Below are 72,089 nucleotides of genomic sequence, written 5' to 3' on the forward strand. Positions count from 1 at the left end.
TCTTTCGAAGGAAAGAGTATTACATGTGTTTAAAAAGAAGCCCGTTCAAGAGGTCTCCTACGAAAAGGATTTTGAATTTAGAGGTTTGATAAATGCATTGCTTTACAGGCAGTCTCAATCCCTTAGGGAGCCAGAATCTCGTTTGCACGTCCCTGTCGCCTGCAGGTTATCCCTGAGGGCAGCGATCTCGTGCTATAATTTTTGTATGATTTTCACTGCCAATTACAGGGAAGTACAGGGAGAAACGGGCTCTCGGGTAAGACCTAAGGGACATGCAGAACGCCAGCAGAAGAGCCGGCGGGCCTCCCGGGGCACCCACAGTCGATGGAAATGCTCTTTCGAGCGCCTCTCCGGGAAATTGCTTGGGTACCGTCCAGTGGTCATGACGTGAATGATTTAAAGTTGTTACCTCGGGAAAGAAATAGGGGAAAGAAGGATCGGCTTTCAGCGGTGGGCTGGGAACTACAAAACCGAGCTTCTTGGGAATTGCCTTTCAGTCTAACAGGAAGTGAAGCGTCATCGAGAAGGAGGGGCAGCCACTCCGGGACTGTCTCCCGCTTCAGGCGCTCACTTTGCGGGAGGCGCTTTTTCCAGGTTATCAATCCAGCGAGTGAAACAAGGTTCAGGCACGCTGCTTGGCTTGGAAAAAGAAAAAGAAAATGAGCAAGCGAGACCCTCCTTCCGTCTTCTGATTACCAAGCTGCAAGCAAATATATCGGTTGACCCCACTGCAATCTTCTGCACTTGAGGTAAGGAGACAGCAAAATGCTCTCGTGTTAAAATATTTTGCAGTGAGGATATATGCATGTTTGGCTCTCGTTTTTGGAACTTTCAGGGGGCAGGCGGGGGTAAGAGGTTAATGATTCGGTGGTTTTATTTTTGAAAAATATAATTTACTCATTCTATAGTCTTGTTTTTAAATGTTCATGCTAATTAAGACTGCCCTGAAGAGAGACAGGTAGGTTCCAGAAATTAAGTTCTGGAAGGAATATTTTGCCTCTGCCTTTATTGATGTAAAATTTCATTATTTTAATTTGAGCATAAACATAGTTTCAGTACGTAGCATTTACTTATATTTTGTAGGAAGCTTTTAAAATACCAATAGTCTTCTGCACTGCTGGGGAAACATTAACTGGGTACAGACAAGGTAGTTTAACGATAAATATATCCATGGCAATTGAGTTTTTCTCTAAAACTGCTTTATTTCTTTATGATGTAACTAATTGGGGGAGGGAGAGTTTATGGAAATATTCTATTTCAGCAACTGATTTCCAGCATTCTCTTAACTCAAGGTCAGCTGCAATTTGAGCCTATATACTTGTATTCTCCCTTTGAAAATAAATTCTGCATTTTGTTCTGTATTGCTAGAAGTCAGAAATTGCTCAGTTGGTTTTTGGAAAAAGTTGTATTACTGCCTTTCAGTCGTTATGAAATAAGTTGGAGAAACTGAAATTTAATTTTTGTTTTGTTGGTTTTCTGGGACCCCAAATACCCCCAAGATTTAAGCTAGACACTCCCTTTCAAAAAGTGGCAATGCCACTTTACACCTTTCACCTTTTGTTGGTATAAGGACCAACTTTAATACTAAATGTGTTAGATAACGTATGTGAACCATCCAGGATAATTTCTGGCCCAAAGTAGGACAATAAATGCAATAAGAAGGGTAGGTGGGCAATATTTAAATCAGGAAAAGTTCTATGAGTAGAAAAATTTTGGAGGTTCCTCACTTGTCATCTTGAAATAATATTTATCCCATATATGTTAACTCATATATAGTTATATCAAAGTTAGTTTCTTTCATTCATTCAACAGTCTTTTAATGAGTATAACCTATATACCAGGCTCTGTGCTAGGCACTGGGAGGTAGAAATCAGATAAGTCAAAGTTATTTCCCTGGAGGAATTTTATAGAAAGAATATGATTTTAGGAGAGGCAAATAGCGACAGGGAAGTTAATTCAGGATTTTAGAACTGTGTGATATTAAAAATGTAGACAGACAGAAATGCCTTAGACATCTATCCCTCAATGAATCTTTCTATATGTACTAAAACATTCTTTTTTGCACCTTCAATAACACGAACAAACATGATGTTGTACAATGATAAATGGTTCTTCAGCATATTTAGATATCATTACAGATGCAGAATATAAAAGCCTCCAATCATAAATTTTCATTCCTTCATATATTATAAGATTAAATATATTTATAATACTATAAAATAGATATAGTCCTGAAAAAAATTTAAACTAATAAATGGATGTCTACCCTGAACTTTTTAATATTTATTTATATTATCTCCTACTTAAGTGCATTAGGCTAACTATGCAGACTAAATGGAAAAAAACCCAGTTGCCCAGATCTGTGTTCAGGACTGTGAGAAATGAAAGCAGGAAGAATTAAGGGGCCGAAGCTCATCTCCAGCCATGGTTCCAGCTCCTTCCGGTCAATAGTCAGTAAGGATAGGAAAGATGCCATCTGTCGTTCCTCAGTAAGCAGTCCTGGCATTTATCTGAAACCCTATTTTAGAACCTGTGAACCTTTAGTGAAAAAAAGAAATTTTAAGAGTGGCTAGAACTACAGATACATGTAAATCTAGAAATTGAATACAAATGCGAGTTGCTAGTGCTGTCAGAGATTTTTCTCCCTGGCATATATGCTGTGGTTTCACATTTACAAACATATCGGATAGTTGAGATGATGTGAGTTTATTCTGCTTCTGAATCCTCAAAAAAAAGATGGAATAAAAAAACGTAGCAGTGTTTTAACTCCAACCCCACAGGAAAACAGAATCTGCCTCATTGCTTAAATGTAATTCCTAGAACACAGACTAGCAAATTCTAATTTTTAAAAATAATTCTAAGCCTATGGATAATGGCATTAAAAGTGTTCTTGATGTTGGGGGATTACCTGCTGATTGACAAAAACATTACAGAAAATTCTTTGATTTCCCTTAATAGTGCCAAGAGAAGCTGTTCCTATCAATCAATGAAGCTATAAGGAAAATTTTTTAAAACTTAAACTTTACCACTATGAGGTAAGTGCCAGTATTTTTATCTGAGAAAAATTATTCACTGTAGAGGTATTTCTGTTTCCTTGGAAATAAAAGTTTTATTTGAGTCAGGGTCCCTTTGAAAATACTGGTAAGGCCTCTTTTAGATCTGATCCATTGAAATCGCAGTACACATCACAGAATGAAGTCAATACTTAAAAAGTTGCAGTATTGTTGAAGGCTAGAACAAAGCTGAAAATGGTGGAAACTGCAGAAGACATTGAAAATACAAAGTAATCCAAACATGCAAGTTGGGGTCTTGTTTCTGACCTGCCACTCTTCATGGCTCAGGAAAAATAATTTTATATTCCCCATCCCAGTAGGACCATCTACACAAAGGGGTGGATATATATTAATGCCCTGTTTTCTAACGATTCAAAAAATTGCAGATTTGAAATATTGCAGAGCATGATAGGGGAGAGTCTCTGACCACTTTGATTACTATTGCTAAGCTATTGAAGGCAGAGATTGCTCCTCTCACCTGGCAGTGTGCATGGAGCACATGGTAAGCCCCTTTAAATATTTGCTGACTGCTGGACTACCATGGATACTTTGCCCTTCCCCTAAGAAAGCTGGAAAGCCCATGTGAATTGGGATTTCTACCACTTTAAACTTGTTAAGATGCATCCATCTTAGGTACATTGTCTTAAAATAGTTAGAAGTTCTAGTTCATATGCACAAAACCAATTTCTCTTAGAGAAATGGTTTTGGAATGTGAGTTTATTGCTGAAAATGAATATTGGGTAAAAGGGAGAGGGTTCCACAGGCTATTCCGGGATCTGTTACTTTAACAACCTTGCCTCCCCTCCATTTTCCTGTGATTAAAATAGATAGGAAAGCTCCGGTATCCTGGAAGGGTACAAGTAATATATTCACAGATGTACTTGCTTTCTTTTTGACCCATTTCTGGAACTAATTTTGCATGGCACTGTACTGAGCTAAAAATGCTTTTCTGTATCTGGGCTTTCTTCTTAGGATGCATTGACTTCTTGAATCCTTACCAGTCATGAATGTGTGCCTCTGAGCAATCAGGCCGTTCTTACTCCTGCCCTAATATAGATCCATTGGATTGGTCATCTCCAACATTATCATAATGATAAAAACTACAATTAATTGAGAATTCCAGGAGACAGATGCAAGGCCAGAAAGAACCTTTCTCAGGCATAATTCAGACATGTGCACTTTGAGGGTTGAAGGTAGCAGACTGCTTTGAAAAGATTTTATATGTGATATCTCTATATATTTCCCCTTAAATCAGTGACAGTGAAACAAGCTTTAATAGTTGGTAATAGCTGCTGAAGGACCATTGAGAACGAATCTCAATGCTGAGGAGTTAAAAAATATATATCTATATCTATATATATATATATATATATATTTGTCTGATTTCTATATTATATATATAAAATACATATATTTGCTTGATTTCTATATTATGTATATAAAATCAAACAGGTAAGCAAACAAGGACTGATGAGCAGTATTTGCAATAAATAAGGAAATGAATTTGGGGAGGAAAATGGAGACATAGGTAGTTAGTGCCAGATATATCCATTTTCAATACTGCCCTTGTTGTTCATTCTAAACTAATTTGCCTGTGAGAAATTGATTCACTTGCAACCTGGCTCCCAACAGACAGATCTGATCTTTTCGTTAACTAGCATAGTAATTCTCTTTCTGTAAAGCTCTAGGAAAAAATGTTCTGTTGTTGCAAGATCTATATTTTCAAATGTAATATTAGAGCAAATGTAGCTATTTTCTCAATACATTTTAGCAATTTGTTTTCAGAACTGTGGTTTCAAAATGCAATAAGAGCAGTAAACGACAGGATTTAAACTGTCTATCAAATCATGTATAAGTAGTCAGTTATACTTCCAATGGAAATGATGTATCACTTTAAGCATAGTAACCAGTCCGTAACATAGTTGATCTAGTTGAGAACCAATTCATATCACTGTACAATTGGCATAAACACTGCAAGACCACCAGATGAAATAGTGATACTGCATAGACCTGTTTATTATTATTATTAGTAGTAGTAGTAGTAGTAATAGTATAAATCTATTCCTATTCCTGCCTTCCCTACTGTATTTACTGCTAGCACAAATAATTTAAATTATTTTGCTGTATTCAGATTTATGAAAAGAGTAATAGGTGTTAATGAGTCTAGTAAGAGTAAATTCTTTAAGAGGAAAAAGGAGGGAAAATCATTTAAGATGGAGAGGATAAAGTTGGTAGAAAGTGAGAAGAGTTATATGACACATCTAAAAAAATAAAAGATAGAGTATAAAGAACAAATTTCCTAAATATGGGTATTTCAGTTTGCTAAAGCTGTATACCAGTATACCAGAAATAGACTGCCTTTAACAATGGGGATTTATTAGCTTCCAAGTTACAATTCTAAGGCCATGAAAATGCCCAAATTAAGGCATCAACAGGAGCATACCTTCTCTGAAGAAAGGCTGCTGGCTTCTTGGACACCTCTGTCACATAGGAAGGCACATGACCAATGTCTGCTGATCCTTCTCTCCCTGATTTTATTGCCTTCAGCTTTTCTGGTTTTAGTGGCTCACACAACTTCTGTGAGTGTCCTTGTCTCTCAGCTTCTCTCTCTCTAAGCTCTCTCAGCTTTTTCTATCTTTTATCCTCTTATAAAGGGCTCCAGTAAAAGGATTAATACCCACCTTGAATGGAGTGGGTCACATCTCAACTGAAATAACCTAACCAAAAGATCTCACCTACAATAGGCCTACACCCACAGGTATGGATTAAAAGCAAATGGCCTTTTCTGAAGTACGTAACAGCTTCAAACCAGCTCAATGGGTAAAATTCTAAAAGCAAAAACTACAGAATACTATGTAGCAACTGGAAAATAGAAAGTGAACTTTTATGTACTATTTCTGGCATTTTGTGTTTTTCAGTGAAATAAACTCTAGTTTATCCTGAATAAAATTTTAATGGAAGAGGCTTACTGTGGGTAGTAGTGAACTGATTGAGCAGCATTCTCATGTAGTTTTCCTTTTCTGTCAGTCATCCTGAAGCCTATGATTTGTTTTTGTTCCTTTCTGAGCTCAAACTAAATTTTCATTCTTCAACTAGGTAAGACTTTTTATTTTTTTTAATAGTTTCATTAAAATCATGTATGCTGCCTGCCAGATTAAGGTAAATAGCTTCCAATTATGTTACCTCCTAAAAGTCTTGGAGAAACTCACAAGAATGACAATAACAAACAAAGGATGATTTTCCCTCAAGATAAATCAGCTCATTCTCTAAGAGCTTCCATGAAACAGAGATGTGCAAAAGTATTTTTTTCATACAGTAAATCTTTGAAAAGATGTGAAAAAAAGAATCAGGGCTTTAGCCCTCTTAGATGTATTAAGTAGCTTGGCCACAGAACTGAAGGTAGAAAAATGTTCTGTACTTAAGGCCACATTTCATAACTTCCTCTCCTTGTCAGCAGATGGATGACGGCACAGGTGTTTTCTTGAGGGAAAGGTGACTCAGGTACTGTCTAGTCTTCACTTGACCTAAACTTGCATTCAATTTATGTTTCTTCTGTTAGAGTTTCAGTCATTTTGTATCCATTGTTAAGTTTGCAATTTAAACATAGATTCCCTCACTCCATTGAAGTACAAAGTGTTGTGAGCCCTTAATCAAGAAATAGGCCCAGATACCTTTCTGGATTACAAATACTGGTAGAAACTCAAGATACATTCAGACTAAAAAAGGAGGCACAGTCAATCACTGTTATACCTGGACACAGAGTCTAGCAGCACCGTGTTTAGAATCTACAGGAGCACTGAGGGAAGGGAAACATTCACAGGGAACATGATTGTTGAGAGACTCGGACAGCAAGATAGGACTTCATCACATGGAGAGACAGAAAGGCTTTTTAGGTAGAGAAAATAACACATACCAGTCCCGGCAGTCATGGATCAGCATGCTGTATGTAGGTACCATTAAGAGTTAAGTCCCTTGAAATTTGATACCACATGCCTCTTTGACTCAGTTGTACTGGTTTCTGTCATCGGCTTGTCATAAACCTCACCAAAAATTGTCCTTCAGTTGTACTAGCTATTGCATCTAGTTCTCTTCTGACATGTTCATAAAAGGAAAGGCCAGGTTCTGAATAGCCTTCTGGATTCCAAGTTGGAATGGTTTTATCTTTGGACTTCGGAGCACCCTTTCCTGAGCATCCATATTCTATAATCATCAGCTTTTAAACAAGTGCATTTATTAGAGGATGAGCCAGAAGAGAAAACAGTCTTACAACTGTGACACAAATCTTATAATAAAATGGCAAAATAGTTATTGTTCTTCCACCATCTGTAGTATTTAGTATCAAAATAAAAATGCCAACGTCTCATTATACTGCATCAAGCTCTCATTGCTTGTCTACCTTATGAGTCAGAGAACAAAACTAATCTTTGGTTAATCATATTGTGCTCTGACATATTTATTTTCAACTTCTCCTTGGGTCATTATTGTTTTTCTCTTCTGAATAGAAATAGCCCTGAGAAACGAATTCTGTATTCTGCAGTGTTCCTTGTAGGGGATTTTGTTAGATGATGTAGTAGATAATTGAATAGCAGATCTTTGAAGATTTAAATTGCCTACTCCACTTAAAGACATGTATGAACAAATTTCTAATTGTTGCTTCATAGAATAGATACTGTTTACTTTCATATTCTATCTTATGTCCACATTTAAGAAAATTTCCTAAAATTTCAGATGGCCTAGAAGATTGTGGGATGATGGTGAAATAGGAAGTTCCAGAATTGGTCCCTCCAACAGAACAGCAATTAAATAGGCAAAACCTATCTAAATCAACTATTTTAGAACACAGGAGTCCAGGAGAACATTGTACAGCATCCAGGAAAGATCAGGAGAAAGAGTCTGGTTAATTACAGAAAATACTCATAAATTATACTCTCTTCACAGTGGCCACTGTGGCTGACATGCAGCAGTGGGATCCAGCCTCTGGCGTAGCTTGCTGGCACCAGAAAGGGACATGAAAATCCATTTCCTCAAGGTCCAGGGTGGTTATGGGCTGATTGCTGATCTTGGTTTTTGATTAGCCATTTCGGATCACTGGGGGCTTGGCTCTGAGGACAGCCATTGTTCCAACCCACATCAGTCTTTCCAACTGGGAAAGACTGACTTAGGAAGCTCCTCTCTAGCATGCTCCCATCCCAGAATCTGCCATCCAGGCAAAAGCAGGTTGAGACAATGAAAACAGTGTAAAAAACAATTGAGGTGGGTAGTGTGGTCTGGGTCCTGTTGGGAAACACCTGTAGAGGAAGAGGCTCTGTCCCTTGGGAAGTAGAGAGAACATTCAAACTCTTGTAAACAGTGGAACGCTTAAGGCCTCTACCAAGCACAAGCTCAGGACAAGCAGAAAAGGCAGGGAGGACCCTGTACTATGCATTTACCTTGAATGGCCCTTCTTGGTAGGAGGCTGATCCTCAAGAAAATCTCTGTCATAGCACCAGCTGGTTACAAACTCAAGAAACAAATATCTCAGGGAATAAATCCCAGAGTTAACATTTTAAAACATTAAAATGCACAATGTGCAATGAAAGATAAAGACAGAGAAACAAAAAAGATGGCCCATTCAAAGAAAGAGAAAAAAAATCCAGAGAATATCAATGAACACTGGACAAAGACTTTTTAAAAATGATCTTCAGGGTGCTCAAGATGAAAGAAAAAACAGAGAAAGAACTAAAGGACATCAGGAAAATAGTGAGTGAACAATATGAGAATCTCAATAGAGAATAGAAATTTTAAAAAGAAACCAAACAGAGATACTGGAATTAAATACCATAATAATTGAAATGAAAAATTCTGTGGAGGGTTTCAACAGTAGATTGGAGCTGACAGAAGAAAGAATCAGCAAAGTAGAAGAGACAAAAAAAAATTAAAATAAGTCAGGCTGATGAGCAAAAGGAAAAAGGGGTTATAAAAAGCAAAAATAGCCTAGGATACCTCTGGGATCCCATCAGGTGTCCCAATAAATGCATTGTGGGAGTCTGAGAAGGAGAAGAAAGAGAGAAACGGACAGGAGGAATATTGACAGAAATAATGACAGAGAACTTCCCAAACTCAGCAAAAGATGTGGCTATGCACACCCAAAGAGCCCAGAAAGCACAAAACCGAATAAACTTGAAGAAAAATATGTCCTGTGTTTTGATTTGCTAAAGCTGACTAAATGCAGTATACCAGAATTGTAATGGCTTTTAAAAGGAAATTTATTAGCTGACAAGTTTTATAGTTCTAAGTCTGTGTCAGTGTCCAAATTAAGGCACAACAAGAGGTTACCTTCACTCAAGGAAGGCATCCAGAACACCTCTGTCATCTGGGAACGTGTGCTAGCTTTCTCTCCCTGCTTCTTCCAAAGGCTTCCCCGGGGGTGTTTTCTTTCTGCATCAACAGAGGTCTCTGACTCTGTCAGCTATGAAGTTTTTTCCAAAGTGTTTCCCTCTTAAAGGACTCCAGTAAATGACCCCCTGAATGGGTGGAGATGCATCTCCATGGAAGCCACCTAATCAAAAGGGCCCACCTAAAGTTAGGTGTGTCACATCTCCATAGAAACAACTTAATCAATCCACCCAGCAATACTGCATCAGAATTAAAGAACGTGACTTTCCTGGGGTACACAACAATTTCACAACAGCACACCCTTCATATACTTGTCAAACTGCCTATGCAAAAGACCAGGAGAGAGTTCTGAAAGCTGCAAGAGAAAAGCAACAAGTCATGTACAAGGGAGTCTTGATTAGATACATGCTGATATCTATTCAGAAATTATGGAGGTAAGAGAATAATGGGTTGGAATGCTTAAAGTGCTGAAAGAAAACAGTCACCAACCAAGAACTTTATATCCAGCAACACTATCTTTCAAAAATGAGGAAGAGTTGAAGAGATTGTCTGATAAACAAAAGCTGAGAGACCTGTCCTATAAGCAGTGGTATAGGGAATCTTCAAACCAAAAGGAAAGGACTCTAGACAGTGGTTGTTCAAGTTTGCTAGCTGCCAGAATGCAATATACCAGAAACAGAATGGTTTTTAAAAAGGGGAATTTAATCAGATGTTAGTTTACAGTTTCAAGGCCGAGAAAATGTCCCAATTAGAACAAGTCTATAGAAATGTCCAATCTAAGGCATCCAGGGAAAGATACTTTGGTTCAAGAAGGACAATGAAGTTCAGGGTTTCTCTCTCAAGTGAGAAGGCACATGGTGAACACAGAGTTTCTCTATTATCTGGAAAGGCACATGGTTAACACTGTCAGGGTTCCTCGCTCAAGTGAGAAGGCACATGGTGAACACAGGCAGAGTTTCTCTCTCATCTGGAAAGGCACATGGTTAACACTGTCAGGGTTCCTCGCTCATCTGGAAGGGCACATGGTGAACGCAGCATCATCTGCTAGCTTCTTCTCCTGGTTTCCTGTTGCATGAAGCTCCCCGGGAGACATTTTCCTTCTTTATCTCCAAAGGTCACTGGCTGGTGGACTCTGCTTCTCATGGCTATGTCGTTCTGCTCTGCTCTCTGAATCTCTTTCATTCTCCAAAATGTTTCCTCTTTTATAGGACTTCACAAACTTATCAAGATCTGCCCAAGTGGGTGGAGACATGTCATCACCTAATCCAGTTTAACAACCACTCTTGATTAAATCACATCTCCAGGGAGAGGATCTGATTACAGTTTCAAACATACAGTATTGAGTAGGGATTATTCTGCCTTTATGAAATGGGATTTAGATTAAAACATGGCTGTTCTAGCAGACATACATCCTTTCAAACCAGCACAGTGGTTCACAGTGGTGTAAATAAATGAAAACCTCTGGCAAAGGTAACCATTTGGGTATTTATAAATGCCATTAGTGTTGTATTGTTTTGTCTTCTATTTTTTGGTATGTAACTCCATTTTTTACTTACTCCAGGTGGTAAAATGCAAGTGCAGAAAAAGTAGTGGTTAATCTGTGGTTTGAGACATATAATGTCAAAGATATAAATGGTAATAAGTACAAAAAACAGTGAGGAGATGGAAGAGTATAGAGCAGTGTATGTGTAAACTATTGAAGTCAAATTAGTATTAAGTAAAAAATGATTGTTATATATTTGGGATCTTAAATTATACCCCTCTGGTAACAACAAGAAAAACATATGAAAAATATATCAACCAGTAGAGATGAGAAGGCACTCAATATGGTACATTGAGTGTACTCCCCCAAATCAAATAAATATGAGAGTAGGCACTAATGCAAGAATTGATACACAAAAAAGTTATAAGATTTACAAAGACTAGCAAAATGGCAAAAGAAAGTCCTGAATTATTGATAGTGACTTTAAACATAAATGGATTAAACACTCCACTCAAAAGACAGAGATTGACAGAATGAATAAGAAAGCATGACCCAAGTATATGCTGTTTACAAGAAACTCACCTTAAATTCAAAGAACACAAGTAAGAAGGATGAAATACAATATACCATATAAGTAGTAAACAGAAGAGAGCTGGAATAGCTCTACTAATATCAGATAAAATAGACTTTAGTTAAAAGCTGTTATGAGAGACAAAAATGGTCATTACATGTTGATACATGGATTGATTCACCAAGAAGAGATCATTATAAGTATATATGCACCTAATAGCAGAGCCCCAAAATATATAAAGCAAATACTAACAGATTTGAAGGGAGATATTGTTCTACATTAATATTTAAGAGATTTTAATACACCCCCCCTTTAGGTAATGGATGGAGCATCTCGATAGAAGATCAAAAAGGAAATGAAATATAGGACTGGGACAGTATACTAAACCAACTAGACCTAATAGATACATATAAACATTTCTCCCAACAACATAATACAAGTTCTTCTCAAAGGTACACGGATCATTCGCCAGGATAGACCATATGTTAAGTCACAATAAAAGTCTCAATAAAAAAAAAATTGAAATTATACAATGCATCTTCTTCAACCACAATGGAATGAAGTTAGAAATCAATAGGGGAGAACTGGAAAATTCACAAATTTTTCAAAATTAGGAAATATCTTGAATAACAATGAAAACACAACATAGCAAAATGAATGGGATAAGGCCAAGGCAGTCCTTAGAGGGAAATCTATAGCTCTAAATGATTGTATTAAAAAAGAAGAAAGATTTCAAATCAGAGACCTAATCTCAAAGCTGGAAGAACTAGAAAAAGAATAGCAAACTAAATCCAAAGCAAGCAGGCAGAAAGAAATAGCAAAGATTACTGCAGGGATAAATGAAATAGAAAATTTAAAAAGAGAAAAACAAAACCAAAAGTTGTTCTTCAAAAGATCAATAGAATTGACAACCATTAGTTAGGCTAACAAAGAAAAAAGAGTGAAGATACAAATTACTTATTTCAGTAGTGAAAAGGTGGGTTAGCATGACTACTGACATCACCAAAATAAAAAGGACTATAAGAGGAAACTATGAACAACTATACATCAACGAATTAGATAACCAAGGTGGAATGGTCAAATTCCTACCTGCACTGACTTAAGAAGAAATAGAAGATCTCAACAGAACAATAGCGAGTAAAGAAATGGAATCAGTAATCGAAACTTCCCAACAAAGAAAAACCCAGGACTGCGTGGCTTCGCAAGGGAATTTAGCAGTCATTCCAAGAATTACCACCAGTGCTGCTCAGACTCTTCCCAAATATTGAATAGGAGGAAAGAGACCCTGATTCGTTCTGAGGCCAACATCACCTCATACCAAAGCCAGGTAGAGATACACAGGAAAAGAAAATTACTGACCAATATCTCTTACGAATATAAATGCAAAATTCTCAACAAAATGCTAGCAAAATGAATCCATCTGCACATGAAAAGAATTATACAACATGACCAAGTGGGATTTATCCCAAGTATGTAAGGGAGATTCAACATAAGAATGAATGTAATACATGATGTTAACAGAACGAAGGAATAAAAAACACACATCTCAATTGACAGAGAAAAGGCATTTGACAAAATCCAGCACCCTTTCTTGATAAAAACACTTAGACGTTGGGATTATAAGAAAATTTCCTCCACGTGATAAAGAGCACATATGAAAAACCCACAGTTAGCTTTCATCATACTTAATGGTGAAAGACAGAGATGCCCCCTGTCACCACTGTTATTCAGCATTGTACCAGAAATTCTAGTCAGAGCTGTTAGGCAAGAAAAGGAAATAAAAGGCATCCAAATTGGAAAGAGAGAAGTAAAGATTTCCCTAATTGCAGATAACACTGAATCCTGACAAAGAAGCAAACAACCCAGTTAAAATATGGGCAAAGATTTGAATAGAGTTTTATCCAAAGAAGCTATACAAATTTATTTAGCTGAAAAAAATACATGAAGAAATCCTCAAAATCATTAGCCGTTAGGGAAATACAAACCAAAACCACAATGAGATACCGTTTCACACCCATTAGCATGGCTAGTATTAAAAACATGGAAAATTACAGGAGTTGGAGAGGATATGGAGAAATAGGAACACACATTCATTGCTGGTGGGAAGTGAAATAGTACAGCTGCTGTGGTAGACAGTTTGGCAGTTCCTCAGGAAGTTAAGTATAGAATTACCATATGACCAAGCAATCCTAGCTCCAGGTATATACCCCCCAAAATTGAAAGCTGAGACTCAAACAGATATTTTCACAGTGTTGTTCATAGTGGCATTATTCACAGTTACCAAAAGATGGAAGCAACCAAGTGTCCACCAAATGATGAATGGATAAACAAAATGTGGTATATACCTGCAATGGAATATTATTCAGCCATGAAAAGGAATGAAGTTCTGATACATGTGACTACATGGATAAACCATGAGGTTGTAATACTGAGTGAAATGAAAGTCACAAAAGGACAAATATTTTATGATCTCACTGATATGAAATATTTAGAATAAGTAGGATAGGCAAACTCCTAAGAGTCAAAAACTAGAATATAGGTTACCAGGGGATGGAGTGGGAATAGAAATAGGGAGTTGAGTTTTTCAGTTTACAGAATTTCTATTTGGGGTGATGGAAAGGGATGGTAAATAATAATAACAACATTGTGAACATAATTAACAGCACTGAATTTAAATTTGAATGTGGCTAAAAGAGGAAACTTTAGGTTGTTGTATATATGTTATTAAAATAAAAATTAAAACAAAAAAACCCATGGTACTGCACAATACAGTGAACCCTGTTAACCATGGATTTTAGTTAATAATAAAAATACAAATGTACTTTCATCAGTTATAACAAATGTACCATATCAATGCAAGGTGTTAATAATAAGGTGGTTGGGGTGCACAGGTAGTTCAGTGGTTAAAATGCCTGCCTTTCATGCGGGAGACCCAGGTTCGATTCCCGGACCATGCACTGCCCCCCCCCCCAAAAAAAAAAGAATAATAATAATAATAAGGTGGTATATGGGAATCCTGTGTTTTATGCATGATTGTTCTATAAACCCACAACTTCTCTAATTAAAAAAAAAAAAAGCTAACAAACATTCAAATAGTGTTCTTCCAAAATTGAGTCTCAGATATTAAAGTATTCCTGACTTAATTCAGGGCAATTCTCCTGGTTATATGCTCAAGAGAAGTGAAAAATATGCCCACATAAAAACCTGTATACAGATGATTACAGCAGCCTCATTCATTATAGCCAAACTGTGGAAACAACCCACATATATAGCAACAGATAAATGAATAAACAAAATGTGACATATCCCTGTAACAGAATGTTATTCAGCAATATAAAAGAATGAAGTACTGATACATACTACAACATGGATGAACCTTGAAAACATTGTGTTTAAGCCACTCTCAGAAGACCACATAATTTATTTCTATGAAATATCCAGAATAAGCAAATCCTGAGGCAGAAAGTAAATTAGTGGTTGCCTAGAGCTGGTGTAGGAATTGGACATTAGAAATAAAATGAGGACTGAGTACTAATGGGTGCAGGGCTTCTTTTTAGGTGTTGAAAAAAAATTTTTTTTTTTGGTATGCAGGGTCACATTTCATTATTTTTCCATGCGAGTATCTGTTATTGCAGCACCATTTGTTTAGTTTTTGTTTGTTTGTTTGTTTTTCTTATTTGTTTGTTTTTGGGGAAGTGCATGGACCAGGACTCGAACCTAGGTCTCTACTACATGGCAGGCAAGAATTCTACCACTGAACTACCCTTGCACCCCCTGAAAATGTTTTGAATTTAGATTGTGGTGATGACTGCACAACTCTAAATACACAAAAATCCACTGAATTGTACACTTTAGAAGGGTGCATTTTGTGGTATGAAATATATCTCAACAAATTATAAAAATATCCCCGACATATCAGATATGAACTCTTACGTTATTTTCCAGGTACCCTGGGGACAGTCTCACGTACCGATTCTTGACACGTCCTTGCAGAATTTACCGTAACCCCATGGAAAGAATCATGGACTGTACCATCAGGAGATCTAGGTTCCTTCCTGTCTCTGCTGCTGGTTAGCTGTACGCAGCTGCTTGGGCTTAGCAAGTCCCTTACCGCTGGACCTTGGGTTCTTCACCTGTGAAATGAGGAGGTTGATTTAGAAGGGCTCTGATTCCCCTTTGAGCTCTCTGGGTTTATGTCTTTGTTCAATGAGGCATATAAATATTAGGACAGTTTTAGAGACATGGCTCTGTCCCTTACGGTTTGAGTGTAACAAATAGTCATGGAGTTTTCAGAGGTCACCTGACTAGCAGTCCTTCCCATCATGTTCAAGTGTAGCCTCTTAAGTGACCTATATAAAGAGTAGGGTTTCTCAGCCTCAGCATTATTGACATTTTAGGCTGCATAATCCTTTGCTGTCAGGAGCTATCCTGTGCATTACGGGATGTTAGCAGCATTCCTGACCACTTCCCTCTAGACAGCAATAGCACCCCCATCCCCACCCCCAATTTGTGACGATCAAAAATGTCTCCAGACGATGCCAAATATCCCCTGGAGGGCAGAATTACCCCCAGTTGAAAACTCCTGATGTAGAAGACCCTGAAGTAACACTCTTTCAAAATACTCAAAGGCTGTGCTTTTCCACCTATGTAGAGCTAACAAGTTATCCTAGGTGCAAGAAAAAAAAAATCACCAGCAGGATCTTTAATTCTTCAGATGATAGGAGAAGAGAAAGGATTTTTGTTTAGCTTTGCTGACATTTGCTGTGTTAATCAAAGTTAAATTTAATCTATGGTAGTCTTGGTGATGGGAGGACAGGAAAGGGAACAGACTAAGAGCCGTCAGCCACTTTCTGGAATCAGGCAGGATGTCAGTTAGTATATACAGATATAATTTTAAACAATTTTTGAAAACCTAAGAGAAAGGCTTAGGAATTGAGGTCAGAGAATTGGCAGACATCTATTTATTTCTTGCTTCTTTACAAGTAAGAGATAAATGATCAAGATCTATTCTTTCTCATATCTCCAGTTCAAAGCTGAAAGCTGTGAATTAGGGGATAGAATTTTTTCTCTAGAAAAAGAACAGAAGGCAGCTATAAAAGGTAAAATCCAAATAGCTGTGAAGTCGTCATTGCGGGCGCTATTAGCTCTCCAAGATGAACTAAACCTGTTTCTAACAGGCCTACAATAGAGTTCTAGACTTCAGCTATTCTCCGAGCCCAGATGTGCTCCTTGCACTCAGTCTATAACACCTTAGCTCTCATTGCTTTTCCATTTAGACTAAGAAATTTACATAATTCTATAGGGCTGCACTATTTTATAAATACCACATGAAATATTTATGCAGTATTCCTGAAGATATAAATTATTCATAACTCCTGAAACCTTTTTGATACAGGTAAAATAGGGGATTAGAAGCTGGCCGAAAGAAGACATTTCTATGATTGGGTAAAGCAGATAAACTCCTATGTAAAAGTGTCATTAGTATCATTGACAGTACATGTTTATAGTAGGCTATAGTAATTAATTTTCATTGAAAATAAAAAAATAAAGCTGACAGCAAGTTATCAGTCTCTACTTTAGAGTTTGTACATTTTATGTACTTTCATGTATGTTTTATGATGTGCCATTTCTACTTAACTGCTGAAAATGAACATAAAGATCTTATGTAGCGTATGCTTTCATACAATTGTCAAAATAATTCTTTACTCTGAGAGCTCTTAAAGGGGCATTTTTACACAGAATTGAAAATATGGTTTTCTGAACCTGCTTTTGATTCAGTATTAAAAGGACTTTCAAGGCCTTTGAACTAAGATTATTAATTCATAATGGTTTGTCTTTGCTTGACTACATTAACAGTATATGTCATTTTAGAGGACACATAAATGAAAACTTTGTAGTCTAAAGCCTTAAATTACTGTCCTTGAAAAACAATCATGGTAAAGCTAAGGTTATTTCAAAAGTAATTCATTTTATTCATGTCTTAAGAGTGAGGCCATGATGGAAGGGGAAATACAAAATTGCTTTTCTTAACAAAATAAGCTTCAGAGAAAGTCCAGGAGAGAATATCCTTGAAAGCAGTCCAGAAAGGTAACTGCAAACTTAACACTGCTTTTCAAATCTGGACTGTTGTAAAGTGAGAGCTGCTAAATGACAACGACCATTTCCTTGTGCTTGTGAATAAGTGCTCTCTTTGTTTGCAGAGGCCTCAGCACATTGCACATCATGGAGTGAGTTTTGTACACCTTTGCCCTCCTCAGAATTCTCCATTCTTATAAATTTCAAAGGAAGATGTTAAAGGTTTACATGGTCTATGTTCTTGCTGAAACTATAGAGAACCTAACAGAGAAAACCGTTACTTCGATTTTAAAACATACCTGAAAACATGAAACAAGGTCATGGAAACGTGATTGTAACTAACTCAACCACTTCCGAGTCTCCTCAATGAAAAACAAAAGGTTGATTGGCCATCATTTGGAAAGTCGAATGAGATTTAGTTCAGAATCTAATATTCTATTACATAGGAAAATTTAGACTACAATCTTACGATTGCCTATGGAATGATGGCCTGGTTGCATATGCTGAGATCCAATCACAGATGTGAAATGGAGACCGTAAGTATCTGTGAATGCATGCATAATGCATACTTTTCCAAGAAAGCGGGAAGAAAACAAATATAAAATGTACAGAGGCAGTGTATACAAAGAGAAGCAGTAACAGTGGCCCTGTACAGTTGGCATACTCTAGCTGTACTACTCTAAGCCTAGTGAATGAGAATTAATCAAGATAATGTACCTTTTGCAGTAACTTAAACAAAGGGACATTTAACTCTGGAAATTTATGCTAAATGGCAACTTAAAGCAATACGTTTTTTAATATTTTTTATTGGCAAAACAACATACAAACACAAACGTTCTTAACATACAAACATTCCATACATGGTGTACAATCAGTGGCTCACAATATCATCACATAATAGTATGTTCATCACCATAATCATTTTTTAGAACATTTGCATCACTCCAGAAAAAGAAAGAAATAGAAAGAAAAAACTCATGCATGCCATACCCCTTATTCCTTCCTGTCCTTGACCACTAGTATTTCCATCTACCCAATATATATATTTTTTGGTTGTTACAGCTTTTTTTTTTTCAACTTTTTTTATTGTATGGTATAACATATCTACAATGCAAAGAAATAAAAAAGCAAGTTTTCAAAGCACTCTTCAAAAAGTGGTTACAGATAGATCCCAGAGTTTGTCATGGGCTACCATACGATCCTTTCATATTTTCCCTTCTAGCTGCTCCAGAATATAGGAGGCTAGAGGGCTTAAATACTTTTTCATGGTCATAATTGACTTTTTTCCTTCTTTTTTTGTGAATAATAACATATATACAAAAAAGCTATATATTTCCAAGCACAGCACCACAATTAGTTGTAGAACATATTTCAGACGTTGATATGGGTTACAATTTCACAATTTTAAGATTTTACTTCTAGCTCTTCTAAAATACTGGAGGCTAAAAGAGGTATCAATGTAATGATTCAGCATTCATATTCATTTGTTAAGACCTATATTCTATGTATAATTCCACCATCATCTTTGATCTTTCCATACCTCTCACTGGGATTCTTTGGGCTATGGCAATTCTAAACTTTTGCTATTGGAAGGGTCTGTCACTAATATGGGGTAGGGAGATGGAGCTATCTAATGTTCTAGAGAGGCTGGGCAAGGTTTCAGGATTTATCTAGACCCGGAACCCATCTGGAGTTTGTAGGTTTCCGGCAAGTTACTCTAGTACCTGGAATCCTTGTGGAATCTTATAAATTGCCCTAGGTGTTCTTTAGGATTGGCTGGAATGGTCCTGGTTGGGGGTTGGCATGTTATGATAGGTAGCAAGGTCTACCTGAAGCTTGTATAAGAGCAACCTCCAGTGTAGCCTCTCGACTTTATTTGAACTCTGCCACTGATGCTGTATTACAATTCTTTTCCCCCATTTGGTCAAGATGCAATTGTTGATCCCATGGTGCCAGGTCTGGATTCATCCCTGAGAGTCCTCTCCCATGTTGCCAGGATGACTTTTACCCCTGCATGTCATGTCCCATGTAGGGGAGAGGGCAATGATTTCACTTGCAGAGTTGGGCTTACAGAGACTGAGGTCACATCTGACAGCAAAAGAGGTCCTCCAGAAGTAACTCTTAGGCATGCCTATAGGAAGTCTAAGCTTCTCTGCTACCTACATAAGCTTCACAAGAGTAAGCCTCCTGATCGAGGGCATGGCCTATTGATTTGGGTGTCCCTAAAGTTTGACATAGTATCGGGATTCCCTGATGATAAGGTTTTAATAGTTCCATAGTCTTTCTCTCCTCCCCCAGGGGACTTTGCCAATACTTTTTGGTTATCTGGTTAATATACTCTAGGATATTTCCAGGCATTACAATAATCTATACAGGATTAAAGGACCTCTTTCTCATTCTATGCTCTCTGTGTTTCAGTTGTTCAAATGGGCTTTACAGATAGGTTGAATTAGATTATATAATACAGAAAATTTCAGTTCCAAATCAAATAAACTTTTCTTCCATTGGTCTCAAAGAGTATATGTGGTTCTAAAATATAGATGCTGTCTTCCTTACCCCTATGTTCTGAATTACTTTAACCCCAACCTGTTTGGCCTCATTCTTATCTCTAAATATCAGGTTAGATACATAAAACAGCCTTTCAAAATCCAGAAATAATCACCACTCTAGACTTAATGTGTCTTGCTCTAAAAGCTTACAACTTAGGCCCCTGTTTTCTTATAAGCATTTTCTAAAGTTGACCATACCATTGTTGCTTTTTTGTTTCTGGCTTATTTTGTCTCACCAAATGTCCCACATGTTCATTCACATCGTTGCATGCCTCACGACATTGTTCTTTTGTAGCAGCACAGCTTTCATTCATAAGTATACACCATCATTTACCAATCTACTTCTCCATCAGTGCATCCTTCAGCCACCTGCATTCATCGGGCATCAGGTAGAGGACCCAAAGTCCGCAGTCCATCAACATTCTCAATTTTAGATAATTTCATTGTTCCCAAGAGACAGAAAACCAGTAAACACACCGTCACCAAATAGAAGATCTAAACCTCCTCTTAACTCTTGTCCCTCACCTCATTATTTACCTCTGCTGTTGCTGTGGTAGTGCTGATGGTTTCCTTTTAAACATAACTCATAGCATGCAATAGCAGTTTCCCTCTGCATCCTGGAATTAAACACTCTTTATGCAAGAATCATATCTTTGAAGTAATTCTTACAAGAACTCATTCATATTTCTAGTGTGAGTCAGTGGGACACGTAGGCCTGTACAACCCCTTTCAATCTTGTTCATCTTCAGTATGGTAATATTACTTTTAGACCCACTAGAGAATCACCTTTGCTCCTATCTATTCCCTTACATTGGAGTTGAACCTCATTAGCTATTGGTTCATCTATCTCTAGCTTCTATGTATCTGTATTATAAGTCTCTGATTATACCTTTATGCTGGTCATAAAAGTGGAATCATACAGTATCTGTCCTTTTGTGTCTGGTTAATTTCACTCAGCATTATGTCCTCAAGGCTCATCCATCTTGTCATGTGCTTCAGGATGTCATTTTGTCTTAATGCTGCATGATATTCCGTCGTATGTATATACCACATTTTGTTGAACCACTTGTCTGTTGATGGCCATTTGGTTTGTTTCCATCTTTTGGCGATTGTCAATAATGTTGGTGTGAACTTCGGTGTGCAAATGTCTGTTTGTGTTGTTGTTTTCAACTTTCTGGGTATATACCAAGTACTGCTATTGCTGGGTCATAGGGCAGCTTGATATTTAGTTTCCTAAGGAACCACCAAACAGTCTTCCATAGTGGCTGCACCACTGTACATTCACACCAGTAGTGCGTAAGTGTCCCAGTTTCTCTACATCCTCTCCATTTATAGTTTCCTGATTGTTTAATAGCAGCCATTCTTATAGGTGTGAGGAGGTATCTCATTGTAGTCTTGACCTGTATTTCCCTTATAGCCAGCGAAAATGAGCATCATGTCATGTGCTTTTGAGCCATCTGTATTTGCTCTTCAGAAAAATTCCTATTCATATCTGTTCTACTTTGCTAGCTGTCAGAATGCAATATACCAGAAACGGAATGGTTTTTAAAAAGGGAAATTTAATGAGTTGCTAGTTTACAGTTCTAAGGGTGAGAAAATGTCCCAATTAAGCAAATCTATAGAAATGTCCAATCACAGGCATCCAGGGAAAGATACCTTAATTCAAGAAGGCTGATGAAGTTCAGGATTTCTCTCTCAAGTGGAAGAGCACATAGCAAACACAGTCAGAGTTTCTCTCTTATCTGGAAAAGCAAATGGTGATCATGGTCAGGGTTTCTCTCTCATCTGGAAGGGTACATGGTGAACACAGTCAGAGTTTCTCTCTCATCTGGAAAGGCACATAATGAATACGGTCAGGGTTCCTTTCTCATATGGAAGGGCACATGGCGAACACAGCATCATCTGCTAGCTTCTTCTCCTGGCTTCCTGTTTCATGAAGCTCCATTGGGAGGCATTTTCCTTTTTCATCTCCAAAGGTCACTGGCTGGTAAATTCTGCTTCTAGTGGCTATGCTATTCTTTGCTCTCTCAGAAATTTCTCTCATTCTCCAAAATGTTTCCTATTTTATAGGACTTCAGAAACTAATCAGGATACACCCAAATGGGTGGAGACCTGTCGTCACCTAATCCAATTTAACAAGCACTCTTGATTAAATCACATCTCCAGGGAGATTATCTAATTACAGTTTCAAACATACAGTATTGAATAGGGATTAGAAGAAACACAAAGTGGGATCTTTACAAAGTGGGATTAGGATTAAAACATGGCTTTTCTAGGGTACATACATCATTTCAAACCAGTACAATATCTTTATCCCATTTTATAATTGGACTGTTTGTTCTTTTGTTGTTGAGTTGTACGATTTTTTTTGTATATACAGGAAATCAAACCTTTGTCTGATATGTGATTTCTAAATATTTTCTCCCATTGAATTGGGTGCCTCGTCACCTTTCTGACAAATTCTAGTGAGGTGCAGAAGCATTTGATTTTGAGGAGTTATTTTGCTGTTTGTGCTTTGGGTGTAAAGTTTACGAAGTTACCTCCTATTACTAGGTCTTGAAGATGTTTCCCTACATTTTCTTCTAGGAGCTTTATGGTACTAGTTCTTATATTTAGGTGTTTGATCCACTTTGAGTTAATTTTTGTGTAGGGTGTAAAATAGGGGTCCTCTTTCATTCTCTTGGCTATTGATATCCTGTTCTTCCATACCCAATTATTGAAAAGACTATTTTGTCCCAGTTCAGAAGATTTGGGGCCCTTGTCAAAAATCAGTTAACAATAGATTTAGTGGTCTATTTCTGCACTCTCAATTTGATCCATTGGTCAATGCTTCTGTCTTTGTGCTAGTACATGCTATTTTGACCACTGTGGCTTTATAATAGGTTTTAAAGTCAGGGAGTGTTAATCTTCCCACTTCATTCTTCTTTTTTAGGATGCTTTTAGCTATTCGGGGTCTCTTTCCTCCCAGATGAATTTGGTAGTTACTTTTCCAAATCTTCAAAGTAGGTTGTTTGAATTTTGGTTGATACTATGTTGAGTCTGTAGATTAATTTGGGGAGAATAGATATCTTAATTATATTTAGTCTTCCTATCCATGAGCAGGGAATGTCTTTCTACCTAATTAGATCTCCTATGATTTCTTTTAGCAATGTTATGTAGTTTTCTATGTACAAGTCCTGTACATCCCTGGTTAAGTTATTCCTAAGTATTTGATTCTTTTAGCTGCTATTTTGAGTGGAATTTTTTCCTTTACTGACTCTTCAGCTATACACAATTGCTTGTGTATAGAAATGTTACTGATTTTTGCATATTAATTTTATTCCCGCCACCTTGCTAAATCTGTTTATTAGCTCAAGTAACTTTGCTGTAGATTTCTCAGGATCTTCCAAGTATAGTATCATATCACCTGCAAATGTAATGAGAGTTTTACTTCTTGCTTTTCATTTTGAATGTCTTTTATTTCTTTGTCCTACCTGATTCCTCTAGCTTGAACTTCTAGCACGATGTTGAATAATAGTGGTGACAGTGGGCATCCTTGTCTTATACCTGATCTTAGGGGGAAGGCTTTCAGTCTCTCTCCATTGAGTATGATGTTGGCTATTGCTTTTTCATATATTCCCTTTATCATATTGAGGTAGTTACCTTTGATTCCTATCTTTTGGAGTGTTTTTATCAGGAAAGGATGCTGAATTTTGTAGAATGCTTTTTCAGCACCCATCGAGATGATTATGTGATTTTTCCCTTCAGATTTGTTAATGTGCTGTATTACATTAATGATTTTTTTGTGTTTTGAACCATCCTTGCATTCCTGGTATAAACCCCACTTGGTAATGTGCTGTTGGATTTGATTTGCCAATATTTTATTGGGAATTTCTGCATCTATGTTCATTAGGGAAATTGACCTCTAGTTTTCCTTTCTTGTAACAGCTTTACCTGGTTCTGGTATTAAAATGATATCCGGATTTATGGAGGATTCCGGGCCAAGATGGCAGCTTAGTAATGCGCATGTTTTAGTTCATCCTCCAGAACAACTACTAAACAACCAGAAACAGTACAGAACAGCTCCTGGGGCCAGGTCAGTGATCAGACACACAGGGTATACAGTCTGGACCAACTGGACTGGCTGCGAGCCTCCCCAGAACCATGAGTTCCCCAAGCCACGGTGGCTGGTGCCCCTCCCCCATAGGCTGCTTCCCAGAGGGAAAGGAAAGAGACTTCAACAGCAGCAGGGCCTGAGCCCAACCAAACACCAGTTGTGGCACTAATTAACAAATTCTGACTACTAAAAATAGGCCCCCAGCTCAGGTGAACCTGGTCAAAGCTGAGGTTGCTCATTTTTGCCCCAATGCCAAGGGGGCTGGGCTGACTGAAAAAGAAAAAAAAAAAAGGAAACAGAGGTTTTTGTGACTTTGTTTCTACAAAGCCTTGACTGCCTTTGGATTCAGTGGCAGGACTTCTCAGGCTGCAACTGCCCCAGACATAGGAAACAAGCTCCTTTCAGGCAGGGCTTGTCTGGAGACTGTGTCTTCCCCAGGGGAGGGGTGAAGCCCAACTCAGATGGAATCCCTCCCTTAAGGAACTCAGACACCAGGGCTTGGTAATTTGAAGCCATTAAAACCAGCCTACAACCTCTCCTCTGTCTCCACCATGCCCCCAGCACGGAGAGTCTGCCAAAGTTAAAGGTACTGCATCATCTTATGCTGGTGGGACCTGCAGGCAGACGAGTGCCACATACTGGTCAGGATAAGAAAAACAGATCCCAGAGACTTCACAGGAAAGTCTTTCAACTTGCTGGGTCTCGCCTTCAGGGAAAACTGATGTAGGTGACTCTTTCCTCCTGATAAGAGGACAATTTGGCCTGGGAAAATCTGGCTGCGGTCTATAATACCTAAGCAGACCCTCCTAAGGGTGGGGAGAAAATGGCACCATACAAGCAGGGCAAGAAACAAGAAAACAAGAACTGAAAAATTCTCCTCTGTTAAACAAAACCTAAGCTAGAGGTCCAGAATAAGCTGAACTGAATGTCAAGGAACAGACAGACAACAAATACATCCAGCAAGAAAACCCTAGGTAAAGGAAGTGAAAGCAATCTCCAGAATAAACTAATTAAGGTAATTAAATGTCTAGATGCCAGCCAAAAATAACAAATCACACCAGGAAAATTGAGGGTATGGCCCAATCAAAGGAACAAACCAACAATTCAAATGAGATACAGGAGCTGAAACAATTAATTCAGAATATACGAACAGACATGGAGAACCTCATCAAAAACCAAATCAATGAATTGACGGAGGATATAAATAAGGCAAGGAGTGAAAAAAAGAAGAAATGGAAAGTCTGAAAAAAACAAATCACAGAACTTACGGGCATGAAAATCACAGTAGAAGAGATGAAAAAAAACAATGAAAACCTACAATGGTAGATTTCGAGAGGCAGAAGATAGGATTAGTGAACTAGAGGATGGAACATCTGAAATCCAACAAGAAACAGAAACCATAGGGAAAAAAATGGAAAAATATGAGCAGGGACTCAGGGAATTGAATGACAATATGAAGCATACAAATATAGGTGTTGTGGGTATCCCAGAAGGAGAAGAGAAGGGAAAAGGAGGAGAAAAAACTATTGGGGGAAATTATCACTGAAAATTTCCCAACTCTTATGAAAGGCTTAAAATTACAGATCCAAAAAGTGCAGTGTACCCCAAAGAGAATAGATCCAAATAGACGTACTACAAGACACTAATCAGAATGTCAGAGGTCAAAGAGAAAGAGAGAATCTTGAAAGCAGCAAGAGAAAAACAATCCATCACATACAAGGGAAACCCAATAAGACTACGCATTGATTTCTCAGCAGAAACCATGGTGCAAGAAGACAGTTGGATGATATATTTAAATTACTAAAAGGGAAAAACTGTCAACCAAGAATTCTGTATCCAGAAAATTGTCCTTCAAAAATGAGGATGAAATTAAAACATTCTCAGACAAAAAAATCACTGAGATAATTTGTGACCAAGAGACCAGCTCTGCAAGAAATATTAAAGGGAGCACTAGAGACAGATATGAAAAGACAGAAGAGAGGTGTGGAGAAAAGTGTAGAAAGGAAGACTATGAGTAAAGGTAAAAAGAGGGAAAATTAGGTATGACATATAAAATCCAAAAAGCAAGCTGGTAGAAGAAAGTACTACCATACAGTAATAACACTAAATGTTAATGGATTAAACTCCCCAATCAAAAGACATAGACTGGCAGAATGGATTAAAAACAGGACCCATCTATATTCTGTCTACAGGGAACACGTCTTAGACTCAAGGATAAACATAGGTTGAAAGTGAAAGGTTGGGAAAAGATATTTCATGCAAATAACAATCAGAAAAGAGCAGGAGTAGCTATACTAATAGCCACCAAATTAGACTTCAAATATAAAACCGTTAAAAGAGACAAAAAGAACACATAAATTAATAAAAGGCACAATTCAGCACTAAGACATAACAACCATAAATATTTATGCACCAAACCAGAATGCTCCAAAATACATGTGGCAAACACTGAAAAGAGAAATAGACACATCTACCTTAATAGTCACATCGATGGACAGAACATCTAGACAGAGGATCAATAAAGAAACAGAGAATTTGAATAATACAATAAATGAGCTAGATTTAACATACATTTGTAGAACATTACACCCCACAACAGCAAGATACACATTTCTTCTCAAGTGCTCATGGATCATTCTCAAGGATAGACCATATGCTGGGTCACAAAGTGAGTCTCAATAAATTTAAAAAGATTGAAATCATACAAAACAGTTTCTCAGATCATAAAAGAATGATGTTGGAAATCAATAATAGGCAGAGTGCCAGAAAATTCACAAATAGGTGGAGGCTCAACAACACACTCTTAAACAACCAGTGGGTCAAGGAAGAAATTACAAGAGAAATCAGTAAATATCTCGAGGCAAATGAAAATGAAAACACAACATATCAAAACTTATGGGACCCAGCCAAGGAAGTGCTAGGAGTGAAATTTATTGTCTTAAATGCCTATATCAAAAAAAGAAGAAAGGGCAAAAATTGAGGAATTAACTGTCCACTTGGAAGAACTAGAGAAAGAACAGAAAAAACTAACCCAAAAGCAAGCAAAAGGAAAGAAATAACAAAGATTAGAGCAGAAATAAATGAAATTGAGAACATGAAAACAATTGAGAACATCAGTTAAACCAGAAGCTGGTTCTGTGAGAAAATCAATAAGATTGATGGACCCTTAGCAAGACTGACAAAAAGGAGAAGAGAGAGGATGCAAGTAAATAAGATCAGAAATGGAAGAGAAGACATAACCACTGACCCCACAGAAATAAAGGAATTAATGACAGGATACTATGAACAACTTTATGCTAATAAATGCAACAATGTAGATGAAATGGACAACTTTCTAGAAGGGAACTTCCTTAAAATGATAAAGGGAATATATGAAAAACCCACAGCTAATATCATCCTCAATGGGGAAAAACTGAAAACTTTCCCCCTAAGATCAGGAACAAGACAAGGATGCCCACTATCACCACTGTTATTCAACATTGTGTTCGAAGTTCTAGCCAGAGCAATTAGACAAGAAAAAGAAATACAAGTCATCAAAATTGGAAAGGAAGAAGTAAAACTCTCACGTTTACAGATAATATGATACTATATGTCAAAAACCCCGAAAAATCCACAGCAAAACTACTAGAACTAATAAACGAGAACAGCAAAGTGGCAGGGTACAAGATCAACATTCAAAAATCTGTAGTGTTTCTATACACTAGTAATGAACAATCTGAGGGGGAAATCAAGAAACGAATTCCATTTACAATTGCAACCAAAAGAATAAAATATTTAGGAATAAATTTAACTAAAGAGACAAAAGATCTATACAAAGAAAACTACAAGAAACTGTTAAAAGAAATCAAAGACCTAAATAGATGGAAGGGCATACCTAGTTCATGGATTGGAAGACTAAATAAAGTTAAGATGTCAATTCTACCTAAATTGATTTACAGATTCAATGCAATACCAATCAAAATCCCAACAACTTACTTTTCAGAAATAGAAAAACCAATAAGCAAATTTATCTGGAAGGGCAGGGTGCCCCAAACAGCTAAAAGTAATCTGAATTAAAAAAATAAAGTTGGAGGTCTCATGCTGCCTAACTTTAAGGCATATTATGAAGCTACAGTGGTCATAACAGCATGGTTCTGGCATAAAGATAGATATATTGACCAATGGAATCGAATAGAATGTTCAGATATAGACCCTCTCATCTATGGACAGTTGATCTTTGATAAGGCAGTCAGGCCAACTCACCTGGGACAGAACAGTCTCTTCAATAAATGGTGCCTAGAGAACTGGATATCCATATGCAAAAGAATGAAAGAGGACCCATATCTCACACCCTATACAAAAGTTAACTCAAAATGGATCAAAGACCTAAACAGTAGGTCTAAGACCATAAAACAGTTAGAAGAAAATGTAGGGAAATATCTTATAAATCTTATACTTGGAGGTGGTTTTATAGACCTTACACCCAAAGCAAGAGCACTGAAGAAATAAATAAATAAATGGGAACTCTTCAAAATTAAACACTTTTGCACATCAAAGAACTTCATCAAGAAAGTAAAAAGACAGCCTACACAATGGGAGACAATATTTGGAAATGACATATCAGATAAAGGTCTAGTATCCAGAATTTATAGATTGTTCAACTCAACAACAAAAAGACAGCCAATCCAATTACAAAATGGGACAAAGATTTGAACAGACATTTCTCAGAAGAGGAAATACAAATAGCCAAAAGGCACATGAAGAGATGCTCAACTTCCCTGGCCATTAGAGAAATGCAAATCAAAACCACAATGAGATATCATCTCACACCCACCAGAATGGCCATTATCAACAAAACAGAAAATGACAAGTGCTGGAGAGGATGTGGAGAAAGAGGCACACTTGTTCACTGTTGGTGGGAATGTCAAATGGTACAACCGCTGTGAAAGGCAGTTTGGCGGTTCCTCAAAAAGCTGAATATAGAATTGCCATATGACCTGGCAATGCCATTGCTAGGTATATACCCAAAGGACCTAAGGGCAAAGATACAGACAGATATTTTCACAGCAATGTTTATAGCAGCATTATTTACAATTGCAAAGAGATGGAAACAGCCAAAATGTCCATCAACAGATAAGTGGCTAAACAAACTGTGGTATATACGTACGATGGAATATTATGCAGCTTTAAGACAAAATAAAGTTATGAAGTATGTAACAACATGGATGGACCTTGAGGATATTATGCTGAGTGAGATTAGCCAAAAACAAAAGGACAAATACTGTATGGTCTCACTGATATGAACTGACATTAGTGAATAAACTTGGAATATTTCGTTGGTAACAGAGACCACCAGAAGGTAGAAATAGGGTAAGAAATTGGGTAATTGGAGCTGAAGGGATACAGATTGTGCAACAGGACTGAATATAAAAACTCAGAAATGGACAGCACAATACTACCTAACTATAATACAATTATGTTAAAACACTGAATGGAGCTGCATGTGAGAATGATAGAGGGAGGTGGGCTGGGGGCATAAATGAAATCAGAAAGAAAGATAGACATTAAAGATTGAGATGGTATAATCTAGGAATGCCTAGAGTATGTAATAATAGTGACTGAATGTACAAATTTTAAAAATGTTTTTGCATGAGGAAGAACAAAGGAATGTCATTACTGCAGGGTACTGAAAATAGACGGTAATTAATATTTTAAAATCTCACCTTATGTGTGAGACTAAAGCAAAAAATGTTTATTTGATACAAAATTTATATTTTGACTAGTGCATTTCCTAATATAACTTATGTAGATAGTTTGCTTGAACACCATAAGTTCTTGGAATCTCAGGTAGGACATGAGATTTTGTTGGTTTGTCCAGAGTGATGCCCCGATAAATCCCAGAGTGATTCGATCAGTGAGTGGAAAAGTATCTGCAAAGCCCCCTTCGGGGAATGGTGAGAACAGGGAGAAATTCGACTTCCCCAAGTTGAATTCTTGATATTGTCACAAGCAGTGTGGACAACCAAAGCTATAGGCTGCGCCCCCAGTCTTGGGGTCGTTCATATGAAACTTAACCCCACAAAGGATAGGTCAAGTCTACTTAAAATTTAGGCCTAAGAGTCACCCCCAAGAGAGCCTCTTTTGTTGCTCAGATGTGGCCTCTCTCTCCAGTCAACACAACAAGCAGTCTCACCACCCTCCCCCTGTCTATTTGGGACATGACTCCCAGGTATGTGGACCTTCCTGGCAACGTGGGACAGAAATCCTAGAATGGGCTGAGACTCAGCATCAAGGGATTGAGAAAATCTTCTCGACCAAAAGGGGAAAGAGTGAAATGAGACAAATTGGCAATGGCTGAGAGATTCCAAACAGAGTCGAGAGGTTATTCTGGAGGTTATTCTTATGCATTAAGTAAATATCACCTTGTTATTCAAGATGTAATGGAGAGGCTGGAGGGAACTGTCTGAAAATGTAGAGCTGTGTTACAGTAGCCATGTTTCTTGAGGATGATTGAATAATAATATAGCTTTCACAATGTGACTGTGTGATTGTGAAAACCTTGTGTCTGATGCTCCTTTTATCTACCTTGTCAAAGACGAGTAGAACATGTGGAATAAAAATAAATAATAGGGGGAACAAATGTTAAAATAAATTTAGTTTGAAATGCTAATGAAAGTGGGGGGTAAGGGGTATGGTATGTATAATCTTTTTTTTCTGTTTTCATTTTATTTCTTTTTCTGTTGTCTTTTTATTTCTTTTTCTGAATTGATGCAAATGTTCTAAGAAATGATGAATATGCAACTAAGTGATGATATTGTGAATTACTGATTATATATGTTAATGTTCTAGTTCGTTTGTTAAATTTTTTAATTAATAAATAAGTTTCAAAAAAATGATATCTGCTTCATAAAATGAGTTAGGTAGAGTTCCTTTTCCTTTAATTTTTTGGAAAAGTTTAAGCAGGGTTGGTGTTAGTTCTTTTTGGAATGTTTGATAAAATTCCCCTGTGAAGCCATCTGGCCCTGGGCTTTTCTTTGTAGGAAGATTTTTGATGACTGACTTAATCTCATTACTTGTGATTGGTTTATTGAGATCTTCTATTTCTTCCTGAGTCAGTGTAGCTTGTTTGTAAGTCTCTGGGAATTTATCCATTTCATCCAAGTTGTCTAGTTTGTTGGTGTTTAGTTGTTCATAGTATTCTCTTATGATTTCTTTTATTTTTCAGGGTCTGTGGTAATGCACCTCTTCTCATTTCTGATTTTGTTTATATGCATCCTCTCTTTTTCTCTTGGTCATTCTTGCTAGTGGCCCATCAATTTTATTGATTTTCTCAAAGAGCCAACTTTTGGTTGTATTGATTCTATTGTTCTTTTTTTCTCCCATTCTTTTATCTCTGCTTTAATCTTTGTTATTTCTCTTCTCCCATTTGCTTTGCGGTTAGTTTCCTGTTCTTTCTCAAGTTCCTCCAGGCTTGTTGTTAAGTCCTTGATTTTTGCTCTTTCTTGTTTTTTATATAAGCGTTTAAGGCAATAAATTTCCCTCTCAGCACAGCCTTTGCCGCATCCCATAAGTTCTGATAAATTGTATTCTTATTTTCATTCATCTCCAGATAGCTTTTGATTTCTCTAGCAATTTCTTCTTTGACCCACTGGTTGTTTAAGAGTATGTTATTTAATCTACATATATTTGTGAATATTCTCACTCTTTGGTGGTTATTGAGATCCAGCTTCATCCCATTGTGATCAGAGAAAGTGCTTTGAATAATTTCAATATTTTTTAATTTATAAAGACCTGTTTTGTGCCCTAGCATGTGATCTATCCTAGAGAATGTTCCATGAGCATTAGAGAAGAATGTATAACCTTGTGCTTTGGGGTGCAATGATCTATATATGCCTGTTGATTCATTTATCAAGTTATTTAACTTCTCTGTTTCCTTGTTAGTCTTCTGTCTGGTTTTTCCATCTATAGAGTAGAGTGGTGTATTGAAATCTCCTACAATTATTGTTGAAGCATCTATTGCTTCCTTCAGTTTTGCCAATGTCTATCTCATGTACTTGGAGCTCCTTGATTGGGAGCATAATCATTTATGATTGTTTTATCTTCTTGGTGATTAGACCCTTTAATTAGTATATAGTGTCCTTCTTTGTCTCTTATGATATCTTTACATTTAAAGTCTATTTTGTCTGATGTCAGTATAGCTACTCCTGCTTTCTTTTGGTTACAACTTGTGTGGAAGATCTTCTTCCATCCTTTCACTTTCAATCTATCTGTCTCCTTGTGTCTAAGATGAGTCTGTTATAAGCAGCATATACTCAATTATGTTTCTTAATCCATTCTGCCAGTCTGTATCTTTTAATTGGTATATTTAAACTTATTACTGAAAGGTGTTTCTTGATTCCACCACCTTATATATATTTTTTATTTGTCAGATCTGTATATTCTTTTCCCTCTTTCTCTTTGTATTCTTTAAATTACCCTTAGTGGTACTCTTCAATTCTGTTCCCTCCTCCAGACCTCCCTCTCCTGGCTTTTTTTTTTTTTTTTTTTTTTTTTTTTTCAGCTGGCAGAACTCCTTTTAGTATTTCTTGTAGGATCTCTTATTGACAAATTCTTTCAGGACTTCTTTACTGTGAAAGCTTTAATCTCTCCCTCAATTTTAAAGGGTGGTTTGTCTGGGCATAGAATTCTTGGCTGGAAGTTTTTCTCTTTCTGTATCTTGAATACATCATACCACTGCTTTCTCACCTCCACGGTGCTGGTTGAGTAGTCTTAACTCAGTATTATTTGGTTTCCCTTGTGTGTAGTAGATTGTTTTTCTCTTGCTGCTTTCAGGATTTTCTGCTTCTCTTCAACATTTGACAGACTGATTAGTATGTGCCTTGGGGAAGGCCTATTTGGATTTATTCTGTTTGGAATTCTTTGGGTTTCTCTGACTTGTATATTTATGTCCTTTATGAGGGTTGGGAGGTTTTCCCCCATTTTATCTTCAACTACTCTGCCTAGCCCTTTACTCCTCTCTTCTCCTTCTAGGACACCAATGATCCTTATATTTGTGTGCTTTGTTTTGTCTATCATTTCCCTGAGTTCCCATTCAGTTCTTTCTATCTTTTTTGTCATTTGCTATTTTGAGTCTTCGAAGTTAATTATTCTGTCCTCCATATCACTTATTCTTTCTTCTGCCTCTTCAAATCTGGTGTTGTGTGCCTCTAGTATGTTTTTTATTTGGTCAACAGAGTCTTTATTCTCTGTAATTTCTGCTATTTTTCTATTGATTCTTTCAAATTCCCCTTTATGCTCTTCTACTGTCTTCTTGATCTCCTTTATGTCATTTTCTATCCTGCTTATTTTATTAAGAGTTGTATGAACATCTTTGATTAGTTATTCCAATGTCCGTGTCTCCTCAGATGTTTTACTTTGATCACTAGGCAGAGCTATATCTGTCGGCATTGTGATATGCTTAGTGATCTTCTGCTGTCTTCATCACATGTAGATATCTTAATTGATTTACATTGGGAGTTTAATTTCTTTCAGTAGTCTAAGGACTTGTGTTTGCGGGATGGTTGTACAGCAGGGAGCAGGGCACAGGGTGGAGCACTTAGTACGGTGGTTTGTTTCAGGGCAGGTTTGGGTATAGGTTGGGAATGTTATGCTGGTGCTTGTGAACATGGGTGCCCAGCAGCCAGGGATGATGTAGTTTTGCAGGTGCACTGGTCTGGGGACGTAACCCTGGTGTGCACTGGTCTAAGGCACAGGGCCCTTTGTGTGCATGCCCATAGCTGTGGCAGCAGATCGGCATTATGCCTTCATGAATTGGGGGCATATGTGACCCAGCTGTACAGGTTGGCACTTTCTCAGAGCTGGGAAGTGAGGCTGAAGGTTGTGCACATGCACAGTTCTAGGACTGCTGTAATGTGCAGTTCCCAGAGCTAAATGACATGATTGGGTGCCCGTGTGCATGCGTGGGCTGGGAGTGCCTTAAAGGGATACGCTGAGCTCAGGGAGGGTGGGGTGAGGCAGTGCGACACTATTGGGGGGGGGCAGGAGTAGCCTAGGTATGGAGGTTAGTACCCGCAACCTTTATGCACTGGTAACAGCCTACAGGGAACAGGGAGGGGGAGGTAGTGCTTGAGAGGGGTGCGAGAGAGGTGGGTTTGGCTGTACTTGGGGTGGGGACATGGGGCAGCTACGTGCACTGGGGGCTGGTGGGGTGGGGGCACCTGGAGCTTGGAGAATGGGAGCAGTTTGAGGGGATTCAGGTGCATGGAGTGTGGAGTGAGTCGCCGGTCACAGGGCTGCACTGGTGAGGGTAGTGTGCCCAAAGAACGTGGCCTGGCTTACTTCCTAGTCCTGTGTTCCCGTCTGTGTACTCCCACGGGCTCTGCTACTCTGTACCTCCATGCCAGGCTCCACTCTTCTCCCTCTCAGTTCCTTGGCCTCTGCATCCACAGCTGCCACACGTGGTGCAGAAGGTTCTCCCAGGTCAGCTGTACTCCCAAACTGCTGCCTCAGTCACCCTTCTGTCCCTTTTCTAACTTTTCCATGGAGCAGGGCAAATCTCAAGCTGTTCTGGTTGGCCATCTTTCCAGAAGCCCCCACCCATACATTTTAACCTTTGTTCCCCCTATTATTTGTTTATTTATTTTATTCATATTTTTTACTTATCTGTCCATACCCTAGATAAAGGGAACATCAGACACAGGTTTCCACAATCACATAGTCACCTTGTAAACGTTATCTCTTTATACAATCATCTTCAAGAAACAAGGCTACTGGAGAACAGCTCTACAGTTTCAGGTATTTCCTTTTAGCTATTCAAATACACCATAAACTGAAAAGGGATATCTATATAATGCATAAGAATAACCTCCAGGATAAGCCCTCAACTCTGTTTGAAATCTCTCAGCCCCTGACACTTTTTTTTGTCTCATTTCTCTCTTCCGCCTTTCAGTTGAGAAGGTTTTCTCAATCCCTTGATGCTGAGTCGCAGCTTATTTGAGGATTTCTGTCCCACGTTGCCACGGAGGTAACACCCCTGGGAATCATGCCCTACGTAGAGAGGGGGAGGGCAGTGAGTTCGTTTGCCATGTTGGCTGAGAGAAAAGAGGCCACGTCTGAGCAACAAAAAAGGTTCTCTGGGGTTGAGTCTTAGGCCTAATTAAAAGCAATTTTTAAAGGTAGAGAAAACATTTTAAGTGTTTCTTGAATATGGTTCTATTTTCAAATGAATTCTATATTTATTTTTGAGCACTTGGCTATAGGAAATATCAGGATGATTAAAATAGTGTTATTCCCCTTAAGGAATTCACCATCTACCATTTTGTATTATGCAGTTTGACAAATGATATACTTAATACATAATGTATATTAAAAGAAACAATCCTTTAGGTTACTAGAAGCAGCCTTGTAGGTGGAAGGGACCCATGTTTGAATTATAGTTCAACAAATAGCTGGTCAGGATCTCCTAGACAAGTTACTTAACCTTTGAGCCTCACTTTAATAATCTTTAATATTATTAAACAAAGATTAAATCTTTGTTGCTGCTGTGATGTGTATGTAAAGGACCTAGAACAATTCCTGACACAGGCACAGGGTAGATAATAAATGGTCTTCTCTCTCTCTCATACACCCACATGTACTTATATCTATATGTATATCATTGTACTAAAAATATTTGAATTTTCTTATTAAAGAACAATAGTAATGACAAGCATTTGAAAACAAGGAAGAGTACTGTGAGCAAGATGGAGAAAATGACGGGAAAAGCAAGAAATAAGCATGTCTAGGTTGGAGGTCTGTTAGTTGCGAAGCTGAGATAGGCCGAGGACATGGACATCATCCAGTCATGTCCACTTGGTGATGTGCATCCCTGGTGAGCTTCTTTACAAATGCCTGCCCTTGTAGACAAGGAAAACCTGGAGAGTGTGAGTGGTTCCTTTGCTGGAAAAACACTGAAAATATACATCCAGCTAATGTGGGCTAGCAGTGAGAAGTCTTTTCCAGCTTTATCATATTTGTCTGTGTTGAACAATGGATGAGAGTTGTCTGTTTACCATACAACCTAAAGAGAAAGTTTAGCAATAGTGTGAATACATAGGCTATAGATCAATTAAAGCTGTCATGACTAATAACATTTAATTCTTTCTGATTCTTAGAGATCTTTGTTTCTTAAAGGTGTTTTTTAAATGTTGTTGATAAGTTCCTAATTGATTTTTTTAATAAATGTTATTTTTAGAGCAGTTTTAGATTTACAGAAAGATTGCACAGAAAATACAGTGCCCATATACCCCCACATATATACATATAAGTAGTTTTCCCTATTATTAATATCTTGCATTAGTTTGACACATTTGTTACAATTTATGAACCTAATATTGATACATTATTTTTAATGAAAATTAATTGTATACATAATGGCTCATTCTTTGTTTTAATGTTTAAAAAATTTTATTGTGGTAACACATACCACATAAAGTTCCCATTTCAGCCACTTTCAAGTATACAGTTCAGCGGCACATTCACAACGTTGAATTGTGTTACATTCACAATGTTACTACCCTCAGCACCTTCCTTTACCAAAACTTTTCTATCACCCCAAATAGAAACTCTGTACCCATTAAGAATTAACTCCCCATTCTCTACTCCCATCCACCCACCCTGGTAACCTGTAATCTACTTTTTGTCTCTAGAAATTTCTACATTCTAGTTATTCATGTAGGGAAGATCATACAATATCTGTCTTTTCGTTTCTGGCTTATTTCACTCGACATAATGTCTTTAGGGTTCATCCATATCCTAGCATGTAACAGAACGTCTTTCCCTTATAAGGCTAATTAATATGCCATTGTGTATATATCACAATTTGTTTATCCATTCGTCTGTTGATGGACACTTGAGTTGCTTCCACCTTTCAGCTATTGTGATAATACTGCTATGAATATTGGTGTACAAATATCTGTTTGAATCCCTGCTTTCAGTTCTTTTTAGGTATATACCTAGTGGTGGGATTGCCAAGTCATATGGTAATTCTCCATTTAACTTTCTGAGGAATTGCCAAAGTGTTTTCCACAGTGGTTGCATGATTTTACATCCCTACCACCAGTGTATGAATATTTACATTTCTCCATCCTCACCAACACTTGTTATTTTCTGGGTTTGTTTCTTTGTTGTTCTGTTTTTATTTAAAGCTTATGATGGTGAGCATCCTTTCATGTGTTTATTGGCCATTTGTTTTCTTCTTTGGAGAAATATCTATACAAATCCTTTGCCCATTGTTTCATGGGATTGTTGGTCTTTTTGTTGTTGAGTTGTGGGAGTTCTTTATAGATATAAAACCCTTATCAGACATATGATTTCCAAATATTTTCTCCCATTCTATTGGTGTTCTAATTTGCTAGCTGCTGGAATGCCATATACCAGAAATAGAATGACTTTTAAAAAGGGGGGTTTAATACATTGCTAGTTTACAGTTCTAAGTCCATGAAAATGTCCCAATTAAAGCAAATTTATATTAATGTCCAAATAAAGGCACCAACAAGAGGTTACCTTCACTCAAGAAAGACCGATGAAGTTCAGGGTTTCTCTTTCACCTGGAAAGGCACATAGCAAACATGGCGGCATCTGCTAGCATTCTCTCCTGGCTTCTTGTTTCAAAAAGCTCCCCCAGGAACATTTTCTTTCTTTAGCTACAAAGGTCTCTCTGGCTGCATGGGTTTCATCATTCTCATGGCTATCTTGTCATTCTAAAAAGGGACTCTCCAAAATGCTTCCTCTTTTTAAAGGATTCCAATAAACTAATCAAGACCCACATCTCCATGGATATAATCTAATCGAGTCTCCATCATATATTGCTGAATAGGATTTAAAGAAACTTTGCTCCCACAGGATTGGATCAGAATTAAAACATGGCTTTTCTAGGGTACATAAATTTTTTCACACCAGCACAATAGGTTATTTTTTCAGTGGTTGATTTTTGTTTCCAGTCTTTTTATAAGTAATTTTTTTGAGCAATTTTTTTTCCTCATTCCTGGTTTTTGTACTTGACAAGAGTAGTAGAATAGATCCAGGATCTTCTAAAATGGATATGAAGACTTAATTGCCAAGATACAAAATCTGGATATCCTTGAAGGCTTTTGGAGGAGTAAGTAAAATCTGGAATCAGAAGCCAAAATACCAGAAGAATGAAAAGCAGAAATAATTGAAAGCCAACAGAGCTACAGAAGGAGGCAGCAAGGTAGAAATGAACTGCATTGTAAGCCAGGAAATCAGAGTTTGAAGTCTCTATAAAGACTGGGAGATTTAGGCTTTCCTTATATAATTGAGAGTGTTGGTTAGACAAAGATTTTTGATTCGTGAATATCCAGGCCACATCCCTCAGTTATTTGTTCATCCACTATTCTGTAGCCATCTCTGGAGATACAAAGCAGACCTGTTGGGAACAGTGAGAAAGACAGGACAGGAAATAACTGCTATCTTGTGATTTGTTCAGTGAGAGGAGGGACTATGGAAGCTCAAGAGCGCCACCTCAGTTCAGCCTGGATTTGAATCCGCGCACCATATCCCAGAGCCTGTAATGGATGCACAGCCTGGGCTCTGATGGCAGGTTTCCCACATCTAAGTCCTAGTTACATTACTGTAGATGCTTAGTAATCTTGGGAGAGATATTTAATCACTGTAAGCATCTAAGCTATTAAATGGGAATAATTATAGTAAAAGATGAATCAGATCATTCCATCCCCTTATCAAAACCTCCAGTAGTTTCTTATCTCAGAAAAAATTCATACTCCTTAAGGAGACTGAACAAAACCCTGCATCATTTGCCCCCTACTTATCATGTCACTCTTTTTTTCTCCTTGTAAGCACTTGCCACTATCTCAAATTATCTTTTGAACATGTTTACTTTGTTTTATGTCTCTCCCTACTGGCCTCTCTGCTTCTAGCAGCAGAGACCTTATCTATCTTACTCATTGCAGTATTCATAGAATCTGTAACAGTGCCTGAAGTGCTTCATAGCTATTTGTTTAACTTGTTGAATGAATATGGCGTGTGATAGTGCAGGTCCTGATACAATTGCCCACTATAATTGTTTGGTGCTGCTGTTACCTTCACGTATGAGGGTTCTGCAAGTGGTTTCACTTGGAAAAATTTACGTTTACAGAAAGTGAGTTTAAAATTAGTATGGGTAATAAGGGAAATATAATCTAGTTTTAAAAATAAATCTCAGTTGCAAATTTTTAATAATAAAATGAAGGCATATTTGGTGGGCAGGCCACAGTGGCTCAGCAGGCCGAGTTCTCGCCTACCATGCTGGAGAGCCGGGTTCAATTCCCGGTGCCTGCCCATGCAAAAAAAAGAAAGAAATGAAGGCCATCTTAAATTAAAATGTACTGTTTGATTCTTCCTGTTTGGCACGTATGAGATATTGTATTTGAAACTACAATACAAGCAGGCACGGAAGGGAGGGACTATCAGACTACGTGTTCTATTTCTGAGGTCAAATCATCTGCCCATGGAGGTAGGTAGAAAGGACTCTGAATCAACTAAAATAAGATTGACCTTTCCCCTCACTTAAAAAAAAATCATGATATCTGATAAATACAATAACATTCTATATTTTATTTCTATTTCCACTATAGGTGTTGCCACATCTGCAAACTTCCTGGGAGAGTAATGGGGGTTCGAGTGCTACGTTTCTCTTTGGTGGTCGTCCTTGTGTTACTGCTGGTCGCAGGTGCTTTGACTAGTTTACTTCCTAATATCAAAGAAGACAAGATGCTCACCTTACGCAGAGAGATCAAGTCCCAGAGCAAGCCCACCCTGGACTCCTTTACTCTAATAATGCAAACGTACAACAGAACGGATCTCTTACTGAGACTTTTAAACCATTATCAGGCAGTGCCCCACCTGCACAAAGTGATTGTTGTGTGGAACAACATCGGGGAGAAGGGACCAGATGAGTTATGGAATTCCCTGGGGCCTCACCCTGTCCCTGTGGTCTTTAAACAGCAGACAGCAAACAGAATGAGAAATCGACTCCAGATCTTCCCAGAACTGGAGACCCGTGGTAAGTTGCACCTGGGTTCTCTGCCTGGAAAGGCCTCAGCTAGCCGGAGCTCGAGGCGAGGATGCTGGTTTCTAGCCCTTTTCTTGTCTTGACTGTTTGGGGAAATCGGAGGGATTTAATCATCTGAAAGCACTTTGAAAGCTTACGGGATAATTTCCAAGATGTCACAAAATAGTTTCCTGGGAAGGAAATCATATACATTCTGCACCAATGACAAGTTAAAACTGTAAAAAAAAAAAAAAAAGATACACTGTAACTATATATAGTTATAACTATATAGTTACATTATAGAAGATAGTAAAATGCCATTTGTCTTATGCTTATGATGTTTTCTGCCACTACCTTTCTCCCAACCCCCTCCGATTCAGAGCAGTTGCATGAGGTTTGTAGTTTGGGCTTAAAAGAACCTCAGCTTTATTTATTTATGGTTTCATTAATTTTTAGAATGATGGGTGAAAACCAGATGATAATTTTCCCATCAGACGATTATAAAGTCAATAATATTCAAATAAAACCTTTTTCTACTAGACGAATCTCTCCAAGAATACATTTCTTATTTACTAATTGGGTCAGCAAATGCTTCATTTGAATGATTTATATAATGACACCGTTGTCTCTTACTAATTTTTTTCATCTCCAAACTGTTCAATTAAATTTTTTTTCCCTTTCATTTCAGCAGTATTAATGGTAGACGATGACATGCTAATTAGCGCCCAGGACCTCGTTTTTGCTTTCTCTGTTTGGCAGGTAATATTATTATATCCTTTATAAAACCATCTTTATAAGGTCTTACTTGCCTAGTGCTTAACCAGGGCAATGTGGTTAAATATGGGAGTTACCCAAAACATTATAGAAAATATTTATCTAAAAGATAGACAAATTGGTTATAGGAGATATCCTGAGCTGAGTTTATGTCAGTCTGAAAGTCAAACCTGTTATGGTGTCTTTTATCTATATTTGATTTATAATTTGGGGTACTAGAGAGAAGAACTAGAACAAAGAGGTATAGAAAAGACTAGAATCCAGAGATGTTTTCCACAAGGCCACAAATATGTATCTCAAATAAAAACTGTTTTTCTGATCTAATATTAATATAACATGTCTCAAAAGAAAACATTTATTACACCCACAAAATTTAGTCCTGTTTCTGAGACTACTTTTAGAAATTCCATAGTAATAATTCTGTATTCACCATTGACGTGGTAAGTTTTTATTTTCCTAAATCCTAGCTGGGATAAACAGGTGTAAATTGCTTGCTCTCCTATAAAAACAGCTCTCTCCCATTAAATATGCATTCACAATAGCTGCTGTTTACAAGATGTACTATAGTTAACTAAAACCAGAATTGCATGCAAATACTCTGAAACCTTGTCAAATAACTAAACACTGTATTGCAAGTACAGTTTAATTTGCGCCATAGTTACTCTCCTTAATTTGCTGCTTGGATATAACAACATGAGATAATAATAGTAAGCGGTCACAGTGCTCTGCAGATATCAGCATTCTAAAACCAGTTTTTAACTTCATGCTTGGCATACTGATCAACAAATTGAATTTTTTTTTTCATATCAGCAGTTTTTTAGGCCCTGTAAATGAAAGCTTTAGGCAAAAAGTTTTAAAGTAATACTCCAGCTGTGAGATTTCTATTTAAGACAAAAAGTCAATTTACATAAATGTCAGAGGTGGAAAAATACAGACTACAGTTAATTAGAACGTTCTCAATAGGCTTTAATTAAAGATGGATAAACATGGTTTTAGGATTTATTCATGAAAATATCAAGGACAGTTTTAATCCATTGCCCAAGGATAATCTGATTTCTTAAATTCAGACCAATCAGCACTCTCCAGTGCCTTCCATATTATAATTATTTGGCATCTGTAGGTAGGCCGGATTAGACATTCCTCTTTGCCTTTGCAGTTACTCATGACCTCTGCTTTTAGTGCTTTCCTGTAGCATCCTCCTTTCCCTCCCCTAGCCGCCTCTGAAATTCCCTTTGTCCGAGTGGTATATCCTCTATGAGACCTCCCAACCTTTATCCCCCACTCTTTGCCTCCCAGCAACTCAATTGTCATTCAATCCTTAGTGCTTCCATCAGATTTTACCCAACTATATTTATGGCTTTCTCATGGTATTGTAGTTTCTTATTCACGTATCTGTATCCCTCTCTAAACTAGGGGTTCTTTGAAATGGAATTTAACCCAGACTCATTTTTTTTAGTGGGTCCCTAGCTCAGTGTCTGTTCAGCAGATGAATGAAGCTCAAAGTATTTCTGAAATTGGACTAAATTTTTAACCCTGTAAATTCTTACCTCTTTCTTAAGATTTACAGATTTTTTTTTTGTTTCTTGATTTTGGTTTATGTTTAGTCACTCCCATCTTAATATTATTAAGTGTTTTGATACCATCTATTTTTAATGCAAAGATCCTGGCACAGCTCTTATATTTTTAAGAAGGAAACAACTGAGCTGAAAAGGGATAAAATATAACATTGTTTAAAATAAGCAGTGACTTTTAAGAACATTGACTTTAACATGGAAAAACAATGAAATCTCACTTATAGATCCATAATTTTATATACCTCTAAGAGATTGAGTTTTTCAAAATGATCATGTTGAATCTCAGTATCTCCTCCAATAAATAAATAGCATTTATACAATCAACTTTGAAAGACTCTTTGGTGACTGGGATGTGCTAACATCACGTAATATTTGAACTAGGAAAACTTTTGTGAACTTAGAAAATTTGTGTTTAGAGAGATTTGGGTAGTGATGGAATTTGACCTGCAAACCTGTCAGGATACAGATTTATGAAGTTAGCTGGAGTTAAAACAATTACCTGAAATTGAAACATAGGAGCTACAGAGAAAACAGAGTTGATAAACCACTTTAATTTTCTCTTTAATGCATTGCCTTCTTCACCATGTCTCCTGTAAAAGAATACCATACTCACTTGTTTTTCCCTCTTTGCAGCAATTTCCTGATCAGATTGTAGGATTTGTTCCTAGAAAGCATATCTCTACTTCGTCAAGTATTTACAGCTATGGAGGTTTTGAACTGCAAACACCTGGGTTTGGAAATGGTGACCAGTACTCTATGGTGCTGATTGGAGCCTCCTTCTTCAATAGCAAATATCTTGAACTCTTTCAGAAGCAACCTGCTGCTGTGCATGCTTTGATAGATGAGACTCAAAACTGTGATGATATTGCCATGAATTTTATCATTGCCAAGCATATTGGAAAGGTTTCAGGGATATTTGTGAAACCTGTAAACATGGGCAATTTAGAAAAAGAAAACAACGGTGGCTATTCTGGAATGTGGCATCGAGCTGAGCACTTTCTGCAGAGGTCTTATTGTATTAATAAGCTTGTTAGTATCTATGAAGGCATGCCCTTAAAATACTCCAACATTATGATTTCTCAGTTTGGTTTTCCATATGCCAACCACAAAAGTAAAATGTAAAAGTAAAAAGCAAACAAACCTCAAAACTACTTGGTATTTGAGTAGCTTCTGTGTGTTATCTAGTTTTTTTAAGCAACATTATGAACTTTTTTCCACTTGAAGAGTCTCTACAAAGGGAAAAAAATGTGCAGTGCTTCTAGGATATAAGATTCACACTAACTTTAAAACCAAGAAGCTGGTATTATCTAGTTAGGTCTCCATGTAAGGAGCTTTTATCCAGGGATATAACTCCTGAATCAGTGATTTTACTGTTTACATTCTGGGGCTGTTCTGCAGTGTCTTTGAGTCCTGGCATTTGCCTTAGAACTATAGTAAGCTGTTTCCAAGATCAGAAACTCAAGAAAGGAATTTCTCAGCTTTTTCATTGAAGGTTTACAGTCTTAGTAGGAAGCCTGAATGCCTTGTTAGCAAAAGCCTGTAAGGTAAGGAGAAGCCATGTAAGAAAAAAATAGTCTCAATCCCATATATGAATAACAGGAAACTTGGTGGTTACTAGTGCTTGCTTCCCTTCTTACCCTTCCAGAACCAACTCATCTGGCATGGTTTTGATGCAACTACCAGTGTTATTTTTGTCAATAAGTCTGTTGTGACTGGCAGATTTAATTTTAGTAGCTGAAAGCTGTGTCGTCTGCTTTTTTCCTGAACATTTACTGCATGGATCACAAAACCAAAAATGCAGCCTTTGTTTCTTATATGCAGCTAAAGGAATAAATGTGTTACTAAATTCAAGTAGTGCATTTTGTATAAAATAACTCTTCCAAAAGAATGACTAATAAATGGGAGCTGACTGAAGTTAAAACTCTTAGTAACAAATGATATTTATTTTTCAAGCATAGATTATCTCTGGAATACTAAAGAGACTACGCATATTGCACACAAAGTCAATCTCTTTCACTCTGAACTGCATTGTTTTTGTTTTTGATTTTTCAAAAAAGACCCAAGGTACTATTCATCATAATTAAATTCCAATTACATAGGTGGAGGAAGAAATAAGCTCAGAGCAGAGAAATTCTATGAGGAGTCTACAGCACTTAATTGTCAGAAGTCCCCACTCTCAGTTATGCAAATCTGAGGATCTGTTCCACAGTGTCTTATGTTTAGACTTTTTCACTGCTTGGCGGTAAGAAATACTTAAATAGGCCTCTGTCTACCACCCTCTTCTCTTTCTCCTTATTCTTTTTACATAATGTCAGTATTTTTCACAAAAGGAAAACTGTAAAAATGTTCAAATAATCATGGTTAATATCCCAAAAGTGAGGTTTCTGTGCAGCTAGTTGAGTGTGTATGCATGTGTCTTAATGCAGTCAGAGAAAACCAGTAACATTCTGAACCTCGCTAAAAATCTCTCATGTTAATTATCTGCTCTGTCCAACCTCGTGGGTTTTTTTTTTTTTTTTTTTTGCCTCTTGGGATCCCACTAGAGATAAATAAAATAAATATTTACCATCCATGTGTTCTATGTTAATTAAGCAAACTCATGTTTTTATGGCCGGTGTTTTTACAGATTTCTAAACATTCTAGCAGATAGCCTAGAATAAGGTAAAGACTTTAGCTACGTTCCAATGGGAAAATAGTCCTAGAGTTTAGTTCCCATCTTGTGTTCTTAAATTTGTCTTAAGCATTCCATATGTTAAGCATAATGTGTTTTCAGATATTTTAGAGCAAATGTAAAACTAAAGTGAAAATCAGCCTACGGTTTAAAGACTTAGATTGTGACTAAAATCCTACCAAAATCTTCTCTGAGCTCCTCTAAGTCTTGCTCCAGATAATCAGCAGCGATGCCCAGGCTTCACATTGCATAAGAGAGGCAATGTAGCATAGTGGTTAGTTGTGTAGGCTTTGACGGGAGAGTGTATGAGCTCAGCTCCTTATATTTACTTAACCATTTGGAGCTTCAGTTCCCTCATCTGAAAAATGAGAAACTGTCTGCCCAGGGGTTTGTTTGAAGGAATAAAGAAGATAACTTACAAATATAGGACCATGCCTGGCCCATCTTAAGTGCTCAATACCTGAAAGAGCTGCTGGGGTGATACTGTTATTGACAGTAAGGGTGTCAGAAAGGCACTTGCACCTACTAGGAGAGATCGGGAAATAGTTTCTTCATAACAATTGACGAGGGACCATGGCAGTTTTCATTTAAAACAATAACAATGCCATATATATATATATATCTATATATAATTTCAAGTGCCTTTTTTTCTTATGAAAGAAGAACATTCTAGCAATTTTGGAATATTCAGAACAGTACAAAGAAGGAATTAAAAGCCTACCACCCCATTAACAACTGCTAACCGTTTTTGTGTATATCCTCTATCTTTTCCAGGCACACATTTTAATAACGATTTATTTGGTATTTAATTGTTTGGATAAACCATAGTTTATATATTCAGTCATTATATTACCTTGTTATTTGATCATTTCTTAATATTATAATAATTTTTGGATAAGCATTCCTGCCTTCGACAGACATCTTTGAGCACATCTATAATTTATTTAAAATGCAAGCCCAAGAAGTTCAATACTTGAATCTATCATAAGAGACTGCATTTTTTAGGGGGTTTCATACATACTGCTAAAATGCCTCCAGAAGTGTTGCCAACGCCACACTATTAATTCCACATCTGAGAGCATCTGTTTCCCATCAGTCTTCCTAACATTCCATAGTATTTAGACATTGCTTTTACCATGTACAAAATAATCGAATTCTGCAGGATTTGGAAGGACTTGGGCCGCTCATTCATAAAACTCAGTGTCGAGAAGCCTGAAAAGTCATCACAACCAACTGTCAAATAATAGATTTGAGGACAGTATGCTCTTCAAGAAGCTTTTAAAGTGTCTCTAGGAGCTCTTACTCCAAGGTTTATGGCATAGACAATGAATTGCTGATCTTTTCCTGGTCCCAGCAGTAAGCCATTTGGAAGATAAAAAAAAATGTTATAACTTGTTCTCCTTGGGAAGGCTACCAAGGTGAGGTGCAGATTGTACATGTGTTGTGGTGTTGGGGGTCGAGGAGGTAGGAGGTAGGTGGGAGGAGGGTGGAAAATGATGCTGCAAATGGTGGCAGGAATATGGAGGTGACTGAATCTCATCAGATGCTTCAGTGGCTTCAGTGGTGAGATCTGAGCATCCTCTACCCCATCTCATTTCATAAACTAGTTTTTATTGTTCCGCCAGGGTTCTCCCCCAACTTGCTGGGAGAAATGGTAAAACTATCTCTCCCTCTCTCTATTCCCCTTCTTTCTTTCCTCTCTTCCTCTCCCAACCTTCCCCTCTTCCTGCTTTCTTTCTTCCTTGAAGGCCCTATCAATATAAAGCATTTATATTCGTAAGTAAGTATTTTCAGATATAGACACACAGTGAGTGAAATGGAAAGGACATTTGATACGTTGGAGACATCCACTGAGTGTTGGCTCCGCTTAATTTTCTGATCTGCAGAAAGAGGATGAAAATACCTGCCTAAAGTTTCAAACACTGCTTTTGGGAACAAAGAGCGCAACGTGTAGATAAAACTTTGTACTGTCAATAAAATAAAATATTTTTTAAAAAAGGAAGGCCTTGGTGGCTCAGCAGGCAGAGTTCTCGTTGGGTTCGCCCGGGTTGGATTCTGGGTGCCTGCCCATGCAAAAAGGAAAAAAAAATTAAAAAAGCCAATACAAATAAGGGAAGAGCAGTTTGGTCAAGAGTTAATGAGCCTTTGTTGTGAATTAGAATCTGCGTCAAAATTAGACCTTAGAGCATAAAAAAAAAAGTGAGAGTAAATATGCAAATACTGAAAACAATTTAAGGAGCCCACATTATCTGAGAAGGGGATATTTAAGTGAGCGTCTAACCTAGAGTTGACTCGACGTTCTTTCTCTTTTCATATGTCACTATTTCTTTTATTTGAAAAGAAAAAGAATCAAATTTTGCTTGAAATATTTTAGGTAACTTTTTAAAACAACAAAGGAAACTTCCTTTCGCAACAATGGTTCTTAATTGGAGATGATTTTACCTCTCCTTCACCCCCACCCCCAAGGACATTAGGCACCGTCTGGAGACATATCTGACTGTCACAACTGGGCGCATGCTGCATGCCGGGGGTGCTGCTAAACCTCGTGCAGTGCTCAGGACAGCCCCCCACAACAAGGAATTATCTAGCCCAAAATGTCGGTAGTGAGAGCAAAACGGACTTTGCATTATACCATAGAATAATTGATTGGCTATTTATATAGCACACGCTACATCAAAACGCAAGTTGCATTTCGAAAGCTTTATTCTGAATAACAGTGCCTATTGAAGCAGCAAGTGAAGGAGAAACCATGCTTATATTACTAATATTACATCTGGAGCATGATTTCGTGACCTGTACTCTGATTAAAGAGCCAGAAATCTCCTGGCTAAGATGTATTTCCGACTACTCTTTTTTCTTTTCTCTGATCCGCATGCTTCTATTTTCACATTGGAAGAAACAGACAATGAAGCGCCATTTTCTGGAAAGAACACACAAATATAGATTTTTTGGAAGCACTACAGAGCAGTATTACATAATACACTGTGTAATAACACGTCTCTAGTTGTGTTGAAATGAGAGATGTTGAGTTGAAAAAAACCAAGCGGAAACTCTCAAATAATCATATCAATATGTTCATATTGGTGGTCCAGTGTTTTTTATTTAAACAATACATAACTAGTGAAGACAACATGGGAAAGAATCCTGAAATGGAATAATCTGGATTTTTTTCTTCTAATACCAGCTAGGTAACAGAATTGTTGCAATTTATCTGGATCTCAGTTTCTACATACATACGAGAGGGATGAAGTAAATGATTGTTAAATTTCTTTACAGTTTTAAAATTCAGGGTGTTGAATTAATAGGTTTTAAAGGGGTCACATTAAACTTCCTGAGTTTAGTTCTGTTGGAGCCTCTCCTATAAAACTATCTCTCCAGGAGTGCTATTTCGAAGTCAATACTAACTTGATAAACATTGCTACTGTTAAAGTGTGTCAGGACCAAAAGACAATGAGGAGGAGGAAGAGAGGCTCTCATTATTTAGAAGCAAAGACTAACTGGAACAGGTTATGGTTGAAATGGGGTTTTGCTTCTTAGCAAAATTTCCGGTTACAAAAGATGCCACCAGCCATTATGAAGAACCCAAAGAGAGTTGTAATAGGGTAACAAACCCCTCAAATCAAATTGAACTACAAATCAGAAATTGTAATGCACAATCTTTAATTTGTTGAACTCAGAATGCAAATAGGAGTTTCAAACAGGTATTTGACTACATTTAAACTTATAAACACTATATAGAATTTACTGTCCTACCAGCAGATGTCAGTGCAACCTAATGAACTGGCTAACATTTTTAGCAGTTGAAATAACTGTCAGTAAACTGAGTGAAATAGTCTTAAAATAGCAAAGTTTAAAACCTACTGTCAGTGTTTTTGATTAAGTATATCTTTTTAAGTGGCACTATAGAAAAAAATAAATCCTTCAAAAGTTACTAAGTTAAAGTGGGCCCTCACCTATGTAAATCATATTACATAAGTTATAATACATTATTATCTAATTTATGTTACAATAGCATTTCTCAGTGACATCTAAAAGACATGATCTTAATTAAGGACAAAGTGCTAATGTGTGATGAAGTGTTAGAGTGCCATGCTATTTTTTAAATTCACACATCATAGACACTAGAGCCAAATGAAACTCATTTGCCTCTGGGTGACATATTTACAATGCTTGGAGAAACACATTAATTCCTAATGAATCCCAAAACATCAACAGTGTGATACCATTTGTTTTCTAGAATGTAGAATCTTAGCAAAAGCTGTTAATCTAATAACAGTTATAGTGGCACCTATTACGAGCTGAAGGCTTAGTTTACATTATCCCATATAATCTATGTAACAACCCTGCAATGTAGATACCTGTATCACCCACATTTTGAGGACGCAACAATTGGTGCTCAGAGAGATTAAGTAATTTGCCTAAAGTTACACAGCTAGTTTAAGTGACAAACCACAGATGATTCCAAGGCTGCACTCTTCCCTTTATGCAATACTCCATCTCTTACCAAAATACTATTTTATGACCCTGTATTAAGAAGGACTTTTGTTGCCTTTTCATTGCATTTGGAGTTAAAGCTACATTGTTTACAAATGTTTCTATAATGATGATATGGGGTGCAAGTAGAATTAGGTTAAAATAAAGATAAAATCATGAAATATGTGTATTTTTGCTTTTTAAAAGTAAAATCTACTCCCTTTGCATTTGACAGTGTGATAAATATATTATGGATGTATTTTTTTCCTCATGTTTGTCCTAATTTTGGTGTTCTCTGGGCTTCTTAAATGGGCTTATATACGTCTTTTGCTAAATTTAGGTAGTTCTCTGTTGTTATTTCTTTGAATATTCCTTCTGCTCCTTTTTCTTCTCCTTCTGGGACTACCATAAAGCATATATTGGTATGCTTGCTGATGTCCCACAGATCTCTTAGGCTATTTTCACTTCTTATAATTCTTTTTTCTTTCTGCTCCTCAGCCTGATTCATTTCAATTGGTTTGTCTTTGAGTTCACTGATTCTTTGTTCTGCCAGCTCCAATCTGCTGTTGAAACCCCTCCTGGGAATTTTTCATTAACAGTGAACCCTAAATCAAACAATGACCTATAATTAATAGTACAATTATAAAAATATCTTTCATCAATTGCAACAAATGTACCACACCAATGCAAAGCTGTTATTATAATAATAGGGTGGTATGTGGAAATCCTGTATTTTATACATTGTTGTTCTGTAAACCCACAACTTCTCTAATTAAAAAAACAAAAGCAAAATTCATAGTTTCTTGTCAAGTTAAACATATACTTACCATATAACCTAGCAATTCCATGCTTAGGTATTTCCCCAAGAGAAATGAAAACATATGTGCATGGATATTTATAAGAACTTTATTCATAACCATCACAAGCTGAAAACAACCCAAATCTCCATCAGTTGACAAAAAGATAAACAAATTGTGGTATATCCTTACAATAGAATGCAACAAAAAAGAACAAACTACTGATACATGCAAATGGATGAATCTCAAAAGCATTAAGCCAAGTGAAAGAAACCAGATACAAAAGACTACGTACTGTATAATTTCATATATATGTCACCTGGAAAAGGGAAAACTATAGGAAAAGAAAACAGATCAGTGGATGGCAGGACCTAGAAGTTGGGGAAGGGGATTGACTACAGAAGGAGATGAGGAAAATTTGGAGGATGATAGAAATAGTCTAGATCTTGACTATGGTGGTGATAACAAGACTATATATATTTTTCAAAATTCATTGAACTCTACTCTTAAAATTGGTGGTTTTTACCTTACTTTTATTTTAGGCAAAAGCATTAGACACCAAGCATTAGCAATGTCATCATTAGTAAAATTTCCAAAATTTGAGGCAAGTAACGAGAGAGAGAAGATAAATTAATAACCTTAACCTTTGCCTTGGGATATCTTGCTTGGCTTGCGAAGGTTGAATAGACCAGGGCTCCACTATTAGCTGGCCAAACCACAATGTGTTTTGTGACCCTGAATGAATCATTACTTCTCTCCAACTCTCCGTTAACTTGCTGTTAAAGAAATCGCATTAAATATTTAAGTTCTTTAACCTTTTTAACTTTTGGAGTTCTTGAACTTTTAAAGTTAGGAAAAAAACAAAACAAAACAAGAAAAGGACCAGGATCACCATTCGAAAAATCCTCCCCTTGCTGGTCATTAAAAGAAAACCCACGTCTAATATGGAATTTCTTTGGTAGGAAAATAGGGTTAATGATAACATTAGCTATTATCATTCACCATTCTTTTAGAGAAGAGATATATGTAATTTGGCCAATAGGTGTCACACACTCATTTATGAAAAGTCACAGGTCTTGTATCAGAATGCTTCTTTAAAAGAACATTTGCTTAATATTTTCATCTGTGATGATTACAAACATTGCTTCTCTATATAAATGCTTGAAGGAAGATGTTCTACATATTCCATTTGCTCCTCAATTTTTTCGCAGCTCTAATCAAATATGGTAATTAAATCCATGCACCAAGACGGAAAAGAAAAATCTCCTTTCCTCCATTACATTTAAGATTTCAAACATTTTTAGAAAATGGAGTAATGACTTCATGAATGTTACTTGCCCACTGTGGTAAGTTCAGTCCTTTAATGAGAAGCCCTTCATTCTCAATTTCACCTCCCACATGCAGTTTTCCTCTGGCATTCTCATATGCCATACAACATTATATACGTAATGCAGAGGCTTCCACACTGTCTTGTAATTATTTATGTATAGATCTCTATCTTTCCTCTTTAACCGTTCCCTATAAACTATCAAGTCCTGTGAAGTATCAGGGTTGCATCCCCAAATATATAACCTAGTATCTTGTATTCAATCATTTTTGTTGATGGTAAGCAAATAAACAAGTGAAGACTTGAATTAGTTTTATTTTCTCAAAACAGTTGATGTCTCTACGACCCAGTGAAAAAGAATGAATCCCACTAGGTGGTCAGAAAAACCGAAAAGCACGTGAAAGCACATGGCTATTTTCCCTCGAAGGACAGGTGGGACAATTGCGGCTTAATGAAGCTGAGGGCAGCAGCACACAGAAACCAAAAATTAGGGGCCATGGAATAGATACACAGCTTATGTAATGGACTAGCAAGAAATCTTAATCTTTTTGTGCCAAAGACCCTTTTGGAATGTGGGGAAGCCTGTGGATCCCTTCTCAGGAAAATGTTTTTAAAAGAATAGAATAAAACACATAAGATTACAAAGAAAACTGATTACACTTATATACAGTAAAGATATTTCTGAAACAAATTTATTAACAAGATCTAGCAGAAGGTCTAACAACTCTCATAATTTCATAAAAGTGAGGAGTGTAAATGATATTTTGAGAAATTTGTGACAACTGTAATGTGAGCTGAAAATATATTTTTGACAGTTTACAGGTACTGCTAATCTTCTGTAGTTTTTGTCTGAATTCATAATCGAGGAAAATGTTAAATTTCATGCTAGTGAAATTAAAGATAACTCTTCCTCCTTTCCAAATACATAGATTCCCCTAAATTCTATCTGTGAGCCACTTGAGGAGATCTATGGACCAGATTAAGCTCCCCAGGGATAAAGGGAAGCTAGGGTGATGGAAAACAAGGCATTGGAAAGATGACGGGTCAAGAAGGATTTTCCTTCCTCAAGGAGAGTTCTATCTTTACCCCTTTTTTCAGAGCCAATCTCACAGAATTCACTTCCTCACCTCTCATTTACTCTTTGCTCTAATATCCTAGGCTCACACATATCCTGTCACTAACGTGACACTTCCCTTGCACAGGTAACAAAATCCAAAGGATATATTTTGACCCTTACCTTACGTGATCTCTCTTTGGCTTTTTCACTGTTGATTACTCTTTTTAAAACTTTCCCCCTAATAGGCTGAGCCTCCAATCTTGGGGTTTGTTCATATGAAACTTAACCCCACAAAGCATAGGTCCTAAGAGTCTAAGAATCACCCCCAAGAGAACCTTTTTTGTTGCTCAGATGTGGCCTCTCTTTCTCCAGCCAACACAACAAGCAAACTCACTGCCCTCCCCCTGTCTACGTGGGACATGACTCCCAGGGGTGTGGACCTTCCTGGCAAGGTGGGACAGAAATCCTAGAATGAGCTGAGACTCAGCATCAAGGGATTGAGAAAAACTTCTTGACCAAAAGGGGGAAGAGCGAAATGAGACGAAATAAAGTGTCAATGGCTGAGATATTCCAAACAGAGTCGAGAGGTTATCCTGGAAGCTATTCTTACTCATTAAATAGATATCACCTTGTTAGTCAAGATGTAATGGAGAGGCTGGAGGGAACTGCCTGAAAATGTGGAGCTGTGTTCCAGTAACCATGTTTCTTGATGATGATTGTATAATGATACAGCTTTCACAATGTGACTATGTGATTGTGAAAATCTTGTGTCAATGCTCCTTTTATCTACCTTGTCAACAGATGAGTAGAACGTATGGAATAAAAATAAATAATAGGGGGAACAAATGTTAAAATAAGTTTAGTTTGAAATGCTAGTGATCAATGAAAGAGAGGGGTAAGGGGTATGGTATGTAAAATTTTTTTTTCTGTTTTCGTTTTATTTTTCTGTTGTCTTTTTATTTATTTTTCTGAATTGATGCAAATGTTCTAAGAAATGATCATGAGGATGAATATGCAATTATGTGATGATATTGTGAATTACCGATTATATATGTAGAATGGAATGATCATAAGTTAAGAATGTTTACGCTTGTTTGTTGTTATATTTTTCAAAAAAATTAAAACCTCCCTCCTCCTTGACTTATCTCTTTCTTTCTCTCTTACCTCTTTGGAGGTTCCTACTCAGCCTCCTGTGTTACCTTCTTTTCTGCCTGTGCATGTGTGCCAGAGTTCTTCCTATCTTCTGCAATTCTTCTCCCTCTGCACACTTTCTCTGGCTATTCTTCTCATCTCTTTAGTCTCCGTCTTTAGGCAAAGCCTCCTTCCTGAGCCTTGATCCCTATATTCACTATCTATGGCACAACTTTTCTTAAATGTACCAAAGATCACCCTAAATCAACACATATAAAATTAAAATCCTTTTTTCTTTTTTTCTCATTGCTTCCCGATGTGGCTACTGAAACCTAAGAGCTGTCCAAGTCAGAAGTATGAAAGCTATTTTTACTTCCCCTCCTCTCTTAGCCCTGAACAGAAAATTAATTGCCAATTTCTCCAGATTACATATCTCTAAGATCTCTCAAATTTATCCCATTTTCTCCAACATTATTGCCCAGGACATTTAAGAGCTACCAATCATTCATTGCATTCAATGGGGCAGGTACAGTGCTAAATGCTTGACACACACTGTCTTAATTCCAAAATCACTCAGAAGGATAAGAATTAACATGCCTATATTTACAAATGAAGAAATAGAAGCCAAGAGAGGGTAAAAACTTGCCCAAGGTCATAGGGCTTTTAAATGGCAGAGCCAGGGTCGCAGTGCCAGTCTGTTAGACTCCAAAGCCTTTCGCTTCCAGCTCAAGGTTTCTGAGCCGTCCTCCGACAAGGCATTCATCATGCTGCAGCTGAGATCATTTCTCTCAGAGGCAACTCTGATGACCTTACCCTGCTGCCTGTGATGTTCCAATGCCCTCCAGCACCTTCACCTTGATGTCAAACTCCTGAACTGGATTTCTTGAACTGCCCTTGCTTACATCTCCAGCTTCCTCTCTTGCTACCACCCAGCTTGTGCCCCATACTCAGGTGCTTTTCGTCCCAGACACTCTCACTTCCTCACTCCCCTGACCTGGCGAACTTCAGTGCATCCCTCTGGATTGATTTCTCCATGCCACCTTCTTTAGAAGTCTTCCTTGACTGCCCCAAGTCTAAGTTAAGATACCCATGGCCTTCACTCTATTTTTAGCATTTACCTCTCTACACTGTAATTAATTTTTTTTTTTACTTCTCTGAAGCCTCTCTCAGCACAGGAACCATGTCTCATTATTCATTTTTACAGCCATAGCATAAAATCTGGCACCTAAATCACCTGGGTATTTACAGTCAGTTATTCAGTTCACAATTTCTTAATATTTCCTGAATGCTTACTTCGGCCAGGAACTTTTCAAGAAATTAAGACTACTGTGATGAGCAAAACCAAAAAAGCCCCTCTTCTCTTGTAGTTTGCATTTTAGTTAATAAATAATAAACAAATGAATGAAAAAAATTGTGGTGGTTTGAAGTGGTGTATCTTACAGAAAAACATGTTCTTAACGTTATCCTTAGTAAATTTGTATGAGGTTATTTCAGTTAGGGTGTGACCCACCTCGATCAGAATGTGTCTTAATCCCATTACTGGAGTCCTTATAAGCAGAATGAATTTCAGACACAGAGAAAGCCGTGGGAAGTAAGCTGTATCAATGGAATCAGAAAGAGAAGGGAGAGACCAGGCAATGTTGCCATGTGTCAGAGGAGCTAAAGGTTGCCAGTAGCTGGTCCCAGAATGTCTAAGAGAAAGCATCGCCTTGATGATGGCTTGATTTGGACTTCCTTTTAGCCTCAAAACTGTAAACGAATGCATTCCCGTTGTTTAAGCCAACCCATTTCATGGCATTTTGCTCTAAGAAATGAAAACATAGGTTAAAAATATAATTTCTGTTATTGATAAATATACTATGTAGAAGATAAGATAGAACAATATGATGAAGAACAGCTAAAGGGACTTCCTTCTCTGAAGGGGTCAGGGAATGCTTGAGGAGACATTTGAGATGTGGCCTGAATGATGAGGTGGAACCTCACAAGATCTGAGGGAAGAGAATTTCAGGTAGAGAGAACATCAAGGGCATAGGCCCTGAGATGGGAATGAACCTGGCAAATCTGAGGCACAGCAAGAGTGTAGCAACTGACTGAGGGCAAGATGGAAGAAAGTAATGGTAGAGGTGGTCAGGGTAAGAAACTTGGACTGTATTCTAAATGCAAGGGAAGCCACTGAACTATTTTAAGCCAAGGTGGCATTTGATGTGATTTATGTCTTCATAAGTTTACTCTCGATTCCATATAGGGATAGATTTTAGAAGGGCAAGAATAGAGCAGAAAAATTAGTAAAGAGACTTCACAATAACTAGACCAGTGGTTCTCAACCAGGGGTGATTTTTGCCTCCCTATTTCCCCTGGGTGCATTTGGCAATGCTGGGAGTTATTTTGGTCATCACATTTGTAGGATGAGCATGCTACTGGCATTTAATGGGTAGAGGCCAGGGATTCTGCTAAACATCCTACCGTGCTCAGCACTGCCTCCCAAAGCAAAGAATTATTGGTTGTGTTAGTCAGGGTTCTCTAGAGAAACAGAACCAATAGGAGATATCTTAAATATGAGATTTATAAAGTTGTCTCATGCAACCACGGGAAGGAAAGCGTCCAAAGGCAGGCTGTGAAGCTGGCGGCTCCAATGAAGGATGTGGAGGAACTCCACAGGAGAGGCTTGCGGGCTGAAGAAGCAATGAAAAAGTCTCTCTTTTTCCTTAAAAGCCTTCTACCAGGTGGGCCACAGTGGCTAGCAGGCAGAGTTCTTTCCCGCCATGCCAGAGACCTGGGTTCGAGTCCCAGTGCCTGCCTATGCTAAAAAAAAAACCTTCAACCAATTAGATTATCTCATTGTGGGAAACATGCCTTAGCTCACTGCAGATGTAACTAGCCACAGATGCAATCAACTGACTGATGATTTAATATACCAGCCTTCCAGTTTATCAACCAGCCATGAAATAACACTTACAGCAATGGTGAGGCCAGTACTTGCTTGACCAGACAACCGGGTATAATCACTTGGCCAAGTTGAGACCAGAACCTAACCATCACAATCCAACCCTTGTCAACTTGGCAGCTATACACATCATCTTGAAACATACTTAATTTCCAAATAGAACACAATAACAGACATATGTTTCTCCTAACTATACTAAACCGTCTTGCATACACCTGGAAATGCACTACATCTCTCCAGAATAGGGTCCAAGTCCTTAGGTAACATTCACTCTTAAACTTCATATTGTATGATTTAAATACTATAACATGAACAGTACAACTTATGTCATATGTTAAGAAGAAAACAAGTTATTTGCTTATGTACAAATGCAAACATGCTCATGACAAAATAGGGAGGAAATATTCATACAATCACATTCTTTGTTTCTGTAACTGGTCACATGGTTATAGCTCATATTATCACTATCTTCTTCTACTACCCATTCCATGTTCTCTTTATCCTCACCAAGCACTTCAGCTGCCCATGGTTCTTTGCCAGGTGGGGTGACCTAGACCCTCATTCTTGAAGCTTCTGCTTCATTGGTAGTCTTGCCTGGATTGTTGCAGTTTTCCATTATCTTCAATCGCAGGGTATGTTAGCAATAAGAGACACCCCAGGGGATCTCCTGTATTTCAGGAACTCTATTCTCTGCGTGCATCGTGTAGCTGCAGTCTTATTTTGCTTTGATAGTCAACACTAATCACCCCAGATAGAACAGCAATTCCATTTTGTGCCTGTTGATTTAGTGCCATGTGAAGCTGAAAATGGCCAGGTGACAGTCTCAACTTTGACTTAATGGATTCACTGTTGTGTCTCCTGGTAGGAGTACTCCTCATTTTAGAACCAAGACCTATGGACCAGCAGAACTTAAGGTTTCAGGGACAGGAAGCAAAAATTTTCCTAGTGGACCACTAGAGTTGATAGAGAGTGGTGCCACTCCCATTTCCACCCCTTGATTCCTAGACATGTGAATCCTGGCTATGGGAGAAATAGCACTATACAGTGGATGCTGATTCAAAGCATACACATCCTCCTGGCGAACACTGCCCAGCCTGCTCCAGTCTACTTGACACCATAATTTGGTCTTCAAAAGGCTATTTCACCATTCTATCAATCCAGCTGCCTCTAAATGGTAAAACCAGAGAATTCCATAAGCATGTGCCCATTCCCACACTTCATTTGCTGTGAATTGGGTTCATTGATCATAAGCAATGCTGTGTGGAACCCCACGACAGTGGATAAGGCATTCTGTAAGTCCACGGATGGTAGTTTTTGTGGAAGCATTGTGTGCAAGGAATACAAATCCATATCCAAAGAATGTGTTTATTCCAGTTAGAACAAATCACTGCCCTTTCCATGATGGAACTGATCCAATGTAATCAACCAGCAAGTAGCACAGTGATCACCTCTGAGAATGGTGCCATATTGGGAACTGAGTGTGGGTCTCTGCTGCTGGCATACTGAGCACTCAGCAGCGGCCATAGCCAGCTTGGCCTTGGTGAGTGGAAGTCCATCTTGATGAGCCCATGCATAACCTCCTTCCCTACCACCATGCCCACTTTGTTCATGAGCCTATTGGGCAATGACAGGAGTGGCTGAGGAAAGAGGATGACTTGTACCCACACGATAGGTCACCTTATCCACTTGATTATTAATTAAAACCTTCCTCTGCTGAAGTCACCCTCTGGTAAACATTCACATGGCACATAAATATCTTCATGTTCTTTGCCCACTCAGAAAGGTCTATCCACATACCTCTTCCCAGACCTCTTTGTCATGAATTTTCCAACCATGCTCCTTCCAAGTCCCTGACCATCCAGCTGAACAATTAGCAACAGTCCATAAGTCAGTATACAAATGCACCTCTGGCCAGTTCTCCTTCAAAGCAAAATGAACGACTAGGTGCACTGCTAGAAATTCCACCCACTGGGAGGATTTCCTCTCACCACTGTCCTTAGAGAACATCTCAGTAATGGGTTGTAGTACTACAGCTGTCCACTTTTGGGTGTTCCCTGGATATTGTACAGATTCATCTCTAAACTAGGCCAAAGTGTTCTCTTCCTCAGTCAACTGACTACAAGGAACTCCCCAAGAGGCCATAGTTCTGGTCTGGGAAAGAGATGGTGATGTTGCAGGAGTAGGGGCCATGGCATTTGGGCTACTTCCTTATGTAACTTACTTGTGCTTTCAGGACCTGCTCAAGCTGTGTCTCTTCTATACCATTTCCATTTTATGATGAAATTTGTATATCCAACTTTATGGCTTGGTAAGTAGACAACACCCTGCTCATGATAGGCAACTCAGATCTCATAGTAACTTGGTGGCCCATGGTTAAGTGTTCAGACTCTACTAAGGCCCAGTAGCAGGCTAAAAGCTGTTTCTCAAGAGGGGAGTAGTTATCTGCCATGGATGGTAAGGCTTTCCTCTAAAATCCTAAGGGTCTGCATTATGATTTTCCTTTAGGGGCATGTCAAAGGCTCCAGACAGCATCCTTAATTTGCCACTGACACTTCCAGCCCCTTGGATCTGCTGGATCTAATGGTCCAAGTGGCAGACCAGCTTGCACAGCAGCCTAGACATGTCACAGAGCCTCCTTTTGCTCCAGTCCCCACCCAAACTTAGTAGCTTTTCTGGTCACTCGACAAATGGGCCTGAGTAGCAAACGCAAATGAGGAATATGTTGTCTTCAAAATCCAAAGAAGCCAACTAAGCATTGTGCCCCTTTTTTTGGTTGTAAGAGGTGCCAGAGGCAACAGCTTATCTTTCACCTTAGAAGGGATATCTCAACATGCCCCACACCACTGGACACCTAGCAATTTCACTGAGGTAGAAGACCCCTGTATTTTTGCTGTATTTATCTCCCATCCTCTGACATGCAAAGGCCTTACCAATAAGTCTAGAGTAGTTGCTACTTCTTGCTCACTATGTCCAATCAGAATGATATCATCAGTATAATGGACTGGTGTGAGGTATTATGGGAGGGAGAAGTGCTGTTACATCTGGCGTCTCCTACAACCAAAGGTGTCTGAGGACAAGATTATGACATAGGGCTGGAGAGTTTATATACCCCTGAGGCAGGATAGTGAAGGTATACTGCTGATCTTGCCAGCTGAATGCAAACTGTTTCTTGTGGTCCTTTCAGATAGCTATTGAGAAAAAATCATTTGTCAGATCAATAGCTGCATGCCAGGTCCAAGGCAATGTGTTGGTTTGCTCAAGCAATGATACCACATCTGGAACAGCAGCTGCAATTGGAATCACTACCTTGGTAAGTTTACAATAATCCACTTTCATCCTTCAAGTCCCACTTTTATTCTGCACAGGCCAAATAGGAGTGATGAATGGAGACGTGGTGGGTATCACAATCCCTGCTTCCTTCGAGTCCTTAAGAGTGGCACTAATCTCTGCAATCCTTCAAGAAATGCGGTATTGCTTCTGATTCACTACTTTGCTAGGTAGGGGCAGTTTCAGTGACTTCCACTTGGACTGTCCTACCATAATAGCCCTCACTCCGTGAGTCAGAAAACCAGTGTGGAGAATCTGCCAGTTGCTGAGCATGTCAATTCCAATTATGCAGTCTGGAACTGAGAAAATGACTGCAAATGAGTCTGGGAAGCCACTGTGAGATGGACCTGAGCTAAAAGCACCATTGATCACTTGAACTCCATAAGCCTGAACTCTGACTAGTGGACCAGAGTGACATTTTGGGTCTCTGGAATTAGTGTCTCTTCTGAACCAGTATCCAATACTCCCCAAAGTATCTGATCATTTCCTTCTCTCCAGTGCACAGTAACCTGGCAAAAAGCCATAGGTGTCTTTAGGGAAGGCTGAGAGGAAGAGAAACAGTGTAAAGTGTCCTTTCCCAAGGGTACCTGGCCTTCCACTCATTCAAGGTCTTCATGGATGATGGTGCTAGTCTCATGAATTTATTTCTCAAGGTTCTGGTGAAAGATGTGTGAGCAGGTCTTCCCTGATAAATCCACTCTAGCATGCCAATGTAAAGGTGTCTCATGCAACCATGTGAATGGAAGAGACCAAAATCCATAGGGCAGACTGTGAAGATAGCAGTTCCAATGAAGGATCTGGATGAACTCCATAGGAGAGTCTCACTGGTTGAAGAAGCAGTGAAAAAGGCTCTCATCTTCCTTAAATGCCTCAACTGATTGGATTATCTTGTTGTGGGAGGTGCGCCTTAATGACTACAAATGTAATCAGCCACAGATGCAATCAACTGACTGATGATTTAATACACCAGCCTTCTAGTTTATCAACTAGCCATGAAATATCCTTGCAGCAACATTCAGACTAGTGCTTCCTTGACCAGACAACTGGGCATAATCACGTTAACAATTTGCCACCAGAGCCTAACCATTACACTTGTCAAAATGCTGGTAGTGCCTGATCTATAGAGGATTGGAGGCTTGGAGTAGGGCAGTAGTCATGGAGGTTGTGAGAAGTCATTCAACTTAAGATAGATTTAGAGGTAACCTGTAGACTCTACAGGGCTTGGTGATGGATTGGGTGTGGGCTCCTAAGTTTAGGAACTGAGCAATGAGGCGGATGTTGGCCATATTTACTCAAATGAGGAACACTGGGGAGCAGTCACCAGAGCATGGATGATATTTAAAATCATGAGACTTGGTACAGTCAAGGGGAATAATGTAAATAGAGAAGGAAATAGGACCTGGCAAAGCCCTGGGATGCTCCAGTTTGGGAGGTCCTGTTGGCAGAGAAGAAGCCAACACATGAGACAAAAGCAATGTCCTCGGGAAGGCCATAGAGGATGTGCTTCAGGCTCAGGGAGGGTGGTCTGAGGAGCAGAGACACTTCTTACTGAAGCAGAAGTAGAGAGAAAGTTCATGAAAAGGGATGCAGGGAGCTAATCACTTATTTTATTGTCTTTATAAAATCCGAACATGAGTTTCAGTTGAGAGTGCATGTGTGTGAGGATATTAAAGATTTGAGAAGAGAGGATGTTATGAGATAGCTAACTTGAAGAGTGGAAAAAAAGAAATTACCAAGGTAATGAGATAGAATCGTTTGGCAGTGTTTGAACCAGCTGAGATTTGTAAACACAAATTTATAAAGTGGAATCAGCCAGTACAACTTCTGGAATAATAAATAATTAACTCAATGAATGAATGCAATATCATAACAATACTCTTAATATCTATCTTTTTTGAGCATTTAAATGTCAACTATATCATCCTTTACAGAAAGTGCCTAATACCCTGAAAGAACCATATGAGATTGGTATTATTATCCTTATTTAACTGATAAAGAAATTGAAGGTCAGAGAGATTAAGTGATTTGATCAAGGACACAGAGTAAAAGGTCAAGATTCATACCTGGGCCGTGGACTCCAAAGCTCATATTCTTAACAGAATTTTATATCCTATTCAGGCTACTGTTCATGAAGACCATTGCCTTGAGCAGGGCTTTGTATTTTCCCTACATTTTTCAGAAGGTCAAAAATATAGTAACTCCAGGAGGAGAGATGAGAGTGAATGGAGGTAGAGCTGGAAAAAAAAAAAATCACCTGAGGAGTATTAAACATGCATAGATTCAATTGGTACAATTTACTCCTTTGTGGAGTATTAAACATGCATAGATTCAATTGGTACAATTTACTCCTTTGTGATTTTTCTCTTTCAAGATTCTCCTTGAGGCTTACTTAAATCTAATTTTACCTGTTTGTTTACCCAAATAAATGGGTTATAGGAGGGCATGTACAGAAAAAACAAGATACACAGTGTGATCTGACCTCATCCTACACCTGCGGTGAAACAGTCTTGTGTACTGAAAAGGAAATAAAAATTACTTTTACCAAAAAACATTCTACTTTTTTTTTTTTTTTTGGTTGAAATGGAGATGTGAGGATTGAGGAAGAAGTTACTTAAGCCCTCAAGAGAAAACCTGAAGAGCATGGAGATTTTCCTGTGTAAGTTGGCTTCTCCTGCACACTCAGCTTAATACATGTCTTAACAGCAATGCAGATCCCCACAGGAATGCAGAGTGACAGGCTAAAGGCAAACTACACCCCATCCTTCCAGCCAGAACAAGCAAAGCTGAATGTTCCACTGAGCTTCCCTAATTTTAAGTAGCTTCCATCCATACTCTCTAGTTCCCTTTCCCCAGCAATTAAAAAAAAAATTAGAACCTGTTTTGTGGTTTTTTTTTTGTAGGGGATGGGAAGGGAGGCTGGGGTCAAGGACAGAACCGGTGGACTATTGCTAAGTCTAATGAATTTGCACATGGTAGCATTGATATAGTTGTATATCACATGGAAACTCTAATTTATTCTGTATCTTTCTGTTTCAGTCATATTTACCCACACCTTGCAATTAATCATCCTTAATGCTGCCCTGTTATTTATTTTTTTTATATTTGGTATGCTGTATGGTGGGGTCACATTTCATTATTTTTCCATGTAAGTATCCCACTATTGCAGCACTATTTGTTTAATTTTTTGTTTGTTTGCTTGTTCTTTGTGAAGTGCATAGACTAGGAATTGAATCTGGGTCTCCTGCATGGCAAGTAAGAATTCTATATTGAACTACCTTGTACCCCGTACCCTGTTATTTTCGATAACTTTTTAAACAACTACTTTAAATTTTCTAGACATGTTTGTTTAAATACTTAACAAAGATCAGTTGAGTTCAGCATTTTAGATCTATTTATCCTGTTTCTTTCCCTCCTAAATCTTGTTTGGGGCAATTTGTATATTGTGATGCCATATTTTCTCACCATACTATTAGTCATAATGAAATACATTGAGTAAGATAGGACACTGTACTTGACACTTGCTGGGTTAACATCTCTCTTTTACATGCAATATGTTAAACCCCTATGGTTTTGGTTCTTTCTCCCCAGGAAAAAGTTTAAGAAATCATTTAGATCCCACAGAAAAGTATAATTTATTAAATTTAACTCAAGAAGAAATGTCTAAATAGTTCACTAACAACCAAAGATACTAACAAATTTGCAATGAAAAGATTATTTTAATCTGTTGCAAACTTTTCCAGATAGAAAAGGAGGGAATATTACCTACCGTAATCTGTAAAACTAGTTTAACCTTGATAATTATTGGACAAAGATTATATGAGAAAAGAAAATTTAACTTATGAAAGTAGATTTAAGAATCTTAACCAAATACTAGCAAACTAAAACTGGCAATATGTGATCTACGAAATAGTCGGGATAGGTTGTGTGCAAGTTGGATTGTCCCAGGAATGCAAGGCAGGTATAACTTTAGAAAATTTGGTATCACCTAACAGATGAGCAGATTAAAGGAGAGGTAGCCTATAAATTCTTTCCTGGAAATTTTATGTTATCTGAAGGAAAATTTCAGAAAAGGAAAAAACAGTGAGTTGCTTGGATTTTAACCCCAAAACTACTAAATTTACCTGGAAACTGGGTAAAATGTTTTCTCTCATAAGGCAGAGTGAGGAATATTAAAATGAGTTAAAAAATAAAGAAAGTTAGTCTTTCATGTCTGAGTGGTTTTTTTCCCCTTAAAATATCATGTTTACTGAGCCTACCATTGAATGCAGCTTTATTTTCTTTTATTGTGGGCTTTTCCGTCCAAGTTCATACAAAATTTGTCGGAAAACTTTTGAGAAACACTATTTTATTACCAAGTTTGGAGATTAAGATCTACTCCATTCTTTACTCTTTTATTTACAATTTATATTAAGAAGGAAATGATTAATTATGTAGCATGACCTGTTCTTAAAAAGATCTACTTTCTCATTGTTATTCATCGCCAGTGAGCTGCTTGTATTCGTGGTTTTTCATATTCCAAATATAATACCATCTATAGAGGTTTGGTATGTTGAATTACGTACCCTAGAATAAAAACATGTTCTTAATTTTAACCCATTCCTGTGGTTGTAAAACCATTTAGATAAGGCCCTTTGAAGATGTTATTTTAAAAGTGTAACCCAACTAAATGTGCTTGACCCTTAATTCTATTATTGGGGGCCTCATGAAAACAAAGCTACATGGAGAAGAAGGAGCTGAATGTCAGCGGAACCCAGAAGAGAAAGGAGGGGACATCACCATGTGACAGAAAAGCCAATGACCCAAAGATTGCTGGCAGCCAGCTCCAGATTGCCACCGTCTGCGGGGAGAAAGCACCCCCGTGCTGAAACCTTGATTTCAGACTTCTCCTAGCGTCAAAACCAAGAGCCAATAAATTCTGATAGTGTAAACCAACCCATTGTATGGTATTTATTTTAGCAGCTGGAAAAATAAGGCAGAGGAACAGTAATTTCAAAATATTTTCTCTTTTAGGGGGGCAGTGCTTTTGTTTCTAGCCATCTTGTTTATCCCCAGTTCTCAGAGCATTAGTAAGTACGCACACAATATATTATAAATAAGACCAGCTGGTCTGGTGACTCTGGCTATCTTCTAATTGCTATTTTTTGTTTAGGATTATTTTATTCTATTAGAATTTTTTTTTCCAAGGGTCTATTTTTTGCTAATATGTTTGTGAATATAGGCAAATAAATTTAACATAATTCTTCTAATAAAATCATGACTAAATAGGTCCAAATAAATAATTGTCAATCTCAACTGCTGTAACTGATTTCTTCAGCCTTGTATGGAGACCTAAAACTGGTTTTGTCTCATGAACACCATATGATAATGGACTTAGCTAATGACAAGAATGGATTTTCAGGCAACAGAATAATGACCCTACCGGCAAATACACACGCATATATATGTAAATGTGTAATGATTCTCATCATTTGTGGTAGTTACATTTTTATTCAGCAAATGCTAAATTAGCAAACACTGAATCATTGCTCCCAGGGGAAACAGTTTCCTGTGAGCCTCTGGTCACAAGATTTTCATCAACTTATCAATATACATATTGCTTTATGCGTATTTCTTTTAGAGTCACCTTATTTAATATATATTGTTGATTCACTACCTATAAATTTGTGGCCAACAGCATTATAGTTCATGCCAGAATGAAGCTTATCTAACGCATTTTATTTTCTCTGTAAGTCACACCGCCTTCCTGCATGTAGGAGCACTAGACAGTACTCCAGCATCAAAGTCACCAACAAAAAGCAGAAAATTGCAAAAACATGGCACTAAAGAGACTAGGAAAGAGCCCCTTGTTTACGCTATAAAACAAGAAGGCAGAGCATCACTTTGTTCAATCTCAGGTGGAAAATGAGCTTTGGGAGATTCAAATATTTCACTGTCTGCGTATGTCTGTCTGTAAATGACTCTAAAAATGCAGGAGTATTGATTTGGGGGTTACTAATAAATTTTAATGAGTAGGTGAATTTGCAAATCCGTAATCCATGAATAATGAAGATCAACCAAATATACATTAAAGTAAGCTAAGCCAATATAGTTTAATTTTAAAAGTAGGGACAAAGGATACATCTTGCTATTTTCTGTGTACTTCAGAGAGTCTAATGCTGGTCTGTGAATATAGTAGGCATTCCATACTTGCATAAATGAGTAAAAGTGGGTGGTGCTTCATTAATACATTTTAACTACTAAAGGTAGTTGCTTGGGTTGACCTGGCTCCATGACTCACCTGCTGTTTGACTTTGGACATATAACTTAAACTCTCCATCCTCCAGTTTTTCAGTCATTAACTGCAGATAATATTTATGCATACCTCAGAGGATTTTGTGAGTATTAAATGAATTAATACATACAAGTAATTAAAACAGTACCAACACACACTAAGCATTCAATTAGTATTAGTTTCTATCATTTGAAATAGATGTGCTAAATAGAGCACTTTTTTCAAGTACTTTGTATGTACAGATTTTCTAAATCTATTACTCCAAAATGATCAGCAGAGAATGATTGCTTAATGAATTTTCTTCAATGACGGTTAAATGAATGTTAAAAGTTTAGTTCAATTCTTGACACATAACTACGTAATAGTTTTCCTTCTCCCTTTTCTCCCCTGCCCTATCACCTCCTTCTCTTTCTGATGACTATTATTATAGCATTATGAATAACTTTTTGACACTTGCAAATCCCACACCTTTGGTCTCAAGACATCTATTATTCTTTGGATCTTCATCTTCATCATATACAAAAATTGACTCTTTGTCATCAGACAAATTTGAATTTAAACCTTGTCTCTGCCATTTAACCTCTTCAGTGTTTATTTGCACCCCTATAAAAAGGGCCATTAAATCCGTTTTACAGGGTCATTGAAAGGATTAGGGCAATTAGATATTAAGTTTCCATCACAATGCCTGCTATATAGTAGGGAATCAAAATATATTAGTTCCTTTTTTATTTGAACTCATTTCCCTCGTTTTGCATTTTATGCATTAACTTATTTCTTTAAAGGATTAATATAAAATTCTTAATTGGCTTTGATCCATCTTTTCCTCAGCATTTCAAATTTTCATTTCTGAAAAAAAACGAACTAGTTTTCCACAAATTTTGAATTTTCCTACCCATCTTAAGGATTGGGCTATGGTTTAATAGAATACAAAATTCTATGAAATGTCACTTCTTTCCTCAAAAATGAGACTAGAATTTACTGGTAGTTGTCATTATCATGTTAACTACTATTTGAGAGCATTAACCATCAACTTTCTAATATATATTGAGAAATGAGCATGAAGTTCTCAGGTCACAGATCTGAATATTTAAGGAAATAATTTTATTTCTCTGTAACAATTTAGTTTTCTAACTCAACGTTCCCTTTCTACCCAATAGCAGATAAAATAATCTTGTCAATTCTGGATAAATCCAGTCAAGTTATGGTCTTTTCTCCTTTCCCTTTCCTTTGATGTGGAATTTAATCTCCAGAGGCTTTGAGGTATGATAACTTTTGAGGGGGTGCAGCTGAGGGTATCTGACCCAGACTCTCATCTCTTCTTCACATCGGCTTCCACAGTGCTGAGCTAGCCCACTGCTGAACACACACACCTCCAAGCTGGCATCTGCAGAAGGGTCCGCGTTCCTACCTGCACTATAGTGATATAGTCCTCACTGTTTCCCCTCATTACAGAGGGAGCTCTCCACAGATTTCCTGACGAGTTTCATCACCCTTTTCTAGGTAGGGGATAAGAAAATTAACTCCTCTCACACACTGTTGTTTGGGCCTCAGGAAACTCAGTAGGATGGCTTCTGACTACCCTCACCTACTCGCACAGCCACATCTCACCACTGACCCTACTCTATAGTGCTGCAGGGAATTCCTGCTGTCAGTGTTCCCTTCAAGAATCTCCTATGATCTTGCTATGTAAAGTATGGAAAGTGGGCCAGCAGCATTGGGATCACCTGAGAACTTGTTAGAAATGCAGAATCTTGGGTGTACTGCAGACCCACTCAGTTTTCCTTTTAACAAATTGCCAGGTGATTTGCATACACATTGAAATTTGAGAAGCATTTACCTCAAAGAATTAAAAAAACAGGGACTTGGACAAATATTTGTACACCAATATTCACAGCAGCATGATTCACAACAGTCAAAAGATGAAAGCAACCCAAATGTTCGTCAGCAGAAGAATAGGTAAACAAAATGTGGTGTAGTCATACAATGGAATAGTATTCAGCCATAAAAAGGCATGAGGTACTGATGCACGCCGTGACATGGATAAAGCTTGAAGACATTACACTGAGTGAAATGAACCAGACACAAAAAGACAAATACTGTGTTATCTTGCTTATATGAAGTGTCTAGAATAAGCAAATTCATAGAAACAGAAACAGACTATAAGTTATCAGGGGCTGGAGGGAGGAGAAAAAGGAATGAGAAGTTATTGCTTAATGAGTACAGTGTTTCTGTTTGGGATGATGCAAAAGTTTTGCTATTGGATGGTGTCGATGGTCGCATCACATTGAGAATGTAATTAATAATACTGGGAAATTTTTTGTTGTATCTATATTACCACAATAAACATTAAAAAAAAAACACAAAACAAAACCCTAGTACCTAGTTTGCAGAAATAAAACATATTCAATCAGTTCTTCCAAAAATATAATTTGAAAAGCACTAATGTGGGATTCAGAGCAGAGTTTCAACTTATCCTCAGACTCCTGACCCTGTCTAGGAGTTCTATTGCTCCCTCATCCCTAAGGAGTTAATTATGAGGGGGTAAGTGAGGGGAAGTAGGGCCAGGAATCCTAATAGAGATCTTCATCAAAGACCCCAGCCCATGCCATTCCATTTCTTTTCTTAGCCCAGCCAAGGGTGCAAACTCTCTTCTGTGTGGGGAAACTGGCCCAGCAAATATATGAGCAAATTGTTTATTATATAACTGAGCATTCTAAACCTAAAAGCCAAGAATTTTGTATTTTCATTTTCTGGTTCTGCTGCAACTCCCTCCCTTTTCTTTTCTTGGTGTCCCCCTGCTTGGGGCAATGAAAAAATGCAGTCCAGTGGCTAGGATAGGGGATGTTCAGGGTTAAAGTAAGCATTGGTTAATACTCACAACATCCTCCAATAATATAGGGATTTTTACTTGGGGTTTAAACTTATTAGTCTCAAGGAGATTTTGATTTTCTGGAAAACCAAAGCTCAATTCATCCTTTCATATTGAAAGTCTTTCCATAAACCTTTATTTTCTCACCAAAGACTTTCCTATAGATTTTTTTTTTTTTTTTAGTTCAGATAGTGAATATTGATGGACGCGATATGAGCCCCTTCTGTCTTCAACAATTGTTTTGGTGCAATATTTGATACATCAGAGTATATGTTATTTTCTCCAGGAAACCTTCCTTGACTTCCTAAGAGTGAGCTGTATGCAACCAGAGCTCCAGTTTGTACATCTAGAATAACATTTATCACTCTATACACTGTCTATATCCCTTACCAGACTGCAAATCATTGAGATAAGGTTTGTTTCCACTTCGTTGTTTCATCCCCAGTGCTTAGCCCAGTGCCTGGCTCATAGGAAAAGTATTAAAAGACTATGCTTGGATGAATGCATAAACACAATCATTGATATTATTCAAGCCTCTCCCACCTACCCTCTACACATGAGAAGAAGAGAATAAGTATAGAAAGTTTCATAGATATCTTTTAGTCCAATAGCCGACTCAAAGTAAAATCCCTATATATAGAAGCTCTACAGAATCAAGCTTTTGCTAAAGTATTTCCAGAAGAGGGAATATACTTAGCATTTTCCATTTATGGAGAGTTTGCATTTTTAGAAAGTGCTTTTTAAAATTGAATCAAAATCTGCCTTGTTGGTTATATCTGCCCTTTGGAGTTTCATAGATTTCCACTTCTACAAGCAAATTCCCCAACTTGTTAAAAAGACACAGAATCAAAGCAACTTGAATTGTGGTAAGCACAGTTAGACTTGCGTAGAAACCACCATCAGCTGGAATGCTTGCTTCTTTCCCTCCGATAAAATGCACAGGTGTTGCTTTTGGACTCGGGACATTTACAGAACTGTCAGAAGTGGACAAAGGCAAAAATACTGGTGGATTCAGTTACCACATATAAGAAGGGGAAATTGCCTTGAGTTTTACTCTCATCTTCAAGGTGGGAAAAGCATTGCTTAGGTATTTTATGATATACGTAACTTAATAAGATATGGAGATTCATTTCTGCTTGTGATATTTTATATTAGAAAATGCTCAGCCAAATTTATCCATATGCCTTTTCTCTGTTCCCAAATTGCCTACTGCTTAGCTGTCATTGTCACCTCAAATTCTGCATTTATAAGGCGCAAATCATTTTCTGTTCTTAACCAGGTCATATCAACTACACTATTGATGGAACCATCATCCTCTCAGGCATTATGAAATGTGAGGTCCACTTATCCTGCTCGTTCCCCCACATCCTATCAGCTCCCCAGTCATGTTTCTCCTCTGTAGTGTTTCTTGCATCTACTTTTTCCACTCCTGTAGTACTGACAGGAGGCCCTCATTACAGCTTCCTTCAATTTTCTGCTTCCCCTTCCTCACTCCAGCTTCCATCCCATTTTAATCCAAGGACATACTACAGCCATATCAATTTTCCTTAAATACCTCTGTCATTGCTCAATCACCTAATTAAAAACCTACAATGCACTGCTGTCTTACTGCATCAGAATCTAAGCTCACCTACCTGCATCTCAAGGTTCTCCCTCTGTCCCCCTCTCCCCGCAAACTCCCACTTCCAAACTGTCCAGCCTTAGTTTAGCTTCTATGCTTCCCCATCCAGCCCCCTCACGACCTCATGTTCACTCCCCTCAGCATCCTCCTTCCTCACAACCTACATGCAAGGCCCCCACCATGATTATGCTACTTTTGCTTGTTTTCAAATGCAATTTTATTGAGCTATATTCACTTACAGCATAATTATCTCCAGTGTACAATCTGTGGTTCACAGTACATCATATAGCTGTGTATTCATCACAACAATTTTTGAACATTTTCATTAGCCCCCCCCAAAATACATATAAAAATAAAAGTGAAAAAGAACACCCAAACATCCCATGCCTCTTATACCCCCCATTATATATTTACTTTTTTGTTCTTATTTTTTAACTATCTGTCCATACAATGGATAAAGGGATTGTCAGTCACAAGGTTTTCACAGTCACTTGGTCATACTGTAAAAGCTCTACAGTGAGACTTCAAGAATCAAGGCTATTGGAACACAGTTCAACAGTTTCAGGTATTTCTTTCTAGCTCTCTGAATCTACTAAAAACTGAAAAGGGATATCTATTTAATGTATAAGAATAACTTCCCAAATGACTGCTTAACTCTATTTGAAATCTCTCAGCCACAGAAATTTTATTTTGTTTCCTTTTCTTCCCCCTTTTGGACAAGAAGCCTTTCTCAACCTACAGTACCCAGTCCAGGCTCATCCCCAGGGACTTTTGCATTTGTATGGATCTGCTTTCTTCTGTGCCAGTACTTAAGCCCACCTAAGTCCTATTCTTCCCATAAAATTTTGTGCTCATTATTCCAACCTTCTTCATCTCTTTCTTCTTTCTTCTAACATTTTATTGTGAATTATAATAGAAAGAAAAGTGAAGAAAACTAATGTGTACAGTTTAACAAATGGTTGTAAAGAGAACACCCATGTAATCACCACTATAGGAAAATAGAATATTACTGGAACTCTGGGAG

General features: G+C 37.7%; 1 protein-coding gene across 1 annotated transcript; it reads left to right on the forward strand.

The window, feature by feature from the left end:
* The first annotated feature begins 234 nt into the window (after window positions 1-234).
* Window positions 235-43,728, forward strand: EXTL2 (exostosin like glycosyltransferase 2). Its single transcript, XM_077120097.1, has 5 exons — window positions 235-749; window positions 2,959-3,035; window positions 39,814-40,241; window positions 40,918-40,988; window positions 43,211-43,728. The coding sequence occupies exons 2-5, from the start codon at window positions 3,031-3,033 to the stop codon at window positions 43,697-43,699; spliced, it is 993 nt and encodes a 330-aa protein (XP_076976212.1). The 5' UTR covers window positions 235-749; window positions 2,959-3,030; the 3' UTR covers window positions 43,700-43,728.
* The last annotated feature ends 28,361 nt before the right edge of the window (window positions 43,729-72,089 follow it).

Source organism: Tamandua tetradactyla, chromosome 11 (assembly GCF_023851605.1).
Source record: "Tamandua tetradactyla isolate mTamTet1 chromosome 11, mTamTet1.pri, whole genome shotgun sequence".
Lineage (NCBI taxonomy): Eukaryota > Metazoa > Chordata > Mammalia > Pilosa > Myrmecophagidae > Tamandua > Tamandua tetradactyla.

Coding starts and splice junctions, on each gene's coding strand:
- EXTL2 (XM_077120097.1), top strand. Junction 40,242..40,917: donor CCCAGAACTGGAGACCCGTG/GTAAGTTGCACC, acceptor CTTTCATTTCAG/CAGTATTAATGGTAGACGAT. Junction 40,989..43,210: donor TTGCTTTCTCTGTTTGGCAG/GTAATATTATTA, acceptor CCCTCTTTGCAG/CAATTTCCTGATCAGATTGT.